This window comes from Liolophura sinensis, chromosome 7 (genome assembly GCF_032854445.1).
Source record: "Liolophura sinensis isolate JHLJ2023 chromosome 7, CUHK_Ljap_v2, whole genome shotgun sequence".
NCBI classification, from domain to species: Eukaryota; Metazoa; Mollusca; class Polyplacophora; order Chitonida; family Chitonidae; genus Liolophura; species Liolophura sinensis.
Genome location: NC_088301.1, coordinates 29,940,380 through 30,012,105, shown reverse-complemented (window position 1 = coordinate 30,012,105; position 71,726 = coordinate 29,940,380). Strand labels below are relative to the sequence as shown.

The 71,726-nt window shown below is 39.7% G+C and overlaps 3 protein-coding genes across 3 annotated transcripts in view; 2 read left to right on the top strand and 1 right to left on the bottom strand.

Annotated features, from left to right (window-relative positions):
• The window catches only part of LOC135470829 (multiple epidermal growth factor-like domains protein 10), a 22,955-nt gene extending 1,820 nt beyond the window's left edge, over nucleotides 1-21,135 (top strand). Inside the window, exons 2-9 of the mRNA XM_064749873.1 lie at nucleotides 2,073-2,228; nucleotides 2,407-2,559; nucleotides 3,360-3,512; nucleotides 4,851-5,003; nucleotides 7,019-7,156; nucleotides 11,010-11,153; nucleotides 13,465-13,555; nucleotides 14,010-21,135. Coding sequence (XP_064605943.1) covers nucleotides 2,073-2,228; nucleotides 2,407-2,559; nucleotides 3,360-3,512; nucleotides 4,851-5,003; nucleotides 7,019-7,156; nucleotides 11,010-11,153; nucleotides 13,465-13,555; nucleotides 14,010-14,295 — 1,274 coding nt within the window. The 3' untranslated portion in view covers nucleotides 14,296-21,135. The remainder of the gene's footprint in view (nucleotides 1-2,072; nucleotides 2,229-2,406; nucleotides 2,560-3,359; nucleotides 3,513-4,850; nucleotides 5,004-7,018; nucleotides 7,157-11,009; nucleotides 11,154-13,464; nucleotides 13,556-14,009) is intronic.
• Nucleotides 21,136-29,129: 7,994 nt separating this feature from the next.
• Nucleotides 29,130-30,131, top strand: LOC135470828 (cyclic GMP-AMP synthase-like receptor 1). Its single transcript, XM_064749872.1, has one exon. It carries the CDS (start codon nucleotides 29,130-29,132, stop codon nucleotides 30,129-30,131), a length of 1,002 nt encoding a protein of 333 aa, XP_064605942.1.
• Nucleotides 30,132-36,998: 6,867 nt separating this feature from the next.
• LOC135470827 (receptor-type tyrosine-protein phosphatase S-like) lies at nucleotides 36,999-67,247 on the bottom strand. Its single transcript, XM_064749871.1, has 19 exons — nucleotides 66,755-67,247; nucleotides 66,279-66,384; nucleotides 64,832-64,947; nucleotides 62,905-63,167; nucleotides 62,064-62,151; nucleotides 61,315-61,391; nucleotides 60,633-60,669; nucleotides 59,514-59,611; nucleotides 57,006-57,131; nucleotides 56,097-56,248; nucleotides 53,742-53,877; nucleotides 52,684-52,833; nucleotides 50,629-50,728; nucleotides 49,323-49,441; nucleotides 45,478-45,618; nucleotides 44,451-44,573; nucleotides 40,958-41,112; nucleotides 38,834-38,969; nucleotides 36,999-38,093 (listed from the first exon to the last, which is right to left on the bottom strand). The coding sequence occupies exons 1-19, from the start codon at nucleotides 66,993-66,995 to the stop codon at nucleotides 36,999-37,001; spliced, it is 3,459 nt and encodes a 1,152-aa protein (XP_064605941.1). The 5' UTR covers nucleotides 66,996-67,247.
• Between the last annotated feature and the right edge of the window lie 4,479 nt (nucleotides 67,248-71,726).

Genomic DNA, 71,726 nt, shown 5'->3' with positions numbered 1-71,726 from the left:
GACGTACATATGGGTGTTGTACATGTACTTATTCGTGGTGTACATATTCATATAGGTGGTATAAATGTACATATCCGTGGCGTGGATATACATGTCCGTTGTGCGCATGTACATATCCGTGGTGTACATATACACAGAGGTGGTATAAATGTACATATCCGTGGTGTAGACGTACATATGGGTGTTGGACATGTACTTATTCGTGGTGTACATATTCATATAGGTGGTATAAATGTACATATCCGTGGCGTGGATATACATGTCCGTTGTGCGCATGTACATATCGGTGTTGTACATATACACAGAGGTGGTATAAATGTACATATCCGTGGTGTAGACGTACATATGGGTGTTGTACATGTACTTATTCGTGATGTACATGTTCATATAGGTGGTATAAATGTACATATCCGTGGCGTGGATATACATGTCCGTTGTGCGCATGTGCATATCCGTGGTGTACACGTACATATTCTTGATGTACATGTACATAACCGTGGTGCAGATATTAGTGTTGTAAATGTACATATCCGTGGTATAGATGTACACATGCGTGGTGTTGATATCTCTTGTGTAGATATCTTCGTGCACATGTCTATGGCGTACATAACTGTGGTGTACATGTATAGGTTTGTGGTGTACATATCTGTAATGTACACATCTGTGGTGTACGTATTTGTGGTTTACATGTACATATCTGTGGTTTATATGCACATGTCCTTGATGTACATTTCATGGTGTACATGTACATATCCGTGGGGTACATGTACATATCCGTAATGTAAATCAGCATATCCGTGGTGTGCATGTACATATCTGTGGTGTGCATGTACATATCTGTGGTGTACATGTGCATATCCGTGGTGTACATCTCCATATTTGTGCTGTACATGTACATATTCGTAATGTACAGATGCGTGGTGTACATGTACATATTCGTGGTGTAGATTTATGCATCCAGGGTGTACATGTACATATCTGTGGTGTACACATCCGTGGTGTAGATGTATATACCCGTGGTGTGGATGTGTATATCCGTGGTGTATATGTACATATCTGTGGTGTACATATCCGTAGTGTAGATGTACATATGTATGGTATACATGTACATATTCGTGGTGTAGATTTATACATCTGTGGTGTATATGTACACATCTGTGGTGTACATATCCGTAGTGTAGATGTACATATCCGTGGTATACATGTACATATCTGTGGTATACATGTACATATCCGTAGTGTAGATGTACATATCTATGGTATACATGTACATATTCGTGGTGTACATGTATACATCCGTTGTTTATGTGCATATCTGTGGTGTACGTCTGTAGTGTAGATGTACATATCAGTGATGTCGATGTGCACATCTATGATGTACATGTACATCAGCAAATTTAGGCCAAGTAACGTTTGGATACAAGCGTCAATGTGTCAGTTACAGTTAACGTTCGTTTTAATTGTCACATGATTGTTTTCATCATTCATAAACAAGTAAGTAATGTGAAAATGAAAATACCTGTACCTGATTAAAACAAGATTTTATAATGTTGAGGACAGTATATGCGAAGTGACAGTTCCGGGTTAGTGAATGCTAGGGCACAAATATATATGTTCTGAAACCTAAGCTGGGAAGAATGAAACAGATCTCAAATCATTATAGTCAATGTGACACAGAAATGACAGAAATTTTTAACGTATGAGTCAGCCGGATGATATGGCATCTAAGCATTACATGTGATATTTACAGTGTGTTTTGCTGCAAATGAGCAGCCCTTTAAACCTTTTGGTGGGTGAAGTTTTTTTTACATCCTACATGTATCTTAACTTGGGCTTCTTTAGATTTTATCATATTGGCTGTTCTGTTGATTCAAGGGGTCAGAATTGAAAGGACATGATTCACGTCCTGTGTGGAGATGTCTGTTTGTGAATTTGTGCCTGTTGCAAAACTAAAAGTCAGAGGTAATGCATATGCGCTCGTGTGTCATGCTCATTTAGTGTACATATATCTGCATGAACAGTTTGTGACAAAAAACAATAAGTGAGGTATGACTGTTAATTTCTGTCTGCAGGTTGTGATGGAGGAGAGTATGGCCCTGACTGTGGGCAGAGATGTGGATACTGTGCTGAGGGAAGAACAGTCTGTGACAGAACAACAGGAGAATGTCCGGATAGGTCACCGATTCCTAGATGTCAGGCCGGATACCAGGGAAGGAAGTGTGATGAAAGTATGGATAACAGTGGAATAATATTTTAAATATGTTCATTTCCTTTAAAAATCATTGCATAGATGAATGAAAATAATTGCATCTAAGACTTTCTGTAATTGTGACTGGATAAAACATATTATGTAATAATTAAATTGATGAGAAAGAAATTGCCAAAACAAAGGTCATTTTTTTTCAGAGTGCACAGCAGGTACTTATGGTGCGGACTGTAAGCAGCCTTGTGGTCAATGTGCAGGTGGCTCAGATAAGTGTGACAGAGTGGATGGGTGGTGCCCAAGCACAGAGACACCAAGATGTGCCCCAGGCTGGACGGGGAACAAGTGTAAGACAGGTGAGCTAGCCCAGGCTACACATGGTAAACCTGAGCTTAAGGAGTTTATGTCTAGGAGTAATTGTATAAAACCAGGTGTAAATTCTTCTTTTTGATATTCATGTAACGTGCATTTGAATTTTTGAATTGTTTTTTATTTCACCAGAATCATAGGGTACATTTTTACATCAGTAGGAATAAAGGTTTGCAAACAAAAACATATTGATAGTATTGCTGGTTCTAATCTGGTGGGAATAAAGCTCCAAAAGAGCTTGTTTTATCCCATTATATAGAAAAAATTTGAACTTAGAGGAAAAACTTAAAAAGTGGCAAAGTATCATCTTTATTTTTTGATAAAGTTATTACTTGAATAGCTCTTTTCTGTAGCAGTTATAAAGGATTTAATTGAATTGTATAATCACCACCAAAGATGATATTATACATGTATTATATACTGTGACACAATTCTTCAATATTCTTGGGTTCGTAAAAAGACAAGTAATCTACAGTCGATACAGTTTATGCAGCAGGGAGACTTCGGGCTTGGGTGCCTGCTTTTCAGCTTCTATCTCCACTATAGAGACATGAAATCAGATATAGTATGACCCAGATATGAAAGTTGATATCTTGAACACCACTGGCTGAAATGCAGAATGAGTGGTTTTTTTTGGCATTAAGGTGCAACTTCTTTTTGTTTTCCACTTTTGTAATTAAAGAGATAAGCATTCAATTTAAAGATGTTACTGTACATATCTAAGAATTTTGGCCCTAGTGGCTTATAATTGAGTCCTATTCACTTGGCATTTGGGTTTTTCCTACAGAGTGTTTGCCAGGCCGCTATGGAGGAGGCTGCAGAGAGTATTGTGGAAACTGTCGAGGTGGGAGGGATAAATGTGATAAGGTTAATGGAGCATGTCCAGATGAGGGAGGAGTAAAATGTGCTGATGGTTACGATGGTAACTTGTGTAAGACAGGTAAGTATAATTTATCAGTGTACCTGCGTGTATATATTAAAGTGACAGGTTTGAATGCAGCCATTGCCAGCTTGGCTGCAGCTTTGCCAGGTACCTGAAGAAGAGTGGTGATTCAAAGGCTGGTTTTCTCAAATCATAAACTTGGTGAATGGTGGTGATTCAAAGGCTGGTTTTATCAAATCATAAACTTGGTGAATGGTGGTGATTCACGGTTGGTTTCCTCTAATCATAACCTTGGTGAAAGGGTGGTTATTCACGGCTGGTTTCCTCTAATTATAAACTTGGTAAAGGGTGGTGATTCACAGCTGATTTCCTCTAATGATAAACTTGGTGAAGGGTGGTTATTCACGGTTGGTTTCCTTTAATCATAAACTTGGTAAAGGGTGGTGATTCACGGCTGGTATTCTCAAATCATAAACTTGGTGAAGGGTGGTGATTCACGGCTGGTTTCCCCTAATGATAAACTTGGTGAAGGGTAGTGATTCACGGCTGTTTTTTTCTAATCATAAACTTGGTGAAGGGTAGTGATTTACGGCTGGTTTCCTCTAATCATAAACTTGGTGAAGGGTGGTGATTTACGGTTAGTTTTCTCAAATCATAAACTTGGTGAGGGGTGGTGATTCACAGCTGATTTCCTCTAATGATAAACTTGGTGAAGGGTGGTGATTCACGGTTAGTTTCCTCTAATCATAAACTTGGTGAAGGGTGGTGATTCATGGCTGTTTTTCTCTAATCATAAACTTGGTGAAGGGTAGTGATTCACGGCTGTTTTTTTCTAATCATAAACTTGGTGAAGGCTGATGATTCACGGTTAGTTTTTTTCTAATCATAAGCTTGGTGAAGGGTGGTGATTCACGGTTGGTTTCCTCTAATCATAAACTTGGTGAAGGGTGGTGATTCACGGCTGTTTTTTTCTAATCATAACCTTGTTGAAGGTTGGTGATTCACGGTTAGTTTCCTCTAATCATAAACTTGATGAAGAGTGGTGATAAATGGCTGATTTCCTCTAATGACAAACTTGGTGAAGGGTAATGATTTATGGCTGGTTTCCTCTAATCATGAACTTGACCGATCTAAGTAAAAACTTTTTGAGTACAGATTCAAACACAGTAAATAAAGCATGTATATGTACATGAAAGAGCCCAGCAGCCCTGTGACATTGTTATAAATTATTGCCAAGCAGTCTAATCCTAAATATGATCATAACAGTTATTTCTGTTATGGTCCAGTATAAACCTCCACCAACTGACCAACTGAGTGTAGATATGACACTTGTTAGTAATCGTGTATCCACATCCTGTTGCATTTATATTCACATCTGTTTTCGTTGTGCCACAGAGTGTTTGCCAGGCCACTATGGAGGAGACTGCAGAGAGCAATGTGGGAACTGTCGAGGTGGGAAGGATAAATGTGATACGGTTAATGGAGTGTGTCCATATGTGGGAGGAGTAAGATGTGCAGATGGTTACCTAGGTGATCAGTGTAAGACAGGTAAGGGTTACTTTTACTTTATCTAGACAACTGACACAAAGAGACAAAGTAACAGAATACGGAACCAGAGAATTTCGTGTCACAGCTTCCAGTTTAATTGATGTATATGTAAATAATTTAAGATTTAAGAAAGCACGTGTAGATGCAAGCTTAAGGCGTGTGACTTATATTTCTTGTTGGCATGCAAATGGGTAGAGAAAGGTTATGTCATCTGTCTGTCTATTTCTTTGTATACTGCATACGCTGATAATCCTATAAGAAACTGAATTTTTGGCCTGTACTGTAAATCTTATCATGGTTGTGGGCCTTTGAAAATGGCGCTTGTTATTATATTAAATATTATGTAGATATGTTGTGTTCGTGCCATACATGTTACCAAGCTTCCGGAGATCACCATGGCCTTTGTCTTCAACAAATTTGTGTTCAAGTTTCATGACATGAGTCTCGGGAATTGATCAACTTTGAGCTTTTTCTTACTCATTATGCTGCTCAAGTTCATCAAGCTCATCAGTATTGTGATATTGCAATGTGCAATAACCTTTTCCGTGCTATATATATGTAGAACTGCTGAGACAAATTTCGTCAGATTTATGTCGAAATTTTTAAAAGAAAGGCATTATGAACTGATCAACTGTTGGGGTTGGTCAGTTCACATGTCTGTTTGTCTGTTCTGTGACACTGCAGCAGTTAAAAATCTGGTCTGTCATGTCTGTACGATATCTCGATCCAATGCTGTTCGGCCAAATTTAATCAAATCTGTCTTGAAGCCTTTTCGTGAGGGTATGCCTGTTACTTTTTGATCGTCAGTATATTGCTGTTGAAGCAGGCTGTCACCTTTTCTGTTTGATATCTCAGGAATTAGATTGTTTATATTTATTTATTTATTTATTTATTTATTTATCTGATTGGTGTTTTACGCCGTACTCAAGAATATTTCTCATATACGGCGGCGGCCGACGTTAAGATGGGAGGAAATCAGACAGACCTGGGGGAAACCCACTACAGTCGGCAAGTTGCTGTCAGACGATTTTCACACGCACGGCGGGAGTGAAGCCAGCATGAGCTTGACTTCAACTCACAGCTCCTAGGTCAATGCTCCGCGTTGGTGTGTTAACCCCCTAGGCCACGGAGGCCCCGCATTGCTTACATAACGATATCCCCAGAACCCCTTTTACGAAATTATTTAACCGTGGTCTGAAGTTTACCAGTAAATGTAATTCTGCAAGACTTTGGAATAGGAACTGATCAGTTTTTGGACTGTGTCTGCCCATTCACTTGTTCAGTGATCCGAGCATCCGCTAGTTACATCATGATCGGATTCTGATGTTAGTTTCTTGCAAGGGATGTGTATTTCATGTATTACCTTGTCATGTCTAGAAGTGTGTTAACAGTTTATATGAAAAGGAAGAGAATGATTTCTGCCTGATCAGTTGTTCATGCCCAAAGGGTATTCTAGAGCTGTACAAGTTAGTTATATCAGTTCTTTTAGGTCCATTACCAAATGGCAGTTGAATATCAGTACTGTTTCAGTGGATTTCCAGCTGATGAAGGCACCTGGTTTCCAGTCACGGAGCAGGTTTAGAAACAGCTGACAAGCAGTAGGACTGCTATCCTACTGGGGCTAGCCTTAAATCTTAACCCCAGTCTTGGCCTAATACAAAACTATTAAGACTTCAGTTTAGGTTAAAGTTAGTACCGCGCTTAACAGCTATTAAATACACTTGTGTACAAGGCTTCACGTCACGTGGGTTATCATTTTCATCTCTCACACGAGTATGACATCTTGTATGACGTCGTGTGTTGATGCGGGAAGTATGGGTGGGAACGTCATAAAATGCTTGTCTTTTGACGTCGTGGCATGTGTGTGTAACATATCATATAATAACAAAAGTTGTATCTAACTGAGTGAAACATCACTTTTACCAATGAAGGAAAATCCTAACGAAAAAAGCAACATGATGTACATAGTAATATAGTGTACATAGTTCTTCAGTCCTGTAATCTTTTTTCTGTAGAATGTGATGATGGCTACTATGGCAGTAACTGTGCTGAAGAGTGTGGAAACTGTGTTGATGGTTCTGGATCCTGTCATCACACTGATGGCAGCTGCCAGGGTTGTGCCGCTGGCTGGAAAGGAACTGTCTGTAAGACAAGTGAGTAGTAGAGGGTAGTCACGGGACCTGTTTGTAAGACAGGTGTGTGCATGGAGGGCATTAATGGGGCCTGTTTGTAAGACAGGTGAGGGCGTAAAGGGCAGTCATGGGGCCTGTTTGTAAGACAGGTGAGGGCATGGAGGGCATTAATGGGGCCTGTTTGTAAGACAGGTGAGGGCGTGAAGGGCAGTCATGGGGCCTGTTTGTAAGACAGGTGAGGGCATGGAGGGCATTAATGGGGCCTGTTTGTAAGACAGCTGAGGGCGTGAAGGGCAGTCATGGGGCTTGTTTGTAAGACAGGTGAGGGCATGGAGGGTAGTCAGTGGTCCTGTTTGTAAGACAGGTGTGCGCATGGAGGGCATTCATGGGGTCTGTTTGTAAGACAGGTGAGGGCATGGAGGGTAGTCAGTGGTCCTGTTTGTAAGACAGGTGTGCGCATGGAGGGCATTCATGGGGTCTGTTTGTAAGACAGGTGTGTGCATGGAGGGCATTTATGGGGCCTGTTTGTAAGACAGGTGAGGGCATGGGGGGTAGTCAGTGGTCCTGTTTATAAGACAGGTGAGTGGATGGAAGGCATTCATGGGGACTGTTTGTAAGACAGGCGAATGCACTGAGGGCAGTCATGGGGCTTCTATGTAAAGTGAGTTCATGGAGGGAAGTCATGGGGCCTGTTTGTAAGATGGGTGTGTGCTTGGAGGACAGTCATGGGACCTGTTTGTAAGACAGATAAATGCATGGAGGGCATTCGTGGGGCCTGTTTGTAATGGAAGTCATTTATGGGGCATGTTAGTAAGACAGTGGAGGGCATGGAGGGTAGTCATGTGTCCTTTTTATAAGACTTTAGCCCTAAGCATGGAGGGCATTCATGGGGCCTGTTAGTAACACAAGTGAATGCATGGAGGTGAATCATGGGGCCTGTTTGTAAGACAAGTAAGGGCATGGAGGGCAGTCATACGACCTGTTTGTAAGACTGGTGGGAGGATGGAGGGTTGTCATGGGGTCTGTTTGTAAGACAGGTGAATGCATGGAGGGCAATGATGGGACATGTTTGTATGACAGGTGGGTGCATGGAGGGCAATCATGTGGCGTGTTTCTAAGACAGGTGCGTGCATGGGATATATTCATGCGGCATGTTTGTAAGACAGGTGAGTTTTTGTAGTGTAGTCATGGGTGCTGTTTATAAGACTTTAGCCCAAAGCATGGGGGGTAGTCATTGAACCTGTTTGTAAAACTGGTGAGTCGATGGAGGGTTGTATTGGGGTCTGTTTATGAGACGGGTGAGTGGATGGAGGGCTTCATGGCGCCTGTTTGTTAGACAGGTGAGTGCATGGAGAGCAGTCATGGGGCCTGTTTGTAAGACAGGTGAGGACATGGAGGGTAGTAATGGGCTCTTTATAAGACAGGTGTGTGCATGGAGTTCAATCATGGGGCCTGTTTATAAGACACGTGTGTACATGGAGGGCAGTCATGGGGCCTGTTTGTAAGACAGGTGTGTGCATGGAGGATATTTATGAGTTATGTTTGTAAGACAGGTGAGTGTAATAAGGGCATTCATGGGGCCTGTTTGTAAGACAGATGTGTGCATGGAGGATATTCATGGGCATGTTTGTAAAACAAGTGAGTGCATGGAGGGCAGTTATAGGGCCTGTTTATAAGACAGGTGAGTGCATGGAGGGCAGTCATGGGGGCTTGTTTTGATAAAACGCTTTGAGCTACAGTCAAAAACTTCTAATCTTGAAGCAGCAACCTGTGGATGGTCGTGTGCTTCCCCCGGTTTCCTCTCCTTCCCGGCCTGCTCGGTTTCCTCTCTCCATAATGCTGGCCACCGTCGGAGTATGGCGTAAAACACCAATCAAATAAATAAATAAATTCAATCTTGGATGAAGTGGTACGAGAGGAAGCCAGAGCTGGACCTCACAGCGATAGCACTGGTGAGAAGCTCCCGAGTCATTACGCAGCGCTATGTATTGTGTATTAGAACCAATGTTAAAGTGAATGTTAGGGATGGTGTCTCAGAGAGTATTGTACAGTAATGTATTGTATTACATACATATAAAGCACTATGACACTAGGGGCATGTTCAATCGTCGATGCTCTGTGTGTATATTTATTATTGTAAATTACCAAATTCACGACTTTGAACTAAAGTTATGCATTTCTTCGCCTCGTACAGGCCAGCTCTTGGTAGCCTTGCTACCAGATCTAAGTTTTTGAACATGAGTAAAGTTTGACTGTTTTCACAGATAGCGGTTGGCTATTCAACGCTGACAAGTCATTATTTCTATAAATTATATATTAGGCTATATCTCCAATAATACTGCTCTTACAGACATCATTTTTGGTACATTAATGGCACTTAATGCGGGCTATCACGTAATACCAATAATTCTCGATTCTAACACCATAGGGCTCTTCTGTAAATAGCAGTCTGACCCACATTTCCATTAATGCTGCATCTACACACATCATAGTTGGTACATTAATGACACTTGATATGGGCTATCACGTGATGCAGTCATTGCCGATTCTAATACCAGGAGGCGCTTTTGTGAATAGCAATGTGAATAGCAGTCTGGCCCATGTCTCCATTAATACTGCACGCACAGATATCATATGTGGCACTTCAACGGTACTTAATGTTAATGCAAGCTATCTCGTGATGCCACCAATTCCTGATTTTAAGAACAGGGGACACTTTAAATTCTTGGTTAATTCGACAAGTCGATTGGCAAATGGCAAAACATATGTGAACTCACGGCTATGCATGACGGTGAGCCGGCAAATGTCAGTCATTTCTCAAAAAGACCTTGCGGCTTATGAATACTGACGTCGAGTTTTCCCAACATTAGCATTTGATGAATTCTGGACAGACGTATGTCCGGACATAAAGTACAGACTGCATACAGCTAGACTGGAAAATAAAGCATGATGTTGTGTAAACCAGAGAAAAACTGTATAGGTTCAGGTTAATACATGCTAACTGACGTGTATTTTGTAATGTATATGTAGACCATCTCCTACATCACTTTGTGAACTGTGAGAAGCTGAAGGATTTTATTTCTTATATACCTGATATAGTTCAATCATGGTTCATCGATAATCTTAAACACTACCCCTTATCAGTATTTCATGTTATTTGGGCTTTTGAAAGGTCCAAAGAGAGTTAACCTCTTGTTTGTCAACAGAGTTTGTAGAATGGCGAGGTTGACAATTTACAAAGCCAGGAATTTCCTTGTTTTCAAAGATAACGTTTTACCAACGAAAACTATTTTAAGATCAATTTTGAGAAATGGTGTGAATCAGTCGGCTGTTTAGTGGGGTACAACCTCATCATTTCAACAAACACGTACTTCTCAAGACCCCTATGTCAGTCTTCACAGCTCAGGTTCAGTTGTTATGTCCCTGCCGTAGACACAGACTTTTCTGTAACATAATCCTGATGATTTGTGCACGACAATCTTAACCACGAATGATATTTTTATTTTTAAGAAGGTTGCTGTATGATATTGTCAATACACTTTCTTTTCAAGAGACAAAAAAATCATTGACGTCAGGAAATTGACATCAGGCACTTTGCACTAGACTTGTATTGCTCACGCCAGTCGGCCATGTCATCACCTCGTTTCAGTTGATGGCACATTAACAGCCTTAGCAGGTATTTCTTCTTCACATTTCTCCTCTTATGTTGAATAATTACAAGGAATCGGCACATGAAATACTTCCTTGAACCCTTGCCGTAGCTGACATCCCTGACAGCTATATTTCAACATAGTCCTGTAAACTTATCGGCATTGGATTGACTATGTAATTAAATACTGGACAAATAATACCAGTGATTTATTTGTACGATCAGACTGCAGCTCGTACAGATGGGGTCCTGACTGTGAGGAGACCTGTGGTCAGTGTCATGACGGAGCTGTCTGCGACCTGGTCAGTGGGGAATGTCCCACGGGGGATCCCCGCTGTGACACCGGACACATAGGACTTCGCTGTACACGTGAGTAGACTTTTCTTGACTGGATTTACAACTGTTCCCGGGGTGATCACCACTGTACACATCAGTAGGCTTTTCTTTATTGCATTCACAACTGTTCCCCGGGTAATCAGCTCGGTGCCACCGGACATATAGGACTTCGCCGTACACGTGAGTAGACTTTTTCTTACCGCATTCACAACTGTTTCCCGGGTAATCACCGCTGTGCCACCGGACATACAGGATTTCGCTGTACACGTGAGTAGACTCTTCTTTACTGCATTCACAACTGTTCCGCGGGTAATGACCGCTGTGCCATCCGAAGGCATGGAGGGTATTCATGAGGCCAATTTATAAGACACGTGTTTGCATGGAGGGTAGTCATGGGGCCTCCTTCATTAATACATTTTAAGCTAAACTTCTAATCTTGGATGAAATGGTGCAGGATGCAACCAATCTGAGCTGAATCTCACAGCGACAGCATTGGTGAGAGGCTACTGAGTCATTGCGTAGCACCACGTATTGTGCGTTAGAACCAATGTTGAAGTGAATGTTAGAGATCGTGTCTCAGAAAGTTAATATTAATTACTGTAAATTACCAAATTCACGACTTTAATCTGAAATTCTACATTCATTTATCCCGTACAGAGGAGCTCCTGACGGCCTTGTTACCAAATCTAAAATTTGCTTTCATGAACAGCAGGAACTATAAGCACTTATTGTTACTTACATGTATTACACCGTAATAATAACGAGCCCCTGGTAAGCGTGGTTTTGTAGTGCTTTCACAGGCTACAAGTAGTGACCAGTCTCCTCATGGAGGTGATCCTGTAGTATCTGTATAGGGCATAAGTAGTGACCAGTCTCCTCATGGAAGTGATCCTGTAGTATCTGTATAGGGCATAAGTAGTGACCAGTCTCCTCATGGAAGTGATCCTGTAGTATCTGTATAGGGCATAAATAGTGACCAGTCTCCTTATGGAAGTGATCCTGTAGTATCTGTATAGAGCATAACTAGTGACCAGTCTCATGGAAGCGATCCTGTAGTATCTCCATAAGGCATAATCAGTGACCAGTCTCCTCATGGAGGTGATCCTGTAGTATCTGTATAGGGCATAAGTAGTGACCAGTCTCCTCGTGGAAGTGATCCTGTAGTATCTGTATAGGGCATAAGTAGTGACCAGTCTCCTCATGGAAGTGATCCTGTAGTATCTGTATTGGGCATAAATAGTGACCAGTCTCCTTATGGAAGTGATCCTGTAGTATCTGTATAGAGCATAACTAGTGACCAGTCTCATGGAAGCGATCCTGTAGTATCTCCATAAGGCATAAGCAGTGACCAGTCTCCTCATGGAAGTGATCCTGTAGTATTTCTATAAGGCATAAGTAGTGACCAGTCTCATGGAAGCGATCCTGTAGTATCTGTATAAGGCATAAGCAGTGACCAGTCTCCTCATGGAAGCGATCCTGTAGTATCTGTATAGGCTGTAAGAATGGTCCATATCAGCATGGCTGTAATTATGTAGCATTAACATAAGCAATTAAACGGAGCAACAGGGATAATCAGCACGCAGACAAGGCACCGGACTTGTAGGGCATTTTTTCGGTTTTTTGCACTGTTCTCATTGTGATGTGGCTAACGAAGATGGCTGTCAGTGTCAGACTACAGAGAGCTTCGTGCACTTACTTTTACTTACATGTATATTTGGTTAGAAGTAAATGTAAACATTCAAAACCTTTAATCCACCACCTTGTCACTTTGCTTGGAGTTTCTTGACTCGAAGAGTTATTAGAGAGATAATTAATGCATACTCTCAGAACGGAATAATAAGGTTTCAAGTGGTTCAGACTTGAATGCCTGTTGTTTTTGTTGTGTTGTTTTGTTTAGAGAATTCAGCCTTTAGGCTTGAGACCTGTGAGTTCAGGTAGAGCTCATACTGGCTTTCTCTCAAGCTGTACGTGAGAAGGTTTGTCTGTAACCTGCGGATGGTAGTGGGTTTTCCCCGCACTCTGTCCGGTTTCCTCCTACCACAATGCTTGCCGCCTTCGTCTAAGTGACATGTTCCTGAGTACGGCGTTAAACACCAATCAAATAAATGAAATAAATAACTGAAATGAGCTAAATTATTGTCTCCAGAAGCCGATTAATATAATGTTGAATTGTAATAATACGTTAATTCTTTCATCCAACACATTTATACTTTGACCCGAAAATCTCCACATGAGATGGGTTTTGTTTATTGATAGCAACGCTAGTCTCATTCAAGGAGCTTGTGTGAAATAAGTAAAAAATACACAGACCTATTTAATGACGATTGTCTTGCTATCATTTCAGCACTAGTCATCGACTACACTGGTGTGATTATCGGCTCTGTGATGAGTGTCATTGTGGCAGCAGCTATCATTACCGCTTTGGTCCTCGTCGTGTAAGTGTCGGACGATTTTCAAGTTCCTATTTGTCATTCTGATCTTTATACAGCCACGTGAAACATCTGTCCTTCGCTGGCTTAAGTATGTCCCATCAAGGTGGAGCTCAATTCTTGTGGGGTTACAGTCTAAAACATGATATTAGTAAGACCTTACCCGTGTTAAAGGACATAAGCAGGAACATTTTATTCATTCTTAAACTCATGAACATTTTTCGCTTGTATAACGGGTTTAAGTCAAGAAATTCTGTGGTAGAGGTCACAGGACAACGACTTCTAGGGTCAAGGTCAAGTGGATATACATGTGAAGGCGTCATTTTACCGCCCAGCCAGCGAGTGGTCAAGTAACATATTAAATGTGCGGTCTATAACAGATGTATACTTCGTTGTGTTGACAATTTTTGGTTGCTTTTTTGCGCTATGAAATAAGCAGGAGGTACATGTCTTCTTTCAGAAGAAGACGTCAGTCTGGTTCCCCAGATGGTACAGAGAGCTCAGCCAGGAACACTGGCGTCACATACGAGGTTCCCATTCCTGAGGTGCCAAATGCCGGACATGACTCCGACACGGTCACGTACTACAACATGGCGGTCGAGGAGGAGGGTCATTATGAAACTGTCACCGAGAAGGAGTATGACAAGATCCGCTTCTCCCTGCTGGAGACAGACAAGGACACCAATTACACCAATCTGAGCTCCACTGTCTACCCAAACACAAGAGTGTCGTCAACCAAACAGTGAAGAATGTGTGTATGCAAACGCTATTAAATCCTTTCTTTCAGAGGCATTTGTTCATAAAAATCAGGAGCAAATTCCCCTAAGCCATTTGTGACTTTATTCAAGATTTGAATACCATTTTAGAGGTTATTGTTTGATCCCAGTAATTCCAATATTGACCACCACATTACTGTTATCAAATGTCTCAAACTTTCAGCACCAAAAAATGAACACTGTGATGAGGTTTTGAATTGAAATTAAAAGTGGCTTTGTGAAATTGACACCAGGATTTATTTCTTGAAATACATTTAAATACTGTTCGAAATTTAACCAAAACCCTTGTGAATTAACATCACGTCCTAAAATATATTCGGCGTGTCTGTTTTAAATATTCCGGCAGGTTGATGGTGTAATGAAATAATCAGGTCAATTCCTTACAAAACAGTTAGATAGTTTGGCTCTGAGTACATGTATTATGACGTCACAATCACATTTACGAAATTGTCTTTTACCGTCATATATTGTAATATACTTGTCCAGCTTGGTCACCTTTACATGTTACTTATCCATTTCTTCACTTCCTTAATTGTCACAGAGGAGATAAAATTTACCTAGTTTGATGAAATATACTGATGAGATGCTCTGTCGCATATTAAATTGTTATATACTTGCTCAGCTCTGTTGCATATTGAATTGTTACATACTTGTTCAGCTGTGTCAGAGATTAAATTGGTGTACGCTTGTTCAGCTCTGTCGCATACTGAATTGCTATATACTTGTTCAGCTTTGTCATATATTGAATTGTTATATACCTGTTCAGCTCTTACATATTGAATTGTTATATACTTGCTCAGCTCTGTCGCATATTGAATTGTTATATACTTGTTCAGCTATGTCACATATTAAATTGTACACTTGTTCAGCTCTGTCACACATCGAATTGTTATATACTTTGTCAGCTCTGTTGCCTATTGAATTGTTATATACTTGTTCAGCTTATTCAGCTTAGTCACATATAGAATTGTTTTATACTTGTTCAGCTGTGTCAGAGATTAAATTGGGGTACACTTGTTCAGCTCTATCGCATATTGAATTGTTATATACTTGCTCAGCTCTGTCGCATATTGAATTGTTATATACTTGTTTAGCTATGTCACATATTAAATTGTACACTTGTTCAGCTGTGTCACATATTAAGTTGTTATATACTTGCTCAGCTCTGTCGCATATTGAATTGTTATATACTTGCTCAGCTCTGTCGTATATTAAATTGTTATAAACTTGCTCAGCTCTATCGCATATTGAATTGTTATATACTTGTTCAGCTCTATTGCATATTGAATTGTAATATACTTGTCCAGCTTTGTCACCTTTACATATTACATATGTATTTCTTCAATTCCTTAATTGTCACAGAGGAGATAAAATTTACCTAGTTTGATGAAATATTGTACCTGATGTTTTATTTATGTATTATGTATTTGTGTATGGTTTAAAGTAAAATGTTTCAGATGTAATCCTGCCGTGAACTGTTGGTGAGGAATGACATTGGACAGTACACCACAGCTGTATTTGCAAAAAGGGTTAATTAACAGATTAAACCCGGCGCATCAATCAAAATACTCATTCTGAAAGTTACAGAAGAGAACTGCTTCAACATCAATGAACCACATGTACATTTACACACATTTGGAATATAATTAACCTGGTCAAATCACTTTTCCCGTGCAGGATACAGGAGTGTTCATACTTTAATCATTAAAGACAGCCGACCGATGTGCTTTCTGTATAGTAACTCTGACTGTACATGCGTGTCTACTAACACAAAAGTGCGGTCTGCTGCCGTAACTTACGTAATAGCAGATAATATGTACGCTACTCCAACACAAACTGCTGCTCAATGTCTCTCTCTAAAACACTTGACTTGATCAACAATATAGTACTCACAACGAATTGGTCTTGGACATGTGTAAATGGCCGTGTAAATGTACATGTATACATACATATATCCATATATCTGCATAAGTAAGCCCGAAAAATTAAAAAATTTATCTGATAGTTAAGAATATATAAATGTATATATGCATTTGGCCATGACACATTAAATATTCCAGTTCAATTACCGGATAAATTTCAAATTAAACTACAAATATTAGGGAACAATAAATATATGAAGTAGACGGGAAAATGACGTCATTATGTTTGTGTACCAAGCTACAGGGTACCAAAAGTGAAAAGTCACGGTTAACAAAACGTACAATCTATTTGTATTGTCTTTGACCATTTTTTAGTATCCTTCCAGTGAGCCCAAATCGTTGTTTATCCGATAAGTAGATAAATAATTACCATTCAAAACTATACGGAAGATTGGCCCTCATTTCTGATTAATAGTTGTCTCCTTTAGGCAAATCCCAATTCTCAATATATAAGTTGAAAATACTCACCTTAGTGATAATATTTGTAAACAAACTGTCATTGTTAATAACTTCCTCATGATACTTTATTGTGCCAGTAACCCACCTCTCCCTATACGCTTCTGTCTGGGACTGGTGCTTCTGAGGACGTACTATGTACGCACCTTTACACCTCGTATTTTTTGTGATTTATTTTGAAATTCTTACTTGTATGTACTGGTCTATGTTACACGTGATCTTACCGATAACTACATGCGTAATAAACAAAAATTCGAGCTGTTATCAAGTGAGTACGATGGTAACCAGGCTAGAACATGTGCTTCTTTCTTTCTTAAATGTTGTTACGTCATGGATTACCTAAGTCAATATCGTGTGGCAATCGGGACTTGGTATAACTTTGTGTGCTGTAAAAGCAGGGTACACCTAATCAAACTTATAAACTTGCTGAATGAATTAACAGTGATTTGTAATGCTACTGACTCTTTACTATTTTGTGTTATTATAGGTATTCTTTGTATGTTAAACAACTTGAATTACGTTTTAATTGTCATTATCGCATTACTGCTGCGATGCGGAGATATACATAAAAATCCGGGACCACCAAGCTCGCATAACTTAAGATGTTGTCATTTTAATGCTAGGAGCCTTCTGGCTCAGTCTGATGATCAAATGTCATCATATTCTAAGTTAGACGAAGTCTCAACCGTACTTGTAAATGAACATGATTACGATATTATTTGTGTAACAGAAACTTGGCTTAGTTCTGCCATACCAGATGAAAGAGTTAATATAGAAGGGTACTACATTATAAGGAAAGACAGAGATAGGCATGGTGGGGGTGTTGCCATTTATTGTAAGTCATCATTGAATATCACACGCAGATTAGATCTTGAAAATGAAAATGAAATGCTATGGATTACAATTGAATTGTTCAATAGAAGTGTATTAGTTGCTGTATGTTACCGCCCTCCTAACCAATCAACGGAATCACGGGATCTTTTTATTGATAACTTTGATTCTACTCTCACTTCTGTTATATCAGAAAACCCACATGCTTTACTAATATTTGGTGATTTTAACGATCGCTGCACTGACTGGAATAAATACCATGATAAGAGTGAATTAAAAATGAAACTTTTCGACCTTTTGGCTGGAAAAAATTTATTTCAAATACTGAATGAGCCGACAAGATATACGGAAGATAGTGCTTATTTATTAGATCTAATAATCACTGACAATATGAGATATGTAATAGATTACGGAGTGGCTTGTCCCATGGCTAATCTTGACCACTGCACGATCTATTGTAAACTGGATGTTCTTTGCAATGATAAACCTAAATCTTTTAAAAGACATGTATGGGACCTTAAATGTGCTGATATAGACCGTCTACGTAACTTACTGTCTGTCTCACCCTGGGATATATGTGACGTTTTCACTGATATAAATGACAAAGTGTATGCATGGTCAAATCTTTTTCTGTCATGCTGTAAGGAAACTATCCCAAATAAAGAAATTACCGTGAGACCTCGCGACAAGCCCTGGATGACCAATGATGTGCGATATAAGTTACGAATTCGAAATAGATGCTTTAAAAAGTATAAAAGATCTAAAAATGAAAAAGATAAATTTCGCTTCTATATAGCCAGAAGGGAGGCCAACACAGCCAAAAGAGAGGCTATTCGTCGCTATGCTACACGTCTAAAAACCAAACTATCTGACCCAAATCTAGATACCAAGACTTACTGGTCTTCAATGAAATCAATGTTGGGTTCTAAAGCAAAACCTCCAATACACCACTACTTGTAAATGGTAAAAATGTATCCAGTGATATTGATAAGGCCAATGCTTTCTGTGCATTCTTTGCATCACATTCTGACCTTCCATCTCCTGTCCCCGACTTGCCGGACTTCTCCTTCGTTACTACAACTCGTTTAAACAGTATACAAATAACTGAAAAGGAAGTCGGCCAGTGTCTCAGTTCGTTAAATACAAAAAAGGCAGCAGGTCCGGATGGGATCAGTAATTTTATGTTGCAGAGTGCAGCAGGAAGTATAACACCCTCGCTTACTAAACTATTTAACTCTTCATTACAAAACGGCGTCTTTCCGTCCGCGTGGAAAAGGTGCCGCGTTTGCCCAGTATTTAAAAAAGGTGATCGACATTGTATTTCTAACTACAGACCAGTATGTCTTCAACCATCGATATCCAAAGTATTTGAAAAAGTCGTCTATAAACATTTATATCAATATCTTACGATAAACAATATTCTTATTCCTCACAATGCAGGATTCAAAAGTGGTGATTCAACTATCTGTCAACTAACTAAAATCGTCCATAATATTTATAAAGGTTTAGACAACGGTAATGATATGTGTTTGGTATTCTTGGATGTGAGCAAAGCCTTTGACAAGGTTTGGCACACAGGTTTACTATTTAAGTTGAGGCAGATGGGTATTGGAGGAATGTTACTGGCGTGGATAAATGATTACTTATCTGATCGATCAATCTCTGTTTGCCTCAACGGTAAAGAATCTAGCTCGAATCCTACGTACTCAGGAGTTCCTCAGGGCTCTGTACTTGGTCCTTTGTTGTTTCTTATCTTAATAAATGATATAAATACTAATATTGAATGTGACATAAATATATTTGCTGACGACACATCCTTGTTAGAAGAAATTAAAGATTTACCAGTCTCAGAAACTAGACTGAACCGTGACCTTAGCAAGTTAGCATCGTGGGCAAATCAATGGTGTGTCACATTCAATGCTCTTAAGACAGTTTATTTACTTGTATCATTAAAGGGAAATCCTTCCTATCCCAAACTGTATCTTAATGGCACGGAGGTGAAGAGCGTTCAGTCCCACAAACACCTTGGGATCTTTTTACAACACAATGGGAAATGGGACGAACGCATTAGAAACTTAGTTAATAAATGTAACAAAAAACTGAGTATTCTCAACCGATGTAAGAAATGCCTTACCCGAAAATGTGTGAAAACTCTATACTTCAGTCAAATAAGATCTACCATCGAATATGGTGACATCCTGTTTGACAATTGCGGTATAGTGTTGTCTCAAAAACTTGAAACAATTCAGCGAAGAGCTGCTCTTCTCTGTTCTGGGGGCCTACGTCGGACATCGTATAGTAAATTATTAAATGAACTAAGATGGGAACCGCTTTATGTGAGACGTAGATCCCACAGAATTCTTCTTTTCCATAAAATTATAAATGGGCTATCGCCTCCTTATTTGAAAAAATTACTACCATGGGGAAATGAAGCTGTCGTCAGTACATACAATCTACGAAATAAGCACAACATCCGTCTTCCCAAAGGTCGTATCCAGTTGTACATGTCGTCATTTATTCCCCAAACAATTAAAGATTGGAATTCAATACCTCTCCACTTTCGTCACGACTCTCTAGAAAAGCTTAAATCCTATCTTAAACCTAGTTTTGTTGACAGCATTACTATTTCCGTACTGTACGATTCTTTTGTAACATTTTCCTCGATACTGCATTGTAGGATGTGGATGGGACTGAGCGCTCTTCACGCAGACTTATTTACCAATGGCCTTTCAGATGACCAGTCTTGTCATAAATGTAATTACAAATGTGAAAATTCTCATCATTTTCTTATTGAATGTCCCGCATATGCCGCTCAAAGGAAGCACATGTTCGACAGGTTTACTAAAACGATTTCTCCAAATGCTCACTTATCTATTTTCCTTCCGCATTGCTCAAAACATATCTCAAATATTTTACTTTTTGGATCAAATGACCTATCTCTTGAAGACAATAAAACCATATTCTGTTCTGTGCACAAATTCATTCAAGATACTCGAAGATTTATCCATCGTACTCACCAAGTAGTTCAAACAAGTTCCTTTTAAGGTACAAAGTGCTAAGACTGAAACCCATTCCTAAATCTGTTATATAATCGGTACTTAATGAAGTATATGAGTGTGTGCAGTATTGGATGCCTATGTGTATTGTAAATATTGTAAATATTTTATTCTTCACTATCAAGTTTTGATTATATAAATGTATGATGTATATAAGTTGGAGGAGACCCCCTAGTGACCCATGGGTTGTGGGATATCCTCAATAAACAAATAAAGAATTAAATTAAATTAAACATACAGGAAGCAAACTCGAATGCAAAAAACAAAAAAACACCGTAAATACAAAAATACAGTAAGAAGGCAGTTTTATTGCTTTTGGGGGTAAAGTAAACATATAGACTGAGCCTGCGATAAAGCAGGGACCATAAGTGTACTATATGTGACGAGTCCAATGAGATATAAAATCATGAACGAGACGCCGAATATTATGGTGAACCAGTGAACAAAATAGTGCCCAGTGATATATAGTGTATATCACACTATAATACTTTGCAGTGTATGTATGCGCATGACAACTGAATTCTTCACGTCAATAAATTAAACATTATGGCATGGCATGGCGTCAAAACTTATTTATCAGAGATGGCCGAACCAGAGCAGAAAACCGATGACTTATTTAGTATTTATTGTCTAACTACAACAGAAAAACAATGACTGATTAATCAGACATGTTCGGACTACAACAGAAAAGCAACGACTTATATATCAGAGATGGCCTAACTACAATAGAAAAACAGCGCCTTGTTTATCATATATAGTGGGAATACAACAGAAAAACAACGACTTATTTGTCAGATATGGCTTGACTACAATAGAAAAAACATTGCCTTATTTATTATATATGGTCTGACTACAACAGAAAAACAATGACTTATTTATCACATATGGTCTGACTACAACAGAAAAACAATGACTTATTTATCACATATGGTCTGACTACAACAGAAAAAAACAATGACTTATTTATCAGTCATGGTCTGACTACAACATAAATCAACGACCCATTACTCACGCTTAATTGTATATACTATTAACAAAGCTGTGAAGGGTATTTTATGACATCAGCGTAGCTGCAGAAAAGTTTATACAAAGAGTAAGGTGAGCGTGAGAAGTAACACGTGTGTCTGGGATACGGCGATGTATTTACAAGTTAAATCCGTTCCAATTACCGGGTACATAGTTACCAGTAGGTCTACCAACAATATGAATATTGGCCTTGTGAAAATGTCGTCGAAAATAGAAAATAAATACACATATACAGTGCACCAGTGTTTAGGGAGAAATTACCCGGTCACGCATGTTGAATATGAACAGTGTGTTAACCACCTCATGACTAGAATAAAATCTTAACTGGGGTATAAATTGGCAATTTGACCAGATTTCATCGGTTATGTATATGACCATTGTAAACTACAACAATGTCATCACTCGATGTCGTTCTCATTTAACTCCCCTGTATATTCCTATATATTCAATGTAAATGCGGTTTGTGTAATGTGTAGTCCTTCTTATTTAAGTGATGTTATACATGTGGAATATAAACAATGCTAACCCACGTGTATGTCCTGGAAACGAAGATTTTAACCCGCCTATGAACATTATTTACATTTATTTACATGTAATTTATGTTATCTTAATGCGTGACAATTTTCAAGAGAACTGAAACTGCAGATGTGCACGGTTTGTTTTAAAGAGACGTTTGAGGCGGTGCATTCGAGTTGGAGGCAGTTCCAGAAGAGATCTACGTAGTTACCATAAGTAGCTTGTGTAAAGGCACAACGATGTAATCTGTTAAAGAAGTTGTATGTTGTTTAATTTTCTGGTTCTAGTCTGGTAGGCCTATACTTCCTGTATCAGGGAATGTCCAAATACGCGTGTTTTCCTGATTTGCTTATTTGCGATCTTCTCGTCTTCCGACGAGAACCACTGTTCAAACCACTGTCAAAGGTCACTGTCAATGGTCACTGTCAGAATGGACGCACCATAGAGAACAGAATTACTGCAGTAGAAAAATGTACGGGAGCTTATTTAGTGCTCAGCAATTTCATCTGATATTTGGTACGACATCTACATATACTCTGTATACTTGTTAGAAAAGCTACTTATCGAAGAGTTTTATCATGCAGCAAAGTTTGTCCATAAAGTTTTCAGAGTAAACTACATAAACTACATCCCTTGTTTATAGGGAAAATGATTTAAAAATTTAGATAACATTTTGCCGACTGAGACGTTTTAAAGCTATATACATCATACTATTAAGTAATGTTTAACCTGTGGAACCAGGGTACCAGGTATGTCGAAGCTGCCGCGCTCCCTGAAGGGTACCAACTAATTCATTCCTGGAGGTATGACACGAGGCGCAAGGCGACGTGGGACGGAGGACTTTGTTGCTCTCAGAGGACTGGAGGTTACTGTGATGATCGGGGGGGGGGGGGGGGGGTCTTGGAGGACAACGTGAAAATTATTGCCTGGAGAAAGAGAATCTTTCCATCACTGTGAAGAGAGATTCGTGTTGTGGTGAAACAATGTAGTACTTAGCTCTTTATTCATGGCGATAATTTATCTATTTATTTATTTCATTGGTTTTTTACGCCGTACTCAAGAATATTTCATTTATACGACGGAGGCCAGCATTATGGTGGGTGGAAATAGGGCAGAGCCCAAGGGAGGGGAAGCCAGTATGAGCTGGACTTGAACTCACATCGACCGCATTGGTGATAGACTCCTGGGTCATTACGCTGTGCTGGCGCGCTAACCAACAGAGCCCTCGCGATAATGAGTTCACCTTTGTTCAGAATTTGATATGAAGTTCACCTTTGTTCACAGCTTTGGATGTGGAGTTCACCTTTGTTCAAAATTTGATATGGAAATCACCTGTGTTCAAAACTTGTGATATGGACTTAACTTGTATTCAGAATTTGTGGTATTGCCTGACAATTATACTGCGTTGGTTGCACATTGGAAATTTGACGGTTGATTTCAGTTAGGCCTGCAGTGTGGCTCGCATGTTGCGTATCAGCAAGGGATGTGGTCCCGAACTTTCATGCAGTATAAAGGCTAGATTTAAAACACTGAAACTCTAGTACCGTGGTAACGCATGAGACAACTGAACTACCCCATTATTTTACTTATACTAGCGTAGTGGACAAATTCAGAAAGCACGTTGTTCAGTACTCACGAAGCACACTGATTTCTTATCCATGACTTCTCTATAATTATTCAACAGATCTTGAAAGTTATTCGTGTGTGATCTTGGGTGCATTCGTGGTTCAAGCTGTACAAGGAAATACAACCAAAACCCGAAGTACCATATCAAATTACCATTACCAACTCCAATTACCATTACCAACTCCAATTACCATGTCTATCAATTAACCATGGAAAGATAAATGACTTTACATTTACATACCAACCTACAATAATTTCTATATCCTGTTTTTACGTTTACGTACCGGTTATCTGGATGACCATTTGCATGTATAAATTTTGTTTACATATGGAACAACAACATCATCATAACTCGTGGCTGAAAATTATTCACTTTGACTCGAAATAACGACTCGAAAGATATACAACCAATAGACACGAAACTCACAACAATTCTGGGCCTATTCTGAAGGTCCACAACCCATCTCTTTGAACTTTAGTCTCAAAGAAGTCAGCAGCATACTCTGCCCATTTGCAATACAACCACTACTCACTCTAGTTTCGGTCCTACCAAGCCAAGGGTCGGCTAACATAAAACCTGAACTAGCCCTGTGTATCATAAAACACGAACTATGAAAACAATATCTCCTACAACTAGCTAGTGGCTAGCACTATTGACAATTGTCATAGTCTGTCTTATTGGATTTCACGGGTGGGGCTGTGTTCTGTTGTCCCTATTGTTCATTTCTTTTTCAAAATAGTTTTATCCTTGTCGCTATTTACATCGTTGGTAAAATGAAGGTCACTAGTTTATTTGTTTGCTTTTGTTACTGTTGACAGTATCCAGATTTGGATTAAAGTTGAACGTTTTTTTTTCTTTTTACCCTTTGTTCTGTTGAATACCCGTGCCAGTTTATAGTTTATTCAACGTTTACATTATCTGAGTCATCAGATAACCAAGAGCTATCAATGCATTCTCCAAAAGAACCATGACACGTACTGAAATGAAAATTCTTAAAACAAAATATCGACATATCCCCCTGAACAGTGTAAAATTGTCTTCGAGGTGCTTAATACTGGAATTAAATGTTGATTACGACATTAAACCCCAAGCATACATACGTAACACTGGAATTTGCACAGAAGTTCAAAATAGTTTTTATTTATAACTTACATCTTTCCTCGTATTTATAAAGCGTCTTAACACTTACGTCAAAACTTCAAACACAGCTACAACAAAAAAAATTGAAAGTTTAGACTGTGTACACAGATTCCTTACAATAGAACAATGGATTACCCACAATTTCAGTATTTTCCTCATCTGACTTTGGCTTTTTAATAACTTAATTTATGACATAAGTCTTGAGTTGCTTGATGAATACTGGCCCTGATTCACAACGGAAGATTAAAGGGGGCCGAGGTGCTTATACCGTGCAAGCAGAGCGTAATTACCGAGAGCCTTTCACCAATGGAGTCACGGATGGTCGTAGGTTTTCCCCTGGACTCTGCACTGTTTCCTCCCACCATAATGACGGCCGCCGTCTTAAAAGTGAAATATTCCTGATTACGGAGTAAAACACAAATCAAACAAATAACGGAGGAATACAAAAAAAAACAAACAAAACAAAACAAAAAAAACACAAGTTCAGATAAACGAGAAAGCTAAATTTGTTCAGTAAATGATTTAATAACGCCCACTATACCTGGAAAATAATTTTTGCATTTTTCGAAACCCAGCCGTTGACCAGACATCACACAGACACAGAATCACCCAGCCATTGACCACACATCACAATGACACAGGATAACCCAGCCCTAGACCACACATCACAATGACACAGAATAACCCAGCCCTTGACCACACATCACAATAACACAGAATAACCCAGCCCTTGATCACACATCACAATGACACAGGATAACCCAGCACTTGATCGCATATCACAATGACACAGAATAACCCAGCCCTTGACCACACATCACAATGACAAGGAATAACCCAGCCCCTGACCACACATCACAATGACACAGGATAACCCAGCCCTTGATCACACATCACAATGACACAGGATAACCCAGCCCTTGATCACACATCACACTGACACAGGATAACCCAGCCCTTGATCACACATCACACTGACACAGGATAACCCAGCCATTGACCACACATCACAATGACAAATGATAACCCAGCCCTTGACCATACATCACACTGACACAGGATAACCCAGCCCTTGACCACACATCACAATGACACAGGATAACCCAGCCCTAGACCACACATCACAATGACACAGAATAACCCAGCCCTTGATCACACATCACAATAACACAGAATAACCCAGCCCTTAATCACACCTCACACTGACACAGGATAACCCCGCCCTTGATCACACATCACACTGACACAGGATAACCCAGCCCTTGATCACACATCACACTGACACAGGATAACCCAGCCCTTGACCACACATCACAATGACAAATGATAACCCAGCCCTTGACCACACATCACAATGACACAGAATAACCCAGCCCTTGATCACACATCACAATGACACAGGATAACCCAGTCCTAGACCACACATCACACTGACACAGTATAACCCAGACCTTGATCACACATCACAATGACACAGGATAACCCAGCCCTAGACCACACATCACACTGACACAGAATAACCCAGACCTTGATCACACATCACAATGACACAGGATAACCCAGCCCTTGATCACACATCACAATGACAAGGAATAACCCAGCCCTTGACCACATATCACAATGACATAGGATAACCCAGCCCTTGATCACACATCACAATGACACAGGATAACCCAGGACTTGATCACACATTACAATGACACAGGATAACCCAGACCTTGACCACACATCACACTGACACAGGATAACCCCGCCCTTGATCACACATCACACTGACACAGGGTAACCCAGCCCTTGACCACACATCACACTGACACAGGATAACCCAGCCCTTGACCACACATCACACTGACACAGGATAACCCAGCCCTTGATCACACATCACAATGACAAATGATAACCCAGCCCTTGACCACACATCACAATGACACAGAATAACCCAGCCCTTGATCACACATCACAATGACACAGGATAACCCAGCCCTTGATCACACATCACAATGACACAGGATAACCCAGACCTTGACCACACATCACACTGACACAGGATAACCCCGCCCTTGATCACACATCACACTGACACAGGGTAACCCAGCCCTTGACCACACATCACACTGACACAGGATAACCCAGCCCTTGACCACACATCACACTGACACAGGACAACCCAGCCCTAGACTACACATCACACAGACACAGGATAACCCAGCTTTAGACCACACATCACACTTACACAGATTAACCCAGCTCTTGACCACACACCTCAATGACACAGGATAACGTAGCCTTTGACCAGATATCGCACTGACACAGAATAACCCAGCCTTTTACTAAACATAACACTGACACAATAATTAGACAAACTTCTGGAAAAACTTATTTCCTGTTTCTTTCTGTGAAATGTTAAATTTTTCTGAATTTGACTCTATATTGACTTTCTTACCCGGCAATTTACTCGCCATTATATTGTCAGCCGTTTGTTAAATTGTCGCTTAAGGACTGAACTGAACCATATGGTCAAAGCCAGTTTGTCTCAGGTACTGTCTGGGAAAGTAATCGTGCCTGGGTCAAACACAAAGCCTCTAGTACTGGCAGAAGACAGTTTTCACGCGTGTATGCCTTTTTAACAAATGTGTGCCTGTTTTCATGACAGGATGGGTGTGTAAACGTTTGCAGGAATTTCGGATCCGATATTTTGTTAATGGTCAACTTTTTTCTCAAATACATGTAATATGTGGAGTTATACTATTAGCTGGAAAGTATGTAACTGCGCAGGTCAAAGTCTGTTTGGGTATATAATATGTCCGCATGTTATTACCAAGCCCCAAGCTAGATTACATGTGGGCAGGGAAGGGGGTGATGCGTAGTGAGGTGACTGGACAGGGATTAATCTGGATTGGTCCGCGTCGGGGTGGGATGAGGTGAGGCGGTGTGTTTGTGTGTGGGGAGGGAGGGGGAGGTTGTTGTGGTTGACTATTTGTTATACAGGCCACAACAATACCTCTTCCAATCCGCTTATTTAAAGGATATGAAGCGCTTTGGTTTTATTTCTTATTGTGCAGATTATCGTGTGTAATAATATATAACAATACAAACAAATATTTTAACTTTGACTTAGGGGGTCACAACGGGCTTCAAAGTACAATTTTTTTAAGGCCCCAGCGGTCAGTTCGAAAATTAAGTATGTTTTAGCGGTGACGTCAGCGATGATCCCTGTTTAAAAAGAACTCTGTGAGGGGACAGACCGAACAGGTCCCGCCGAATAGTGGGGTGGGGGGACAGGCCGAATGGGAGGGCGGGTGTATGAGCTGGGAAGGGCACTAATCTAGCCGGAAGAAGCCATGCAGTATCTGTGTACATGTCACCTTGTCAACACAGTAGCGACACGGTTCACCGGGCTCGGGGCACGTGGGAGAGTGTTCACAGAGCTCCGAGCAAGATAAACGAGGGCATAATTTCTGAAAAAATTCGACCGATGACGGAAAATATGCATAATGTAGAGGGGTAATTAGCAGGTATAAAAATAGCCCCAAAATGAATTTTTTTTCGCAAAACATCCGGGGCATAATTTTCCTCATTTGGCTCAGAAGCATGATCTTTGTTTAATAGTTTCTTTTCATGTATCCTGTAACATTATAAAGCCTCCTCATTCAACCTTATAATTGTTTTCACATCCAACAACAATATCCTTGATTAATTGTTAGAAGAAATACGGTATATGGTGATTGCGCCGGCTATATACATACATCTATGTACACTTCGTGCGACATCTTCATGCATCGGTGGCCATATAGTTGCAACTTTAAACAGCTGAATGCGTCATATATAGGTGTATGTAGCGGCAGAGCTATAGGCCAGCTAAATGTATATCGTGTATGCTGTGAGTATACATGCGGATCACCGGAGTCTGCTCTCATATGATGCTTGGTTTGGAATTATCCCCAGTCCTCTATGCTCAACCCTGCTTTCTGACATACCGGCCACTTGTGCATAACGCCGGTGTTACTCAGTTGGCCAAATGATAATCAGCGTATGCTCATTAATTTCTTCTGCACCACACTGACCATAGTGAGGCTTTGTTTGTCGCCGATTCATTATAGTGTACAGCTGGGAAAGTTCTCAACGTCACTGCAGCCAGCCCCAGTCTCGTTGACACGCTACCATGTTGTGGTCTTGCGTCCCTGTTTTGTGAAGTGAATTGAGCGACAACCTGTTAAGTGGCCCATCACCATGTTTAATAATACATCCCAGTCAAGATTTGATGGCCGCTACAGAGCGGAACTTCAACCACTTCTTGTGGAGTTTTACAAAAACTTTGCCAAACCCAAGCCTGAACCGAAGCAAGATGAGCTCAGAACAGTGGTTAAGAAAATCCTCAGCCGCGTGAGAGAAAAAGATGCGAGATTTCATTGTGAAGTTCACGATGTTGGCAGTGTGGCTTCTGGCCTTTCGGCCGTCGTAGCCTGTGAATTTGACATTTTGCTCTGCGTAGACATTCCTGGTTCGGATGAGGAGTCTGCCCTTTCCCCTGGCTACGCTAAGTTCAAACTGACAGCATCGAGCGCTCGGACATGGAGTGATGTCAGGACCGGTGGGTATTTAAACCCCCGAAAAATCACCGATTTGTTTCAGCGTCATGTGGACGAGGTTGTATCGAGCATGAGAGGCCACTTGCACGGGAGTTACTGTGTTGGCGGACAAGGCACAGTGGCAACCACTGTATCAACGAAGGAAAAGGGTTTCAAATACAAAGCCGATCTGGTGTTGGCTGTAAAATGCGTTGGTTGGCCTTCCTCAGCGAATCCAGACATCCCTCAGGATGGATATGACAAGCGATGGCCAAGCGCAGAAGCCATTTCAAGGATAAAAGCAAACGGTTACGAGTTGGTAGCCAAATACGTAAATGAATCAACTCCTGGAATTGGAGACACTGGCCCTGATGTAGGACTCTTGTGGCGCCTTTCTGTGTCGAGGGCAGAAACTTTACTTGTGAAAACCATCGATGCAGATGGGCCAGAATTAAGACTGTGTCACAAAGAGTGTCTAATTATCTTCAAAGCACTCCGATTACATCATTTGGTAACGACGAGTCGGGGCGTTCCCAGTGCTGACATGACGATACTCTTGACATCTTACCATCTGAAGATGTTGCTTCTTCACGAAACCCTAACCCATCCTAATAATTACCAGTGGACTGACGATAAACTTGCCGAACGTTTTATCTCCTTATAGATACCATTTTCTGGAAGGTTTCTTTCGAAGATTTGTCACCTTTCTTCTTCCCTAAGATCAAATCTGTTTAAAAACCGTGGAATTATGTTTGGAGGATTATGGAAGAAGCTTATCATCAAACTACAAAAGGATCCCAAAGCTTACCTACAATCTATAACGCCCATAGACCCTTCATCCAAGTACTTGTACAGCTACTTCTGAAAGCTCGTGTTACATGTACACACACACACGGACGTGGCTTAAGAAACAGGATTGTCGTATGTAGTTTCGTTCCACTTGTGGAATTCGACTTCGCTGATGCGAAAAATCGCAAGGTGTTTTATCTATACGTACAATGCCAGACTCTACCCATGTGGTTGATGGCAACCATATACTGTTTATAAAGGCTATTACACATCGCGTGTACTGTTAGATCTGTACACACATTGGTTATGGATTCAATGTACAATTTGTTAGGACCAGGAAAATAGGTCATATACGCGACATCAGTGGTATACTAGTATCTGCTTGTCTCCCAAGCCTTTTACCTGGCTTAATAGGAGCATGCACATGTTCACGTATAGCATAATTAATAGAGTATGGCTTTGTTTCATTTTATTCATTTATTTGATTGGGGTTTTAGGCTGAACTTTAGAATATTTCACTTATACGACTGCGGCCTGCATTATAGTGGGAGGAAACCAGGCACAACCCGGAGGAAACCCACGACCATCCGCAGGTTGTTGGAAGATAGCTTTGCTTGACATGTCAAATTAAAATTTATGAACCATTTCTCAACATTTAGCATGGAGTACACATGTGTCATGATGCATAATAATTGCTCATGAATAAAAGATGTTAAACGTTATACCTGCAAATGCTTCGCGAATAAAACTCAGAGTTATGTGGAAATTTTATCATTTCTTGTAAATATACCGAATATCAGCAAAAAACTGAAATTCTTATACCGTTACGTTGGGACGCGACATTTTTAGCGCTGTTTTCTATGCAATAACGTGGAAAGCGCGACGTTTTCATTGCTGCGAAATTTTGCGCTATCGAATAAAGCTAAGCTATGTTGTGCAATGTTCTTTTTACATTCGCTTGGGATATATCTATGGGAAAATCTGCAGTAGGCCTAAATACAGCGGAATATAATTCCATGCTGAAATAGCACACGCCTATATTTCGGCATACCGTTCGTGTTTATATAGTTTCTAATACCTCGAATTTACAATTAAGTAACGTTTTAAGCCAAATGACGAGATATGAGTTATTATAAGTAAATTTAGAAAACACTGAGCAACATGACATAATACCATGTCATTATAAACCGCGATTTGTGGTGTATCGACTCGTCAAATTCGACTTGGAGAATAGAACAAACTCCATTTCACAAGCAGCGTTTGTCGTATTCTACAGATTGAGCGTTCTGTCTTCTTTTTCATTCGATTAGTCTAATCCGACGATTCAATGCCACAAACCTTACCGTATGAACATGGCTTTGTTGATCGAGTTGACAGTTAGGCTGTTAAATTTATGTCAAATAATTTGCTTGGTTTGATTTACTTCATTGCCGTTTAACTGTGTATTTAAGAGAAAACTGGAGTGCCAGGGGTAAATCAATCACCGATCCTTGGCAAGTTACTGACACATTTCCCCACGTGTGCAGACCCTACTGGAGGAAGACAAGAAGTCTTCAACGAGTGAGTGAGTGCTTGGGATTTAACGTCCTGCTTAACAATTTTTCAGTTATATGACGACAAAGGAGTCCTTAGAGTGCACGTAATTTGCCTCCTTGTTGCAGGACGGATTTCCACCGCTCTTTTCTCTAGTTCTGCTTCACTAAGACGACTTACCGAAGTAAGTAAGCGGCCCCACACGAGCTATTATACTAATACGGGCCATCCAGTCGTTGCACTACCCCTTAATGTTGAACGCCAAGCCAGGAAGCTACTGCGTTCTCTTTTAATGCCTTAGAGTGACCCGATCCAGGATTGGCCCCGGATCTACCGCCCCCGAAGCGGACGCTCTGCCGAGCCATTGGAGCTGATCTTGTCTTCAACAAACATAGAACTGCGCAAACGGCTGAACGAGTATCGCAGACCGCGTACCGTTACCAAGATTCCTTGGATGCAGTTCTGAAGACAAGCGTTTTAACCACCCGATCCCCTTTATTTCATTCGTGTCGAATGCTGTATAGTTAACATTTGTCCACTTTATGTCCGAGGAAGTTCGGTTTATGGATAGAGGAAGCGAAGTGCCAAGAAACCTCTGCCGACTGCTGAGCTCTTATTTGCCCTTTAGATTCTCACGCATTACCAACAGGAACCTTCCTCAACGTGACAACTGTGTCCACTCATGAAGACCAACCCCGCAGGTAAAAAATAATGCTTAATCGCTGATCTGAGGCTATGAGCTTCTATACAAGATCACAAGAGTGAAGAATTTATCCGCCCTCATTTGATTTATTTGACAAAAGATTATACCCTTTTTAAGTAAAAAGTATACAAAAGTGGAATGATTTTATGTAAAGAAAGACTAAGATTGCACTAGCAAATACAACATACTAAATGTACTTTTGGTTTTGAGGATACGAAATACATATATCTTATTTATCTGATATTTTTAAGCCGTACTCAAAAATATTTCACCTATTAAACGGCAGCAAGTATACATATATGTAAACAGTATAACATTTTGATTTTGTTAAGACACACACAATAAGTTTGCCAAAAGGCCATGTAATAAGGATGTAATAAGGCCCATTATGCATAACGATCTGGTATGGACATCAAACACCATCGGGAATGGATCACAGTTTTGTAAAACTGCCACTGCTTTTATCACAAAAACCCCAACATTGTGAACTATCCTGGAAGACATTGATGACCACAACTTGAATAACAGCTGAAGAATGAAATTAACAATGCCAGTCGAACATTAGACAAAAAAAATCTTTCTCTTTTCACATGGAAAAGAAAGCCATTGTAAAACGTGGAAAGGCTTAGGTAACTGAGGTAAATTAACAAACAAAATTATTCAATGAAGGACAATGTCACTGTAAATGTAAAAATCCACTGAAACTATAATAGTGCCTCTTGCAAAATGAGATGCAAGTTATGCACGCGAAATTATGAAGAATTATGGATCACTGGTGTGATTAAATCCCATCCTAACAACAACAAAAAGCTCAACTGTAGGAGACTCATAAATGTAAAAATTAAATACATAAAGTACTGAAGCAATGTATTTTGTAATTTGTGGTAATTGACATGTACACGTATCAAGGATGGAATATCCTCTTGTCATTGTGCTTTACATGTTCATATTTTCAGGGTGTTATGTGTTCCCCATCAATCCAGGTTGCCTGAGTTGCCAAGTTTCTCAAACCTAATTAAGTCAAACACTATACCTGTGAAATACTTTTGAGCATAATCTTGAACGTCAAGGAAAAAAAGTACAATATAGTTAATCCATTTTGCCAATAAATCATATCAAAGCATTTCATAATAAACAAGAAAAAGAATGAACAGGAAATCACAAACAGAAATCAATGAGAAAGAAAAACACAATCCATCTCATATTTACAAGTGTTCTATTTGGAGACACCTAGTAAGCATGTATTCCAATACTGGAAATATAAAAATGCTTATACAAATCATAATTCATCTCATCTATACATCTGCAGCAAAATCATCAGAAAATATCTATTTCGATCATTTTGTGTACACAAAAATCTGAAAACTAATTATTTAAAAGACCTCTAAAAATCGAAGTAGGTATTATTTTAAAATAGATCATTTAAAAATATGCACAAATTTATTTTCATCTATATTTTTATATTTTAATGAAGAGATTTAAAGGCGTTCAAACCTTTGAATTCTGAGTGGGACCATACTATCAGTCACAGGAACTTTTCCCAAAATTATGAAACTGAACGTAGGCATAACTCTTTTTTACCCACGAGTAAGAGATTACTGATAAAAGATTCCCAAAAATTTCTTCGTGCTGGTGAACATCAGGAAAAAATGGTGATGTGACGTTAAGAGTTTCTAGACACCGTCAGTATGGCTCATAAAGCCCACCATAATATTCAAATATCTGAATGCCTTTCAACACTCTTTAAAAAATCTGTAAATATAAAAGGAAGCTTTTTCACGCATAGTTTTCAATTGTCTGTATGATGAACCTTACTTCACATTTTAGCTTTCTTTTACTTTAAGAATGGTTACAGCTACTGCCCCGTGCTATGGGTTACATGTAGTTATGTAAAGCAGAAGACATGAATAGTTACAAAACTACAATTTAATGCTCTCTTGATTATATAAAGGAAAAAACCAGAATAGTTACATCTAAGCTTGGCGCTACAGGTTAGGTGTGTGAAGGAAAAAACAAGACTAGTTACACCTACAGCTTGGTGCTATGGGTTGTGTAAAGGAAAAAGACAACAATAGTTACACCTACAGTTTGATGCAATGGGTTGGGTTAAGGAAAAAGACAACAATAGTTACACTTACAGTTTGGTGCTATGGGTTGTGTAAATGAAAAAGACAACAACAGTTACACCTACAGCATGGTGCTATGGGTTGTGTAAACGAAGATAAGAATAGTTCCACCTACAGTTTGGTGCTATGGGTTGTGTAAAGGAAAAGACCAGAATAGTTATACCTACAGTTTAATGCCATGGGTACTAAAAATAAGCTGCTTAAGCAATGCCAATGAAGCTGTCATATACATGTGTAACAATGCCATTAAAACAACTCTCACAAGTTCTTTTTTTAATTAAAGCCTTACGGGTCTTGCATAAGCCATTATCACAAACACAGCGCTCTCAATTCAAAATATGTTAACTGAATAGATAATGGAAAAAAAACACATATTCCATATACTTCAAAATATTGAATGCAAATGTACATGTATGCAGTACAGAAATGAAAAAATATCTCAAATATTACATAATAAAGGTTCGTTTCTAAAATACACATAATAATGCCGAAAAAATGTCCAAATATTAACAGTAATAAGTACTTCCTCAGGCCTACACATATCATGTAGATGTGTGAAGCATGATTCACTGGAATGAATATACATGTATGTCGCTCTTAACAAGAAACTTCACATCTCCCAAGAAAGTATTCATAGCCATTAAGTGACAGTGGGTTCCCTGTTCTTTTAGGTAGCCCCACAGTTCAGTCATAGTCAAAAATTTGCAGCAAACATTATTTTTTTCAAGTCTATATTTTAAAAATCTTTATTTTTTATTAACAATTAAGCAGTGTGAAAAAACAGTTTACATAATGTTAATATGCTCTACCTGAAAGCTAAAAGACAAAAATATATCACTAACAGATTTAATGATATTAAATCTGACTTTAATAACAGTACTCTTCAACAATGGAGATGAACACACAGATCTGAAAACCCTTACTGATATTTTGATTTAAGTTTTGTTCAAAAAAGTATATTTAATATATTGCAGCATTTAAATATTACATATTATAATGACATTTATCAGTCAGCAAAATCACTGCACAGATATCCAAGGCACTGGTCCCTTGGTACATGGCTGAACTCAAGCATCAAGACCCTTTATGCACCATGGCCACACCCACTCAGGCCCATGGGCTACAAATGACATTAGTATAAAATCTAGCATGAACAATTCAGTACAAAGGTTCTTTCCCACAGCAGACAAATGCAGTCCAGTGCTAATATAAAAATGTAGAAGTTATGGTTATATACAAAGATTTCAAAAGTTACTGACCAGAGTGATGCGAAACAGAGACAAGTCTGACTGACAGATGTCTGGGCAAGAATGGCCACATTGCATGTTCAGTCAATGGGACTGATTGTGTTCACAAAAACAAATGGAAATTTGTTTAATGATCGAATGATTGTCCCCCCCCCCCCCCGGAGGGGTTCTACACATATTGCACCCTCCAGCACCAGAAGGGGATCAAGTAATAATGGAAATTGCGAAGATATAATCCTTGCCCTGTTTTACAAGGGTATAACAACAGAAAAGAATAACTAAAACCTACTGAGCAATTGACAATAGTTTGAAATTTAAAACTATAGTTTAATAAAAAAATTAAGAAATGATTTGTACACCAAATATTTTATATGAAATACCATATATAATAGATATAATATTTATTTTTTAAAATAATTACAATCCTTACAAACTGAGGTGAAAGCAAAAAATATATGCATACAGAGCATCATGTAAAGAAGTCAAAGTCAATATTATGCAGTCAATTTTACAAAACCTGCAGAAGAGACCCCCAACGAGTCTCCAGGAAAGTCCTAACTGGATTCATTTGAAGTTGGAGTAAGTTTGGAAGCTCTCCAAATAAGCCAAGACAAGTTTATGGAGAAACCTGAACTGCTCCTGTAAATGTAAAAAACATTAGATCTGTTATCAAATTCATAATATTTAGTTACATGTTCGGCAAAATCAGGGAAAATTAGTTATTTTGTTTTTTGGACTTTTTAGCTTTAATCATCTCCCAGACGAGGGTGAAAACACACTACAGGTGGTGACAACCCCTTGGACACACAAACAAACAGCATTATGTCTGTACAGGATGGACAGTTAAATCCTCCTTATATAACTGTAACTGTACTTCAATATCCTAATCAAAGAAGCTAGACATGTCTGAATTTGGCTTCTCCAAACAGCAGCAATAGCCTTCAACTAAAAGAGTACAATAAACATTAAATTTTATAGCTGCTTCAATACTGTTGTCTGGTGACTATTAGAGCTTATGTATATTTCACACAGGGATGTGGGAGTGAGCCTGTCACACCACCCATCACACCACATCAGTGCCACACCACATCAGTGCCACACCACATCAGTTCCACACGACCCATCACACCACATCAGTCACACACCACCAGACTCATGACATCTGCCATACACATATCACACACCACCAGTCTCACATCTGCCATACATATATCACACACCACCAGTCTCACGACATCTGCCATACACATATCACACACCACCAGTCTCACATCTGCCATACACATATCACACACCACCAGTCTCATGACATCTACCATACACATATCACACACCACCAGTCTCAAGACATCTACCATACACGTATCACACACCACCAGTCTCATGACATCTGCAATACACATATCACACACCACCAGACTCATGACATCTACCATACACATATCACATACCACCAGTCTCAGGACATCTACCATACACATATCACATACCACCAGTCTCACGACATCTGCCATACACATATCACACACCACCAGTCTCATGACATCTACCATACACATATCACATACCACCAGTCTCATGACATCTACCATACACATATCACATACCACCAGTCTCAGGACATCTACCATACACATATCACACACCACCAGTCTCAGGACATCTACCATACACATATCACACACCACCAGTCTCATGACATCTACCATACACATATCACACACCACCAGTCTCACATCTGCCATACACATATCACATACCACCAGTCTCATGACATCTGTTATACACATATCACATACCACTAGTCTCATGACATCTGCCATACACGTATCACACACCACCATCCTCACATCTGCCATACACGTATCACACACCACCATCCTCACATCTGCCATACACATATCACACACCACCAGTCTCAAGACATCTACCATACACGTATCACACACCACCAGTCTCACATCTGCCATACACATATCACATACCACCAGTCTCATGACATCTGTTATACACATATCACACACCACCAGTCTCACGACATCTGCCATACACGTATCACACACCACCATCCTCACATCTGCCATACACGTATCACACACCACCAGTCTCACAACATCTGCCATACACGTATCACACATCCCCAGTCTCACAACATCTGCCATACATGCACCATCTATCTCACAACATCTGTCAAACACCACCAATCTCACGACATCTGCCACATACATCTGTCAAACACCAACCATCTCGTCTCACAACATCTACAAGACACATCTGGAAGACACCACCCATTTCACAACATCTATCACACACAACTGTCAAGCACCAACCATTTCATAACATCTGTAACACGCATCTACCAGACAACACCCATTTCACAACATCTGTCACACACCACCCATCACTCATCTCATGACATCTGCCCCACACATCTACCAGACACCACCCTTCTCACAACATGTCAAACACCACCCATGTCACAACATCTGCCACACACATCTGTCAGACACCACCCATCTCATAACATCTGCCACACACATCTGCCAAACACCACCCATCTCACAACATCTGCCAGGCACCACTCATCTCACATCTGCCAGACACCACCCATCTCACAACATCTGTCACACACCACCCATTTCACAACATCTGTCACACACCACCCATTTCACAACATCTGTCACACACATCTGTCAAACACCACCCATTGCACAACATCTGCCACACACATCTACCAGACACCACCCATCTCACATCTGCCACACACATCTACCAGACACCACCCATCTCACATCTGCCACTCACATCCACCAGACACCATTCATTTCACAACATCTGTCACACACATCTGTCACACACCACCCATCTCACGACATCTGGCACACACCACACCTTCATACATGCAGACACAAGACTGGATGCTTATGCTGTACATCCTCAACAATGTTGAAGTGAATCTTTCATGTACCAGATCTGTGATGATTTCAGGTCTGTGGATCCTCATCTGTTTGACAGTCTGCAGGATATTCACTTCTTGGTCCACCTTTAGTCGCTCTCGGACAGACGAGGCCACACAGAACAAGCCACTCTTTGTAACACCGTCTCTGTGATCATGACGATACATATCCCATCAACCCTCACTAGTACAGACAATGACATTGGACGGACTTCTAACTTAGATTTAACACATGAATGCCAAACTTCAGCTCAATACATAAAGTACTGAAATCATGAATTTGGTAATTTGCTGTAATTAATACGCACACAGAGCACCAGCAGTGGAACACTGTGCCACTGTTCTTTACATGCAGGTAAAACTCCAGATCAATATATGCTGTACTTTTTGAGATACAGAGATTTGGTAATAGGACCAAATAGACATACCCAATATGTGGAGTCAGCACAGTATCAAAGTGCCTGCACAAATACAGTACAATACTGCAGTCTTAAGCAGTAGTGTGCTCACTTGTGGACTGGTTTCTGGATGCAGTACTGGAGGTCTCTAGCATTATCAAACACCATCAGTACTCAATGAAGTCTCTTCTAGTTTGTGGACAAGCCTTGGCTTGCTCTCACTGCGTATAATTACAATTGCAGGCTATGGGCTTGGGTTATAATTATAGGTTACAGATTTGGTTTATCTGGATCCAAATTAAAATTTCAGATTATCACTGCAGGCTCTGGATTAGGGGGCAGGATTATAAATGCACGTATAGGTTGTGGATTAGCATTACAACTATAGGTTGAGGATAAGCATAATAATTATAGGTTGTGGATTAGGTTTACCAGACTTTGGAATAAAATGGAATATTATAACTAGATCTCTAGATTAAGGTTACAACTACACTTTGTAAATTCCAGATGTAGGTTATAACTACAGCTTATGGATTATGGTTATAATTACTGGCTGTAGATTTGGAAATACAGATATAGGCTGTGGATTAGGGATTTACTACAGATTATACCCAGATGTAGGGTTGTAACTATAGGGTGTGGGATTGGTTCTAGGGCTATGATGTACTACAATAACTTCAGGTTGTAGATTAGGGATTAACTACAGATTATATTCAGATGTAGAGTTGTAACTACAGGCTGTAGGATTGGTTCTAAGGTTATGATGTAGTATAATAACTTTAGGTTGTGGATAAGGGATTAACTACCGATTGGATTCAGATGTAAGGTTGTAACTAAAGGCTGTGGGATTGGTTCTAGAGTTATGACGCAGCATAATAACTTCAGGTTGTAGATTAGGGATGAACTACAAATTATACTCAGATGTAGGGTTGTAACTACAGGTTGTGGGATTGGTTCTAGGTTTATGATGTAGTACAATAACTTCAGGTTGTAGATTAGGGATTAACTACAGACAATATTCAGATGTAGGGTTGTAACTACAGGCCGTGGGATTGGTTCTAGGGTTATGATGTAGTACAATAACTTCAGGTTGTAGATTAGGGATTAACTACAGATTATATTCAGATGTAGGGTTGTAACTACAGGCTGTAGGATTGGTTCTATGGTTATGATGTAGTACAATAACTTCAGGTTGTAGATTAGGGATTAACTATAGATTATATTCAGATGTAGGGTTGTAACTACAGGCTGTAGGATTGGTTCTAGGGTTATGATGTAGTATAATAACTTCAGGTTGTGGATTAGGGTAATAACTACAGATTAGATTCAGATGTAGGGTTGTAACTACACTCCGTAAATTCAGATGTAAGGTTAAACTACAGGCTGTGTGTTTTAGATGAAGGGTCATAACTACAGAACGTAGATATAAATGCAAGTTTATAACTATGCTGTAGATTCAAAGGTCGGGTTATAACTAAAGGCTGTAGATTTAAATGTAAGACTTTAACTACAGGACGTAGATCCAAATGTAGAGTAATAGCTACAGGCTGTAGGTCTGTCAGCAACATGCGGATGGTGGAGGATTTGCCCAGGGCATAAAACACCAATCAAATAAACAAATAACTACAGACTGCAGACTCAAACGTAGTCTTATAACTACAAGATGTCGTTTAAGATGTAGTGTTATAACTACAAGATGTAGTTTATAATGTAGAGCTATGATGTAAGGTATACCCACAGGCAGTGAACTAGGATTGGCCTGTTCTGACTCTGTTGCTGCCAACGTTCCACTTCTTCCAGTACAGACAGGATTCCAGTTGATACACTGGAGGACAGGGTGCCATCTGACCAAAACTTACACAGGAACTGTTTGATTGTAAACTTCTTGTCTTCCTGCAGTAACAAATATCAAGAAATGACAAGACAGGTACCCAGTACACATGTACATGGCATATGTAAAGCTGAAACACATACATTTATCCCTTGATGCATACATGTAGGATTTGTTATCAGCTAATACATATACATCTATGTACCACTAAAACCTTTACATTTTGTGAAGGCCACTTGTCTTCCATCCCTAATATGGTGTAATTTACTGGTATTTCACATGTCCTCAGCAACATTTGTGGTTTATCCCAGCAATCCAATTTCCTCCAGAAATAAAACTGACAACCAGTTATAAGTGAAACATTTTTTCTGGTACAACATCAATCCAATACATATATATATATATATATATCAATAAATATACTGATGTCATGTTACCATGCTATTAGTCAGACATTAGCTACAATTTTTCATTTACTTATTGTTATTATTTCTATTATAGGATGGGAGTCTCCCATATGTGAAGTATACATGAGATCAGCCTCTGGTGTACGTACAGGTGGACCTTATACAAGAAACAAGCCTTAGGCATATATACAGCTGGACCTTATATAAGAGACAAGCCTGAGGTGTACGTACAGGTGAACCTTATACAAAAGACAAGCCTGCAGTGTACATACAAGTGGCCCTTATACAAGAGACAAGCCTCTGGTGTACGTATAGGTGGACCTTATCCTACAAACAACTCTGCAGTGTACGTACAGGTTGACCTTATACAAGAGACAAGCCTCTGGTGTACATACAGGTGGACCTTATACAAGAGACAAGCCTCAGGTGTACATACAGGTGGCCCTAATACAAGAGACAAGCCTGAGGTGTATGTACTGGTGGCCCTTGTACAAGAGACAAGCCTCTGGTGTATGTACAGGTGGACCTTATACAAGAGACAAGCCTCTGGTGTACATACAGGTGGCCCTTATACAAGAGACAAGCCTCTGGTGTACATACAAGTGGCCCTTATACAAGAGACAAGCCTCTGGTGTACGTATAGGTGGGCCTTATCCTACAAACAACTCTGCAGTGTACGTACAGGTTGACCTTATACAAGAGACAAGCCTCTGGTGTACATACAGGTGGACCTTATACAAGAGACAAGCCTCTGGTGTACGTACAGGTGGCCCTTGTACAAGAGACAAGCCTCTGGTGTACGTACAGGTGGCCCTTATACAAGAGACAAGCCTGCGGAGTATGTACAAGTGGCCCTTACACAAGAGACAAGCCTCTGGTGTACATACAGGTGGCCCTTATACAAGAGACAAGCCTCTGGTGTACATACAAGTGGCCCTTATACAAGAGACAAGCCTCTGGTGTACGTATAGGTGGGCCTTATCCTACAAACAACTCTGCAGTGTACGTACAGGTTGACCTTATACAAGAGACAAGCCTCTGGTGTACATACAGGTGGACCTTATACAAGAGACAAGCCTCTGGTGTATGTACAGGTGGCCCTTGTACAAGAGACAAGCCTCTGGTGTACGTACAGGTGGCCCTTATACAAGAGACAAGCCTGCGGAGTATGTACAAGTGGCCCTTACACAAGAGACAAGCCTGCTGCGTACGTACAAGTGGACCTTATACAGGAGACGAACCTGAGGTGTACATACAGACAGCCCAAATACAAGAGACAAGTCTGAGGTGTACATACTGGTGGCCCTAATACAACAGACAAACTTGAGGTGCACAGGTCGCCCAAAACAGGAAAAAAAACGGGGATGCACAGGTGGCCCCATACAAGAGACAAACCTGGTGTATACAAGAGACATGCACGAGGTACAGAAGGTCACCACTTACAAGAAACAAACTGCAAGTGTACAGGTGGCCCCTACAAAGATTGAAACCTGAGGTGTAGAGGTATCCCCATACATGAGACAAACCTGAGGTACACAGGTAGCAACACACAAAAGACAAACCTGAAGTGAGTATAGATGACCCCATACAGGAGTCAAACCTTAGGTGCACAGGTGGCCCCATACAAGACTCAAACCCTAGGTGCACAGGTGGCCCCATACAACAACCAAACCTAAGGTACATAGTTGGCTCACGCAAGAGACAAACCCCAGGTGAACAGGTGTCCCATATGAGAGGCAAACCTGGTGTATACAAGAGACATGCACGAGGTGCAGAAGGTCATCTCTTACAAGAAACAAACTGCAAGTGTACAGGTGGCCCATACAAAGATTGAAACCTGAGGTGTAGAGGTATCCCCATACATGAGACAAACCTGAGGTACACAGGTAGCAACACACAAAAAACAAACCTGAAGTGAGTATAGATGACCCCATACAAGAGTCAAACCCTAGGTGCACAGGTGGCCCCATGCAAGACTCAAACCCTAGGTGCACAGGTGGCCCCATACAAGAGTCAAACCTTAGGTGCACAGGTGGCCACACACAAGAGGCAAACCTTAGGTGCACAGGTGGCCCCATACAACAACCAAATCTAAGGTACATAGCTGGCTCACGCAAGAGACAAACCCCAGGTGAACAGGTGTCCCATATGAGAGGCAAACCTGAGGTGTACAGGTGGTCACACACAAGAGGCAAACCTTAGGTTCACAGTTGGCCCCATACAAGAGGCAAACCTTAGGTGCACAGGTGGCCACACACAAGAGGCAAACCTTAGGTGCACAGGTGGCCCCATACAACAACCAAACCTAAGGTACATAGTTGGCTCACGCAAGAGACAAACCCCAGGTGAACAGGTGACCCATATGAGAGGCAAACCTGAGGTGTACAGGTGGTCACACACAAGAGGCAAACCTTAGGTGCACAGGTGGCCCCATACAAGAGGCAAACATTAGGTGCACAGGTGGCCCCATACACGAGGCAAACCTGAGGTGCACAGGTGGCCCCATACAACAACCAAACCTAAGGTACATAGCTGGCTCACGCAAGAGACAAACCCCAGGTGAACAGGTGTCCCATATGAGAGGCAAACCTGAGGTGTACAGGTGGTCACACACAAGAGGCAAACCTTAGGTTCACAGTTGGCCCCATACAAGAGGCAAACCTTAGGTGCACAGGTGGCCACAAACAAGAGGCAAACCCTAGGCGCACAGGTGGCCCCATACAACCACCAAACCTAAAGTATATAGTTGGCTCACGCAAGAGACAAACCCCAGGTGTACAGGTGGCCAATACAATAGACACACCTGAGCTGCACAGGTGGCCACATGCAAGAGACAAACTTGTGGCTACACACAAGAGATAAGAAGGATAACTCAAAGGTGCATACAGATGCCTGAAGCATGTGACCATGTGGATTATTGTCCAAATGGTCATATTATCCAAAGGATAATCAATTTGTTAACAACTGGATGTACAACTGAATGACATACACACCTCTTTTTTGTAGGTTATTTGTAGTGTCCTCACATCACACATGTCCCCTGCTTCTATCTCCAAAGTCTCCACAAGAAATGGCCCAAACTCTGCTTCACTTTCTGGCCAGTACTTCACTGCCGACTGTCCAACACAACAAGAATCGCATAACCACACTGCAACAATATCTGACACATAACTAGATATGACTTGCTCCCCACACTAAAACATCTTATGCTGGGATAAGAGAAATTACACAAGGAGCATAAAAGACAATTCTTAAACTGAACATATACAGATTATTGGTTTGTATGGCCCTGTAAGGAGTCCAGGCCCCAGGATCACAAAACGATTATGTAGAATTAAGTCAAAATTTCAAATCACTTTAAAATTGTTAATTCTTCCATAACAAGGTCAAAATATTGCTTGAGAGCGTAAGTTCCTGTAAAAAAAATTTCAGATAAAATAGCGGAGAGGGACATACCAAGTCTAATGATTAAGGTAAAACTGCTTCATGATCCCGTGGCCAGGTGCTCCATTGCCAAGACAAGAACATGCAGATCCATACAACTATTTAACCTATGTACTATACGCTCACTTACGTTGTATAACAGGTCTGATTAAGAAAAAGTTAAAAACAACACAAACACCCAAGAGTGGTCAAAAGTTATAGTCAAATATAAAGCTATACATCAAACTAAACACAAGTTTTGGCTGTTCGGCCTAGCTACAGTGTATGTTGTAACTGTACATTGATACTTGCACCATTTCAGACTTTCCATGAAGAAGGAAGCAGTAAATATTAGGAGCTATTTCCCACAATCTAAATCAGTAAATAAAATGAAATGTGCTGTTGTTGAAAATGCCAGACATGCTATGTGGAGGGCTTGCCCTTGATAGAGTGAAAAAAACCTGGCGCACACGGAAAAAAATTAGGCAGGTTTTGGATAAATGTACTGACTTAAAGATGCATCTGAACCTGTGAGGGCTGGATTGTACCATTCCAACAACAACAGCACCGCTTCAACTAACGGATCCAGCGACTTACCTTGTTTGGCTTGTCTTTAGACAGGACATTGAGCATAACTATGGAGCTGACATTTTGCTCAAAAACAAGCCGCCAGAAATCTAGTACTGTATTTGGCAGGGGCGTTTGAGTCAGAATAAAGGCTCTCTTCATCTTATACGCCTGTGCATAATAACAAAACAAAAATATGAGATTTCATGAAACTATGACAGCATTCAAATACACTACCCACAATGTTTTAACTCTTAAGTGCAAACCTTTTTGAGCTATAAATATATCTTATAATAAATCTGAGAAATATTACTGTCTAAACTGAAAATAAAAGAGCCATTGTTGTAACATTTCATGTGCATAAATTATCTCTTTAAATGCCAGTAGTCCACTACTTAAAGTTCAGAATCTGTTGTCCAGGACAATTGAAAAATGACTCCACATAGCCAGTATGTCTGTGCTTTGATGAACAAAAGTGTGTTTACTTCACACATTGCTCAGTTACTCCTCACCCTACATTTACAAAAATCTAAACAGTCTACCAAGTGTGTAGTACATGAATGTCCTAATTACTGCAGTTCTTCAACCTTTTTCGCATGTTTGCATGGTGTTTATTCAAGCATATTCCCAAGGCATTATTCTGCGTTGACTCATAAAATTGTACTTTTTGTGAAGCCCTGAAACTGGCAAATCCAACCAATGTAGTTTTGCCTCCAAAATGAAATGACAAATAGGCACAAACTGCACTGAAAGTTGCATTTTCATATGTGAAAAGGCTGAGGAATTAGGGTTGTCAAGTTCAGAATTTGATAAATATCAAACTAATGCTTTGGGCTATGATCACAATGATGAGAAGAATGCAGAAACCATTTCTCACATCTAGTAGTTTTGTCATTTTCAGCACTAGCCTTCTAAGCTAGTTCCAGAACTTGTTTTTAACAAATTTTTGGGCAAAATGGAGGAGTTCATTCTTAAACAGGAAGAAAGCCAAAAATATCATGCCTGATATCAGTGGAAATAATTTAGAAGTCAATGAAATGTTTTTAAACTGTGAATGGGCCACTTGGCACTTGCAAGTAAATGCTGTGCAACTTAAACAGCCAGATGAGCTCCCTTAAGATTCTTCACAAGGTTTCACAAATCCATAAATCCAGGACGTTTCATAAATATTAAATACAGCTTAACAGTCTAGATGAACTTCCCTATGGTGATGATAATTAACATGTATAATGAAGCATACACATATATTGTATTATGTTTGCTTTGTAAGTATTTAAGGGTACACATATATTGTATTATGTTTGCTTTGTAAGTATTTAAGGGTACACATATATTGTATTATGTTTGCTTTGTAAGTATTTAAGGGTACACATATATTGTATTATGTTTGCTTTGTAAGTATTTAAGGTATTACAATGTGGTAAGCATCTCTGCATTCTGTTGATTAGAACATTAGATATCTGAACAATCCTTTCTCGATTCGATTCTTCAAATCATAACCGGCAATATTTCACCCAAATCAGGAACACAGAAAGGAATGGCCTCAGACCCCTGGACTGAGTAGTTCAAAACTGTATTAGCTAATACTGCTATTAAGTCGTATTTTATGCTAAAAATTTTAGCCAAACTCAGCAGCCAATGTAGCTGTCCCAAAGTCATATTGTAACAGCCACAGATTTAGTTCACATTTAATAATTTTTTTTACTCAATTGTTTTTTTTAGCCAGATACAAAACTGAAGATTTGGCCTAAAGTTAAGTCTGATTTTACATGTCAGTCTTAAAAAAACAACTGGACCCTGGACTGGGATAATCAGTTCTCACTTCCTCGCTATAAAATCACTGTGGCAAGAACAATTAAGTGTTTTCTTCAACCTTTAACTCAAGCATATTCTGAAGGCATTACTCTGTGTAGACTGATAAACTTCCACTTTTGGTGAAGCCCTGAAAGTGGTCAATTCAACCGAAGTAGCACAATCACACTAAACATTGCTCTGCCAAATGCAAAAAGGTTAAGGGACTAGGGTAGAACCAACAAGAGGTGTGGTTTTCAATGTAAAAAGGTCAAAGTGTCCATAACAGAAATGACAAACAGGATTGATAATTCATAGAATCCTGTCTGATTCAGCAGTTAGTAAACTTGCAAAATATATGTAGAAGCCAGATAGAAAAGTTAAAATTTTAACATATACAGTGTAGGTGTAAATGGACATCCAATAAATAGAAGCTTAACAGAAAAGCTGAAATTTTAACGTATACAGTGTATGTGTAAATGTACAACCAATAAATAGAAGCTTAACAGAAAAGCTGAAAATTTACCTTCTAACATGCTTATCGACATATATAGCTAGGAACTGAATAGAAAAGCTCAGTTTTTAACACCATGATGGAGACACAATCAAAGATGGTGAGTATCCATTCTAATTTGATAATCATACATCATATCATTCATGTATGCTCAAATACAATGTATTTTCTGAAGGTAAAATCCAGAACATTAAATGTTCACCAGATCAAAAGGTATGCATCATCCACAAGAGTCTAACATGTAACCTACCTCTTTCATGATTCTCCTGAATTTAGTTTTCAAGATATGAGCAAAAAACTAAAACCCTGAACTGTAATAGCTAGAAATATGACCCTCCTCTTCAGAGGGTATAACCAGGTAATTTCATTCATTATATATTCCATGCTAAGTTACACAATTTACAAAACTTATGCATAAATCAAGCTGATTTTTTAATTTGACCTGAGGGTCTATAAAATGAGCCTGCACAGAAATTTCATCAACATCAGGCAACATCTTTCATCAGTTATTGCAGGCAAACCAAAGAAAAACCAGAATCAAAGAAATCAATAAAAAGGAAAACTTTTGTTAATCTCAGACAATATTTTGAGAAGCAGGGAAACGAGAATCGTGTACTAAGAATGAAGAAAGCCACTAAATATGCAAACCTTCAGCAAAGTAAAACTGCACATAAGATTTTATCAAATCAAACAATATTTGGAGCAGTTATACACACAGACAGCATGGAATGCAACCACTAATCAGAACAAGGGAAACTGTTTAATGTGTAAAAATTATGCATACCTCTGGGTGTTTTTTTTTTATCAGAGCAGATCTGAGGGGCACAACAACAACAACATCAATACAAAATATTAACAACCAATGAAATGATGAAATCACCCAGATCATTAAATATGAAACAACTGATTTTCGAATCCTGTATGAGGGCTCATATACTTAATGAAGCTTCCATTTACATGATTCTTATATATAAAAACTAATCTTCAACCTACACAAAACGTGACTCACAACCTATGGGAGTCAAGGAAATGTTAAATGCAATCTCTTATGTACAGGTCAAGCTGGTTTTTAACATTAGTCTGAGGTTACACAAAACTATCCTGCACATACAACTTTCTAAAAATCGGATAATATTCAGACGACAGAAACCAATAACCAATAGGTTTAACGAAATTTACTGAATATGCCACCCTTAGTATGCAAATCAAGCTGGTCTCCATACTTGATCAGTCCTGAAGCCTCCCATACCCAGTACAACCTCTTACTTACATGATTCTCCTCCAGTTATTTTCAAGATATAAGCAAATTGAACAAACTGGCCCATGGACCAAGAGAGCATAGATCACCCAATTGCTATTCCCTCTTTTCATGATATGCTACCATATACATGTACGTTAATTCTATCCCTAATTCAAGCCCGTGATCTGTGATTTAAACATAACCTTTCTATTTTCTATAATACGCTGTCCCATACACCTCTCAGCTAACCAGAAAAGCCTAACATTGATATCTTACTTTTCCCCATCTCACAATACATGTATCTCACCATAAGTGGTACAGGTGGGGTTAAAATGGAGCTTCAGAGATGAACAGAAATGTCCTACAAGTACTCACAGGCAGGAAGACGGCATTGATATAATCACTTCCCCCTGGGACTGGAGTGGACAGGAATGGTCTGCTAGAATCGGCTGTAACACAAAACGTTTACTGGTTCAACAATCTGTCCTCACCTACAGGAGTTCTGGCCTCACCTATAGGAGTTCTGGCCTCACCTATTGGAGTTCTGGCCTCACCTATTGGAGTTCTGGCCTCACCTATAGGAGCTCTGGCCTCACCTATTGGAGTTCTGGCCTCACCTATTGGAGTTCTGGCCTCACCTATTGGAGTTCTGGCCTCACCTAAAGGAGTTCTGGCCTCACCTATAGGAGTTCTGGCCTCACCTATTGGAGTTCTGGCCTCACCTGGAGGAGTTCTGGCCTCGGCTATAGGAGTTCTGGCCTCACCTACAGGAGTTCTGGACAAGCTATAATACTATGGAAAACACTTCAAGCACTGTCCCTAACTCTTCTGTAAGATTGTGTCTTAAAGATGTTTTATTTTGACTTCAGAATAATACTTATCGTAATACTTATAATGTCATTTCTCAAATTTTTGGCTAAGGGCAAATTGTAGTATTAAAGATTGTTGAAGGTAACAAAACAGTGTTGTCCTGTATACACCCTTCTCCAGTTGTTCATCTAAAAAGTTTTCAAGCCCTTTATTTACCAGTGGAAATATTAATTATTAAATATTAAACTAAATGTTAATATAAATATACAGTGTTCGAAAATGCATTTTGCAGAGACAAGTTTTTATAAGCTTTTGACTCAGCTCTTCATGAGATTTGCTTCATTTTGAAATCTTTATGTCTATAAGTTTTGACAATAATTTGTCAAATGGGTTAATGCCAAAATTCCACAGGCTTTTTCCTTATTGAAGAGAATACATGCACAAAATTTAGTTGATCTCTGTTTATATTCATTTTCAGCTCGACCAAACAGCTCTATAAAGAATCACCATGTCTGGTAGTCAAATTTTGGACACTGTTTTTGATAATTTGTTCTCAAGGTTGTTTCCAAACACTAGGTTTACTATAGGCAATAGATGTGTATGTGCAGCCTACCTGGGGAGAGATACATCTTGAATTACCAAGTTTTGGTGGACTTCTGACCCTAGGCCAGATTTCCAATTGTACCAAATAATTTTTCTGTGTAAACAGTACGTTTTAATGTTTCCTATTTACAATGTTATATACACATAGATACACACAACATCAGCAACATTGCCTTAAGACAAGATTTGTCTGATGTGTCAAAAGCTTAAAGAACTATGGCACCTGCTAAAATCTTGGCACTTCTGTTCTTGGATTTATTTTCAGGGTGGAGAGCTGCTTTAAAATCAGTCTTTCTCAGGGGCACAGTCATCTCCTGCAATGCCTGGGGAGAAAATAATTTATTATACACTTGAAAAAAATCCCCAAATAATATAAAAACATAATGTAATATTATATAGGAGTATATATCTAGCATCTTCTGAATGCAATAATAATATTAGGACTTTGCGGCTTGATATTCAGTTTGTAAGGTTAAGTTTAAAGCTCAATTTTGTGGTAGGAAACTGAACATTTTCATTTAAAAAGATCCAACTTCCCTTTAAACAGTAATTCAAACTACTTTTTTCTCTTCACATCTTTTCTGAGAAAAATTGGTCAAAACTGAATACTGATTTTAAAAGGCAGCCTGAGAATAGCAACTGTCACTCTCCACGTTGTCATGGTAAAGAAAACCAAAAGTTCCAAACATTTGCCTTGTTCAGTCTCTTCATTACTCATGGTATACCTTTAATCTGTTTGATTAGATCAGCTCAGTAACACGAAGAGTAATATCTGTAAAAAATACTGTGTGACTTCAAGATGTAGTTTTGCCTGGCGTACATGCCATATGCCATTTTTGTTCTCGTTGGCCCAGTATCTGTTTTCACTTCGCCATCCTGTCCAAATTGCGAAGGGTTGGGTCAAAAAATGTGTTGTTCTTGGGAAAAGGGGGCAGAGAAGTAAAGTAAATATTCTCTACTGTATCTGAAGGAATTGGGGAGAAAATTGGGGACCATATCACGCAAAGTTTGCTAAATCCTTTCTAAACAATGGCTACAGTCCAAATCGGGTGTCAGCTGCAGGTGGCTCTTACCTCTCAGTTCACCTGCACAAGCGACACCCCACAAATATTCCACTCAGTCATGGCACGCCAGACCCAAATTCATGAGAAAGCGAACTATTTGAAAATGGACAAATAGTTTCCTCTTTCCAGGTTTAGCACACATTCACCATCCAGGCATGTCAACTTTGTCAAGAACCATAACTAAGGTGATAACAAAATGGCTGCTGCTTCAGTGATGACTATGAAACTGTGGCTGCTGCTTCAGTGATGATCATGAAGCTATGGCTGCTGCTTCACTCATGATCATGAAGCTGTGGCTGCTGCTTCAGTGATGATCATGAAGCTGTGGCTGCTGCTTCAGTGATGATCATGAAGCTGTGGCTGCTGCTTCAGTGATGACCATGAAGCTGTGACTGCTGCTTCAGTGATGACCATGAAGCTGTGGCTGCTGCTTCAGTGATGACCATGAAGCTGTGGCTGCCGCTTCAGTGATGACCATGAAGATGTGGCTGCTGCCTCAGTGATGATCATGAAGCTATGGCTGCTGCTTCAGTGATGATCATGAAGCTATGGCTGCTGATTCAGTGATGATCATGAAGCTATGGCTACTGCTTCAGTGATGACCTTGAAGCTGTGGCTGCTGCTTCAGTGATGACCATGAGGCTGTGGCTCTTGCTTCAGTGATGACCATGAAGCTGTGGCTGCTGCTTCAGTGATGACCATGAAGCTGTGGCTGCTGCTTCAGTGATCACCATGAAGCTGTGGCTGCTGCCTCAGTGATGACCATGAAGCTGTGGCTGCTGTGCCAATACCAAGTGGTATATACGGTGTTGTGTGTGCAGGTAACAGCCACTGATAGCTGACACCTGCTTTGGATTGCTAACATCAACTGTAAAGGACTCATCAGACTTAATGTATGAATGTACCATAGGTTGTCCACTTTGGCTAACGCGTCCATTTATACTTAAACAGTTGCCAAATTCACTTTTTTAACACCAACAATATCAAACATTTCTAATGTTTTTTACAAAGACCCTGCCTTAAAAATGGCCACTATAACATACACTTTCATACTTCAGATACAAGAAATATCCCACTTTTAATCATTCCTAGTCTTTGGAAACGTTGAGATAATTTTGGTGTTTTTACATATACCAATTTTAAGTAACATATTATCATTTTAACCTCATGTTATTTGTGTAAATATGTTTGCTGTACTTAAGTCTGTTCCATACCTTAAACTGCTCTTTCAAAGGAGTTTTGCCCGTGGTGGGGTCAGGGGTCTCCCAGCTCTTGTATGTAGCCTGGAACTCTGCTGAGGGAATAGAGCACTCACTGAGTTTGAGTGCTTCTACAAGTGCTTCGTGTAGAAACTGGTACTGCTCCTGAACAGAGACAAAGAACAATGTTACATTATCAACAATATGAAGAGTAAATTATTACTACGTAGTGACAATACACTGTTCTCTCCCTTTTCTTCAGACATACATGTATACACACTCTATCTGGTGGGCGCAATAACCCAAAAGCCTCTCACTAATGTGATGGCTGTCACAGCGAGTTCAGCTCATGCTGGCTTCCTCTCCAGCTGCATGTGGGAAGGTCTAAAAGCAGCTGGCAGGGTAAATATTCAATCAAATAAATAAATAAATGAACTAAATTCACATTATGCTACTCTGTATTGTTGCACATGCAATCAGGTTAATAGAAAAGTCTACATTTTTATTTCAGTTCAACATACATATTTAGGGGTGGAAATGGGTCATCTCCTCATCTCTCACACTTTTGTGCATTTTTATTGCATAAGGCACATGTACTTGACAAATCTGATGACTTTCAGTTACAGTTTAATTAGCGAGGGCTGGATATGAACCAACCTCAATGGTCAGCCTTAATATTTCCCTCCTCCAAATGAAGGTGATTAGTGCGTTTAGCGTTTTCACCCATAATGTATTGTTATGGCTTGAAATGCCAGGGTTAAGATTAATCGCCGTTAGTCATCAATTATTAGAGCTCTTCAGAGTTAGTTATTTATTTATTTGATTTGCGTTTTATACCACACTCAAGAATATTTTACTTAAATGACAGCAGCCAGCATTACCGTGTTAGGAAACCTTGCTCTACCCTCAACCATCTGCAGTGTGCTCGCTTTCCCATGTACAACCAGAGAGGAAGCCAGCTTGCGGTGGTCTTGCACCCACAGCGATCAAATTAATGAGAGGTCCCTGGGTCACTGGGTAACCACTAGAGCACAGAGACCTCTGTCCACAGTTATTTGTGCAGATGAACTCACCTGGGTCTGGATCATATTCACTCGCTGTTTCCTCATCAGAGTCACACACGCAGGCACATCTACATGTCCTTCCTTTTTAGCTTGGTTTATCAGGTAGTCCAGCCCAATAAAGGTACCAGTCCGACCAATTCCAGCACTGATAACAGACATCAACAAGTTCAATGGTAAGTGACAACAGAAATTTGGCTGCTTGGAAGTTCAGCTATCCAAACACCCTCCTTCATTTCTTCCAGAGAAACCCATTTATCTTCTCCATACTAACCTGACAACATCAGGGCCCAATATTTACCTTATCATGTAGCAAAGAGAGATCCATACTATATGACACCCTAACAAATGAATGAATGCATGGATGCTTTTACTTTTTCAGTCATATGAAGACGATAAGACATTAGATATGCGTACACATAATGTGTCTTTTGGCAGGGTGAGTCCATGCCGCAAGCACTAAAGTATCATGCCGAAGACACCAGACATGACACCCCACTCAGTCACACTATACTGACACCGGGCCAACCAGTCCTGTGTCCTTGCTCTAACCTCTAAGTGCTGAGTGCCAAGCGAGGCTGCAGCAAGTACCATTTTTAAAGTCTTTGGTATGACCGGGTCTGGGTTTGAACCTGAGTCTCCCGACTTCAAAGTGGATGCTCTAACCATTAGGCCACCGAAGCGGTCTCTGACACCCTAACATGTTCCAGGTAATCCAACAATCAAATATAAGAACCACTCCTGATGTGGAGGAAAATCTGTGTTAACTTGACTGTATAATTGGGTATACAGTATTGCATCACAATCTGCTATTTTTCCCCTCCTGTATTTATTTATTTATTTATTTGATTGGTGTTTTACGCCGTACTCAAGAATATTTCACTTATACGACGGCGGCCAGCATTATGGTGGGTGGAAACCGGGCACAGCCCGGGGGAGAGAGGCTCCTGGGTCATTACGCTGCGCTAGCGCGCTAACCGACTGAGCCACGGAGGCACCTCCCCTCCTGTACCCAGTAATACTACCGTCAGCGCTACTCGTCTTATTTGAAACATTTACTGACAAACAATGTTCGTTTGGACCGCACAATTAAAAATGTTTGTTTCATTGGCAGAATGGATACATTTTTATTGCCAGAGGAGGATGCACCAGCAACAAAAAAAAAAACAGAACTGAAAAATCATCTGATTTCTGGGCTGTTCTATCAACTGTCGCTGTTTAAGACATATTTGTGTGGTTGGTTAACCTTGAAAAAACAGAAAGATCTTAACAAATATTAAGATTGGAGAAAACAAAAAGATGAATTAAAATTTTATTTCTTTTATTATTTTTTTTTTCAGTCTCAGCTCACCCACAAGTATTGACCTCTAAACCAAAATACAGTAGTCTAAGAATGAATGACACTGTCATAAATAGATATTATTCTCTAATTAGACAGTGCTGAGATCTTGCCATTAAATCAACAAGAAAGGCCAAGATTATTATACTGTCACAATTATGCCTGTTCATCGTATGTTTAATGAAGGATTGCAGAGCAGTGACCTCATATGTTATGGAGTTGTAAATCATTGCGGTGATAAGAGACAGTACTGTGGGGAGATCATGCACAAATTTAACACAGAGGTTTTTGACATGCAAATCACGAACTGCATTTGGCAATCCATGCAACCCTGTGAATGACTCAGGAAAACGTTGAGGTACCAGTATGAGGGTAAAAACCGTCTTGGTCCCTGTCATGCAAATTGCACAGATGATGGGGTCTGTGTACCACTACCACTCGGATGATGGAATATCTGTGTACCACTACCACTCGGATGATGGGATATCTGTGTACCACTACCACTCGGATGATGGGATATCTGTGTACCACTACCACTCGGACGATGGGATATCTATTTACCACTACCACTCGGACGATGGGATATCTGTGTACCACTACCACTGACAGCATCCGATCCCCTCTCAAAATACCTATCCTTACTTCGTACGTACAGGCGAGCTAAAAAAATTGTTGTCTAGTTAATGGGTAAATAAACTGGATCTCTGTCAAACATGTCAAATGTGCTGACCTGCTTTACACAGATCACAACCCATTACAAGTTAACCAGAATAAACTGGTCTCACCTAAGCTCGGGAAATTAAGATCCAACTCAACTCAACCTCAAATAACAACGCCACTTCACTGGTGTTATACCCCAGTGGGCTGGTTCAATCCAAAGTTGTATGGCGACTCAGAGCAACACTGTATGACAAGTGGAGTTGAGATGAGTGACATCCTAAACTCTTGTGTATGCTGAGCTTTAGAGGATGGGTTGAGTGAATACTGCTTTCATTCCTCTGTGTTATATTACATATATGTGTATATACCTGCAGTGGACAACCACTGGCCCTTTCAGAGGTGACCGAGCAGTCAAGATCTTCTCACGGAAGTTCAGCAGAGGTGTGGCAAACGAAGGCACACCATGGTCAGGCCAGGACGTGAAGTGAAACTGTTTTACAGTTTTGGTTCTCCCTTTTTCCTGAGAAAATAAAAGCACATTTAGCAATGCTCGGAATAAAGTCTTTTGTACGTGTTCCTGACAGAATAACTACATATTGTCAAATAGTAAGACAATTTCTTAATTGTTAGATATAAACATATACATGTATCAAGTTCACCAATGCTGAGCAGAGTTATCTCCCCTATCTACATGCCCTTTCATTGGTTTTTACATACCCTAATCCTTCTAATTTTTGGGACAGATAGAGATGTGGAAAGTAGAATATTACATTTCCTTACCAGCCTTTTGAAAAAGTATAGACAGTATGCAAGAAACCATATATTTGCATATCCTATCCCTAAGTAACCATGTAACTAATAAAGTAGGCTTATAGGTTACACATGCGCAATTCAGGCAATTAGGTCCAAGATTTACCTGCGAACTGAAGAGTGAAGAAGCACTGATTGGGTTAGTTTGCACCTAATAAAAATATATCAGAATATTTGTCTGTTTTGGATAGAACTGAAAACTTTTTTGCCGGAGTTACTTCCCACCCGCCTGGAGGATACCAACGTAACAAAATACTATCACTTCACTTCCAGCAAACCACAGCTCATAAAATAGTGGTCATGCTAAGTTGATTTTTTGATATGTTACAGAGAAAAGTGCAAGCTGCATGTGGGGGTATGGCACTGTACCACACGAAAGTCATATTTTTGAGGTTGAAGTTGACAAATTTACTGTATAAATAGTAAGGAAAATCAATGCACTCGTTTAAAGCATAGCTGTGCCTTACATTGGCATGTCTCAACTGCAGAACCCTGATGACAAAGTCTGCATAGGTCTCCTCATCCAACAGAGTCACCGTGATCAGGCCAAGCTCTAAAGAACCGGAATTTGGCCAATACTGCTCACATTTTTTCTGAAAACAAAATTAGCAATAAAACTACTCCTGCACACTGATTAATGTATAAAGTTTTCAAAAAAACATTTATTTATTTCATTGGTGCTTTACACTGTACTCAATAATAATTCACTTACACAACGACGGCGAGCATTACGATGGAAAGAAACCAGGCAGAGCCAGGGTAAAACCCACGACCATCTGCAGTTTGCTGGGAGACCTTTCCAGGTATGACCAGAGGAACCCAGCTTGTCCAAAAAGTATGAATGGTTTTCATACTAGCCATGTGGTTTCCACTACATGTACTCTACATGGCTACACTACATCTGTATTATATACCTGTATTTCATATATCTATTGGTTTTACAATTCATATAACTGACAAGCCAGGTGTGGTAACTTCCTACTAACAACTTCCTACTACTCGTTCAAACCAAACAAGCCAGGTGGTTGGTCAAGAATCCGATGGGTTTTGTGGCTTCCCCTAATAGCTGTGCGTACTTTCCTCTGCCAGTAAAAGTTAAATATTCTGGGAATGCCAAATAACCCAAAACTATATACAAACGCATCCTTACTGTACCTGTCATAATACTCTAGTTAAACTGCAACTACAAAATTGTACTAGCCTTTGACAACATGTGGTCCCAGATTCAAACCCAACGATAAGTACTGTTGGTTTCACAGCAGCTATATGACAGGTGGGCCTCCTCCGTCATGATACAGGCTTACAAATTCTTCAACACAGTGTTTAATTACCAATCCAACATATGACTAACCAAGTAAACTGTCCCCTATTTATTCAGTAAACAATACAAATCCCTTCCCCCAAGGGATGCTCCGGATATTTGTCACTAAAAGTGCTGCATGCATGGCATGACACTTTACACACTTGCAGATCTTAAGATTTGAGGTATGTGATCAATCTCACTCCCTATAAACGACTTTAAATTAGCTAAATGAATCAGATGTGAATTTGTATAGTCTTAATGATGTCATTTAATGACAATAATTAGGTCAGTAGATCAGAAAAAAAATCTTAACAACTTCACTGAAGTGAATTTAGAGTAATGTATAGCAATCAAATTTACAGAATCTGCAAATCCCCTTCCATGTTTGATGATATTGATTAATTTTAATGATAGATCAGAATAAAATTCCCTTAAATGATACTACTGGAATTTATCAGGAAGGAAAAATGATGTGCGTCGGAACTGCTGACATTTAAAATGTCCATGACTTGGTGGTCATGTAATGATGGTACACATAGTTTGATCGAAATTGAGCAATTAGATTAGGTTAATTAACAGTGAGCCTCAACAAAAGCCTAAACAGTCAAAGACAACAACTCTGGTCACATTTCCTCATAGAGTTAAATGATATCAAGCATATCATAGCCTACATTACTCTCCTTGAATATTATACATATGCAGGCTGAAAAATGGGATATCAGGAATTGTTAGCACGATAGGAATATCACTTGTTGAGAGCTGACAATTCCTGATAGCTCATCCCCTACATGCTCTCTATGTTTCATTATACCGTAAAAACAGGGTACTTGCTCAACTAGTACACTAAGTCACAAAATTTGTACACTGATAGCGAAGCTAGCCATCATCCAGTTGTTAACATTACTAACAAGTGGACATCAGAGGCACACAAAGGGAGTTAACTGCAGTTGAGTAAACACACGTGATTGTTGGATATTAGAATGAGATTGTGGGCTATTGCATTGTGAAGGTGGGATAATTACTTTGTGATCATGACGTTTTTTTTGCTTGAGGGTGTGATCGTTGTACATGATGTTTTGCAGATTATCCTGTGGCCAGGTGTGGCAAATGAGTCACCAAATTGGTATTTGTTATTTGTGCGTAATTATGTTCTTTTGTTTACTTACTGTTAATTTTTACAAAGTTTATTTTGAATTAGAAACTCAGACATATTGTGCAGATTTTGTGATTATGTTGTATGGTGCAGAAGTTCTTTGCTAAATGTTATTTTGATTGCTACATTAATTTGTGATAACAAAAATGTCCTTAGGGTCCACTGATTTTACAATGGTATGAATACCTTATGAATATATGTGATCAAAGTTAGGCAATTGGTCTATAAAAACTTTTCAATTGCAACCTTGTTCTAAAAAGTGCCATGAGTAGACGTCTTTTTTGTTAATATTATTTTCGTCAGAACGTGCTTAACTGTGCTGTCTCCCTGAGTTGTCTCCCTTCTGTAGGACTGTCACCCTTGTCTACATATCTACATATCCTATAATGACCACATACCTTTGTATCCTATAATCATATCTAATCATACTTTCATATCCTACATTAAATGCAACTGTAACATCATATCCTATACTACATGGCACTGTACCTTCATATCCTATATTAAATGGCACTGTACCTTCATATCCTCCATCAGGTTGGTCAGCATGACTATCTTTCCACAATCCTGTTCCCAAATCATTCTCATGAAGTCGTTTATTATGATCGGAGTTGGTCCTGAAAATACAACAATGCAGCAAGGTGCTGGTATGGTATACTGTTGGTATAGTGAGTTACTGGCAAGTTGTTGGTGTAATAAGTTGCTGGTAAGTTGCTGGTGTAGTGAGTTACTGGTAAGTTGCTGTGGTAGTGAGTTACTGGCAAGTTGTTGGTGTAGTGAGTTACTAATAAGTTCCTGGTGTACTAAGTTGCTGGTATAATAAGTTTCTGGTGTAGTAAGTTGCTGGTATAATAAGCTGCTGGTGTAGTCAGTTGCTCGAGTAGTAAGTTGCTGGAATAGTAAGTTGCTGGTGTGCTGAGTTGCTAGTTGCTTACTGGTGTACACTGTAGTAACTGCATGTGCTAGTGCTATTGACAGCCACTGTTCCATTTTGCAAACATAGTTTCAGTTTGGTAAAATTATTTTTCCCTTACCTTTGCAACCCTGGAGAAGCAATATCAAGAATATTTGATTTCAGAGACATTTTTTTCTTTACAAGTTTTTATTTGATATTGTGTCGGGACATGGACATCTGCACAGTCCACAACTGCAATGAAAGTTCAAAGTCTACATCATTCAATGGAAATAAGCTAGGAAAAGCATAAAGTCTGTGTGTTTTTACATGTACATGTATATTTGTCTGTTTCAGTATCTCCCTCCTAGTAAGTTGCCTGAGTAACTCCCTACTAGTAAGTTGCCTGAGTAACTCCCTACTAATAAGTAGCTGGTGCAGTATAAAGTTGTTGTTAAACTAAATTATTGGTGTAGTAAGCCGCTGGTGCTAAAATGACCTGCACCAACATGATTAATCTAATATTTACCAAGGTTTCTTTCACAAATTATGAGCCAAACATAAAAAGTATGACAAATCTTACAAATCCACAATAAAATAAATGAACACAATCTTGTGGCAAGCTAATTAAATCAAAGTTTTAACTGAACGGAAAAAAGCAGGGAAGTATTCAATAATTTTCAAACACAATCACAGTGTATTCAATGATTCATTGCATTATGAAAATAAAATAAAGAGAGACATACCTTGAGAGGCGATGTACTTGTTTTCTTGTTTATATCCCTGAAAGCATCAAGATAAAATATCACAAAGAAATGATTAGAACGTAGATATTACTATGCACAAATCGATAATACCTAGCTATGTAATTATCCCACATCACAATGATCACGTGGGGTGCAGATATATTCTCAAGATATACAGATATATACTACGTCAAAGGTATCTGCTGAGTAGGTTATCTCCCTTTGTTTAGTTGTGAATGCAATGGTCACATTGCTGAAGCGATTCACATGGGTCTTGTGCACTGAATTGATGGATTCATTGTTACTCAGTGATAGCCAGGATACCAAAAACATGTGGTGTCAGTAACCTTCATATCATATGAAAATTACTGACACCATATATTTCCATATCCTATCCCTGAGTAACCGTGTAACTGACAGTATATCCTACTCCTTATTACATATTAAAGTTAGTTGAGCGAGACACACACATCTTACATTGTATTTGAACATGCACCGTATGAACACTGAGCATAGGCATACATGTACGTTTGAGCTGTGACATAAAGACTGAAGACTGACATAAGTCTTTATAAGTATGGAAATACATTTAAGTTCAGGTTTGGACATATTAACATATACAGGATTGGCATAAGTTTCAGCTTGGAAGAAGGTTTAAGACTAGAGCAGGGCTGATACTCACGTGGATGTAACAGGCATTGATGTATGTGGTATTGGGATCATTATCTAGTATACTGAGCACAACTCGAGAATGGTCATCTGTACAACACAAACAAAACAAATGTTCCATAGTTTGGCTGTTGTTTAGTGCCATACTGAAAAAGTTTTCATTTATATTTATTTATTTATTTGATTTGTGTTTTATGTCATTTTCAAGAATACTTGAATACTTATACAACAGTGGCCAACACTACAGTGGCAGGAAACCGGGCAAAGCCTGTAGGACACCCACAACCACCTGTAGATTGCTGGCAGACTTTCCCACATACGGTCAGAGGGGAATTAAGCCAGCATGAACTGGAATTAAACTAACAGCAACCGCATTGGTGAGAGTCTCCTGGGTCACTGGGCCGCACTGGCATGCTAACCACTTCTACCACACAGGCCTCTTTTCACTTATACATTGGAGTTATTGTACCTAGGGACGGGCCTCCATGGCTCAGTTGGTTAGCACGCTAGCACAGCGTAATGACCCAGGAGTCTCTCACCAATGTGGTCGCTGTGAGTTCAAGTCCAGCTCATGCTGGCTTCCTCTCCAGTAAGTGGGAAGGTCTGCCAGCAACCTGCAGATGGTTGTGGGTTTCCCCCGGGCTGTGCCCGGTTTCCTCCCACCATAATGCTGGCCGCCGTTGTATAAGTGAAATATTCTTGGGTACGGCATAAAACACCAATCAAATAAATAAATATTGTATCTAGGGTGTCTGTACTTACAGGCTACGATGTTGACATATCGGCTCTTGGGTTTATTTTCTGGTATTTTGGATACTTCATGATTGGCTTGTAGTCCCGACAGCAGTTTCTGTGAACAAAAAAAATTAGGTTGACAACTGTTTTCATCAAATAACATTCCACAAAAATTCCCATGGAGATATATTTTCTATTAATATTCAATTAAAACATCCCAATGCCTCTATACTTTGTGAGGCATTTTAATAAACTGATTACTTTTTCTCAGTATATCTGAGAACTAAATGGCCAAGAATCCACATAGAATGTGTTAGTCCTATAATGTGTTAGTCCTATAATGTGTTAGTCCTATAATGTGTTAGTCCTATAATGTGTTAGTCCTATAATGTATTGGTCCTAATGCATACAACCAGGTACTGTTAAGAATTATTAGTTATGACATCATTATTATTGTTGAGAACGAATAGAGGCAGAAGAAAAAAGAACTGTTAAAAAATGGACAAACTGAGACGAGTTTCATGAAAGATGACAGAACTGCTAGCACCATATAAAGTTACAATGGAGTTGTACAAATATTTGCAGAAGGTACTGACATCACAATGTAAAAAGAGATCAGAATTCATAAGATATCTTTATATTTTTAGAAAACCATATCTGAATGAAAAGAAAACAATTTGCAGGTTTGAACACTTGTCCAAGGTTAAAGCATAAGTGTATGCGTATGCAGCAGTGAAAATACCCCAAAAATCAAATGTTTTCGTGTTTCAGATTATGAAAGTGTTATATCAACTTGCATTTATTACTGGTAGGAAAGTAATGAACAATTCAATTATTAGAGTTGGAGGAGAAGAATCTTCCTACTCACATCAAACTCTGCCTTAAATCCTTCGTCAGCTTTCTTCTTACAGACATATTCCCACAGGTCATCAACTAGCACCGCTGGGCCATCAGTGGTGAAATCTACAACGTTATAGTACTCGGAGGGTGTGCTGTCACTGGTAGGAGAGGTGGTTACTGTAGCAGAGGTGGGTGCTTTAGAAGAGGTGGGCGCTGTAGCAGAGGTGGGCGCTGTAGCAGAGGTGGTCCCTTTAGCAGAGGTAGATACAGCAGCAGGAACTGGCTTCTTTGCTGACAAAGGAAACACAGCATAGGTCATCATTTCTACTCCGTCGGCTTTTGTGGGGATAAACTTAATTTTAGAAAGAAAATAGAAAAAACTGGAGCAGACATTTAAAGCAGATTTCATGTTCAAACATTCAGCTCAATGATGAGACCATTACATACCTTAATAATACTGCTATGACCAAATTGTTACCATCACATAAATAAAACCTCTAGCTGATTGTGTTCCAAATCAAAAGGCAACTTACATCTGGTAGCAAGGCACATGAATGTAAAACTTCAGCTTAACATATAAAGTACTGAAGTCATGAATTTGGTATTTTACTGTAATTAGATGCACACAGTGAATCAACGATGGAACATCGTGCTATTGTACTCTACATGTGTGCAAAACCTAAGTTCCAAACCTGATGCAGTACTTTTTCATGTACTACACCTGACATTTTGTTTAACATTGACTCTAATCCACAAAACACTAAGTCATGAACTTAGCTGGTACAGTATGTACATTAGTAGCACACAGTGAATCGGCGATGGAACATCTCCCTTGTGTTATTGTGCTCTACATGAGTGCAAAACCTGACATAGCCTGCCACCTAAAAATGCCATTAGACGTGTGGTGATGACCTACATGTATATGTGCTGATGTACATATTGTGGGTCACACCAGTATTTGTACTTGGATGACCTACATGTATATGTGCTGATGTACATATTGTGGGTCACACCAGTATTTGTACTTGGATGACCTACATGTATATGTGCTGATGTACATATTGTGGGTCACACCAGTATTTGTACTTGGATCTCCACAGGCAATGTCCATTGATCACTCTACTGACTTTTAAGTATGGATGTAGGCCCACATGTATAGGAAACAAAATAAGCTATGCTTAATATTTCCACAATGAAATAAAGCTGAGCTGAAGTGACATTCCCCCTAGCTATGGATAGTAAAAGCAATGGAAAGCTGCACTCGTCACATTCCTCCCACCTTAAATCCTTCCCTTACCCAAAACTACCCCAAATTCAAAGGCCAAGAGCTCCATGTTTCTTTGAACCTAGCTATTCTGGTCACAGCACCAGTATGATGGGTGACAGATTTTTTTTGTGGGTCATGGTATAAGCTCCATATGGCAGTAGTCCAGCACTCAGTAGGCCCTGTCACCCCTACACTATCCACAACTGGAGAGCAAGAAATCATGAGTAACTGTTGTAACTCTTGGAGCAATCGCACAATAAAATGTTGGGGGAGTGCCCGCAACTGCGAGGCAGGTGGACAGATAAACTAATCTTATTCAGTCTTACTTTATCGTACATCGCAAATGATGTTCTTGAATCATATGGGCATTTTTGTCACTGTGGGCCTTTGATTTCATGCAAAATTACATGTCTACTGCGAATAAATGGCAGTCCTGAAAGAGGCTATGGTTCAGTTTTGGTGTGGCTGCAAGCAATTTCTGGTTATTAAGTAGGCTGTGATTAACCATGATCAAAGGTTGTGGTAAATAGCAGTGACCAGAGGTTTAGCTAAAGTAAATTCACCCCAGCTGTGTAAGTACTGGAATGTCACTCTTGTTGCATATATGCAAGATGTCATTTTTTCGAATCAAAACAAGTAAACTTGATTTTCGTTCCCGTCATTGCCCTACTCAAAAGAAAATACATACCTGGCACCGGTTTTGTGTTGACATCATTCAGAGAGTTGCGCTGCAGCTGGGTAGTGGCGATGGCTAGCATTTCATCACCACTCCTAGCAGAATTGCTGGGTTTCTTTTTCCTCCGTCTGACAACAATGTTGTTAAACTGAGTTCATACTTAAAGACACACTGCATGGACGCATTTTAACTTTACAAAAATATTGATTTGCTCATTTTCAACAAATTAGCACTGAGCACTTAGTGCCAAGACAGACAACAAGAACCATTTTTAAACTCTTTGGTGTAACTTTGAGGTGGATTTTCTAACTATTGGACCACCTAAGTGGTCAAATGACGAATGTACGATTTCATTTACAGTGATAAATTTCTTGGGTATTACAGATTTACTTATTAGCTGCAAGTATTTACTTCACAGACCCATTGACATCTTGTAACCTTTTTGAAGGAAAGCGCATTCTAAAAGTATTGCTTTGGCCAAACATGTCTCTTACTGTTTGAGCTGTCAGATTAAAAATGGTCATAATTTGGTCAAAAGCTCAAAGCTGATCTCTAGCATGTTGAAGTTAAGTCATGTACCAAGTTTCAATTCAGAATAGCAAACAATTTTTTTAAGAAAAGTTCCAATAAAATTGTTAAGTCCATAAAAGGGCAAAAGCGTTGTAATTTCACTGAACATACACAAATCTGTGGGACACTTGATCATAACCTGTACATGTACCTTCTCATGCTGAAGCCACATATCTATAGTTCCAGACACTTATCAATATCGTGCACAAACCATTTTGAAAGCATGTCTGGGAAATGGTCAGTCCACAATAGCTACAATTCAACTGATAGGTGAAAGCATGGTTTTACCAAGTTTCAATTCAGTTATAGAAAAAAGTCTGGAAAACACTTCGTGATGGCCTGGAGTGATCTAGTCCTCTCTGTTAGAGCAGTAATAATTGTACAAAAACTAGTAGGCAGATCTATTTTGTCTGCTGTAACCATCACATCCCAATCCCAATACAAATGCAACCAGACCTTTTGAGCAGATTTTTAAGCAAAGTAAATATTTTCTAACCATTCTGATCACCATTTTTCTCATCACTCCAAAATTTTGCCCATATGATATACCGTTCTTATCAGTCACTTTCCTATCGCCCATATGGCATTTTCCCCTAATGTTCTGCTCCAACCAACTAGAAGACTTGTTGTCTTGAAAATTTGTTAGTGGGAGACTCGTGGATGAGCTACACAGGAGGTCCACATGACAGTAGAATGCAACATTTTCCTCTGTGACATTCAGTGCGTGTGTACTTCATGAATGTTTTATGATCACACGTACACCGATTATTGTGAGGCAATAAAGAAAACAAGAAATTCTTGATACAGGTGGGAAGGTAGTTTTATGAATTTCCCATTGAGTAGATTGCCAGGCAAAACGTCAAAGAGAAGTACAGCTATGAATACTTACCTGAGGAAAATGAACAGTACAACAACAAGAACAATGATGACCAGCACAGCAACGACCACTCCAGCAATCAGGCCAACTTGTGATTCTGGTGGACCAATCACTTTGGCTGAAACCACATAGAAAAGGAACAGGTCAGCAGTCTGAAGAATTTCATTACATTAATGTCTCACAGCATCACAAAATAAAAGCAAAACAGTGTGTCAAAAAGCCAAACTTGTAACTTAAGGTCCACTGAGTGAATAACATTCAGTGCTGTAATATTTTGTACCTTTGTGTTTGCATGATGTTTATTCAAGCATATTCTGAGAGCTTTTTTTTGTATGCTCAATAGACCAGAAATTGGCCCACCCAACCAAGGCAATTACATGTAATATTTAAAAGAACAAAAATAAAAGCACTTAAAATACATATCACATGTCTCTCATATCAAATTTGGAAAAGTTTTGGAGATATAATGTGGTGTGAAACTGTCATACCTGGTTCACATCGGTCCCCTGTGTAGCCATCCTTACAACCTCCCAAACAGGTACCATTGACGATGTTACATGATGACGGTCCTTGCAAACAGTATACACTGCAGGTAGACTGGCAGTTCTCTCCCCATGTCCCTAGTGTACAGTCTGAACATACATACGACATACATAAACAAACAGTACACACTGCAGGTAGACTGGCAGTTCTCTCCCCATGTCCCTTGTGTACAGTCTGAACATACATACGACATACATAAACAAACAGTACACACTGCAGTTAGACTGGCAGTTCTCTCCCCATGTCCCTAGTGTACAGTCTGAATATACATATGACATACATAAACAAACAGTGCACACTGCAGGTAGACTGGCAGTTCTCTCCCCATGTCCCTAGTCTACAGTCTGAACATACATATGACATACATAAACAAACAGTACACACTGCAGTTAGACTGGCAGTTCTCTCCCCATGTCCCTAGTGTACAGTCTGAACATACATATGACATACATAAACAAACAGTACACACTGCAGTTAGACTGGCAGTTCTCTCCCCACGTCCCTAGTCTACAGTCTGAACATACATATGACATACATTAACAAACAGTACACACTGCAGTTAGACTGGCAGTTCTCTCCCCATGTCCCTAGTGTACAGTCTGAACATACATATGACATACATAAACAAACAGTGCACACTGCAGTTAGACTGGCAGTTCTCTCCCCATGTCCCTAGTCTACAGTCTGAACATACATATGACATACATAAACAAACAGTACACACTGCAGTTAGACTGGCAGTTCTCTCCCCACGTCCCTAGTGTACAGTCTGAACATACATATGACATACATAAACAAACAGTACACACTGCAGTTAGACTGGCAGTTCTCTCCCCATGTCCCTAGTGTACAGTCTGAACATACATATGACATACATAAACAAACAGTACACACTGCAGTTAGACTGGCAGTTCTCTCCCCACATCCCTAATGTACAGTCTGAACATACATATGACATACATAAACAAACAGTAAACATTGCAGACTGCAGATAGACTGGCAGTTCTCTCCCCACATCCCTAGTGTACCGTTTGAACATACATATGACATACACAAACAAACACGTACACATATCACTTAACATTTCTTCTGTACAGTAAACCAGTTTAATATCACAGATGAAAACAAATTCAATGATATCACAATGAGAATGTACATCAATTATCTGCCTTAATGCCTCACTTTAAAGAAGAAGCCAAAACAATTGGAACTCCAAGCCTAGTGAAAAGATGATGGATTAAAGCTTTTGAATGTTTACATGTACTTTTTTTCAATAATCAAATGTACACATAAGTAAAAGCAAGTGTATACAGCTGGCTGTGCAGCTGATCTGATCTTGAGGGCGGCCATCTTGGCTTGCCAAGTCACTAGGATGACAGAACAAATAAGCCCTTAGGTCCTACAGTAAAAGTCTGCTGCCTTTTCTGCAGGCTTAATCTCCATCCTTGTTTTTCTTACATCTACATTTAATTATGTAATAGTTTATCAAGACATCAAGGAAACCAGGGTTCATGAACTTAACCGCTATGAAGCTGCAGAACAAGATTTAATATATCTATCACTCAGCAGGTGCTATATGAAACACTGTAACCTCAGATATAGGCAACTATCCCCGCCTTTTCCTGTAAACTGGGCATATAGATAAGATCTGTTGTGAAAGAAAAATCCAGATAAGGTGATGGTACAGCTATGAAGATAATATTTAACAGTGTCTTGATGCTACACAATAAGAATATTTATATAAAAACATTTATATCTTATCTAATCTAATGAGTATTTACTGTGTATTTTACTATCTTCCTGGTCTTCACTTCACATACTCAGAATCTGATATTGTTTAATGACCTTTACAACATCGGTGCACATACATTAACGCTGAAGATGTTGGACTTATTTCATTATTTATTATATTGTATCAGCCAAAAAACTTGGCAGATAATTGACAAAGACCTGACACCTGACAGAGATTGGATGACATGTACCTAACCAACTCTGCCTACTTCACAAACAGTGGATACCTGACACAGATTGGATGACATGTACCTAACCAACTCTGCCTACTTCACAAACAATGGATATCTGACACAGACTGGATGACATGTACCTGACAAACTCTGCTTACCTCACAAACAGTGGATACCTGACACAGACTGGATGACATGTACCTGACAAACTCTGCTTACCTCTCAAACAGTGGATACCTGACACAGATTGGATGACATGTACCTAACCAACTCTGCTTACCTCACAAATAGTGGATATCTGACACAGATTGGATGACATGTACCTGACAAACTCTATCTGGTAAAACATCCTGGCTGAAAGATTAGCAGCTGCACGTGCAGCACTGATTGACCAATGATTGACTTCATCCACATACAACCTTCAGATTAGTGAATTCGCATTCTTGAGATATAAAATGATTTGATTTTAAACAGTAGGAAAATAGTTTGACATACTTTATAAAAAAATTTTCAAATGGAGCAAAATGCTTTTTAACTATCAGATTCTACAATGATCTGTGGTGAACCACAGGCTACCAATGTCACATTCTACAATGATCTGTGGTGAATCACAGGCTACCAATGTCACATTCTACAATGATCTGTGGTGAACCACAGGCTACCAATGTCACATTCTACAACGATCTGTGGTGAGCCACGGACTGCCAATGTCACATTCTACAATGATCTGTGGTGAACAACAGGCTATTCATGTCACATTCTACAATGATCTGAAGTGAGCCACAGGCTACCAATGTCACATTCTACAATGATCTGTGCTGAACCACAGGCTACCAGTGTCACATTCTACAATGATCTGTGGTGAACCATGGACTACCAATGTAACACTGTACAATGATCTGTGCTGAACCATGGACTACCAATGTCACATTCTACAATGATCTGTGGTGAACCACAGGTTACCAATGTCACATTCTACAATGATCTGTGCTGAACCACAGGCTACCAATGTCACATTCTACAATGGTCTGTGGTGAACCACAGGCTACCAATGTCACATTCTACAATGATCTGTGGTGAATCGCAGGCTATCAATGTCACATTCTACAATGATCTGTGGTGAACCATGGACTACCAATGTCACATTCTACAATGATCTGTGCTGAACCATAGACTACCAATGTCACATTCTACAATGATCTGTGCTGAACAAAAGGTTACCAATGTCACATACTACAATGATCTGTGCTGAACCACAGGCTACCAATGTCACATCCTTCAATGATCTGTGGTCAACCACAGGCTACCAATGCCACTTTGTACAATGATCTGTGGTTAACAACAGGCTACCAATGTCACATTCTACAATGATCTGTGCTGAACCACAGGCTACCAATGTCACATTCTATAATGATCTGTGGTGAGCCACAGGCTACCAATGTCACATTCTACAATGACCTGTGGTGAGCCACGGACTGCCAATGTCACATTCTACAATGATCTGTGGTGAGCCACGGACTGCCAATGTCACATTCTACAATGATCTGTGCTGAACCACAGGCTACCAATGTCACATTCTACAATGATCTGTGCTGAACCACAGGCTACCAATGTCACATTCTACAATGATCTGTGGTGAACAACAGGCTACCAATGTCACATTCTACAATGATCTGTGGTGAACCACAGGCTACCAATGTCACATTCTACAATGATCTGTGGTGAACCATGGACTACCAATGTCACATTCTACAATGATCTGTGGTGAACAACAGGCTACCAATATCACATTCTACAATGATCTGTGGTGAACCACAGGCTACCAATGTCACATTCTACAATGATCTGTGGTGAATCACAGGCTACCAATGTCACATTCTACAATGATCTGTGGTGCACCACAGGCTACCAATGTCAAATTCTACAATGATCTGTGCTGAACAAAAGGCTACCAATGTCACATTCTACAATGATCTGTGGTGAGCCACGGACTGCCAATGTCACATTCTACAATGATCTGTGGTGAGCCACAGGCTACCAATGTCACATTCTACAATGATCTGTGGTGAACCACAGGCTACCAATGTCACATTCTACAATGATCTGTGCTGAACGACAAGCTACCAATGTCACATTCTACAATGATCTGTGGTGAATCACAGGCTACCAATGTCACATTCTACAATGATCTGTGCTGAACCATAGGCTACCAATGTCACATTCTACAATGATCTGTGGTGAACGACAAGCTACCAATGTCACATTCTACAATGATCTGTGGTGAACCACGGACTGCCAATGTCACATTCTACAATGATTGGTGGTGAACGATATCACATTCTACAATGATCTGTGGTGAACGACAGGCTACCAAAGTCACATTCTACAATGATCTGTGCTGAACCACAGGCTATCAATGTCACATTCTACAATGATCTGTGCTGAACCACAGGCTACCAATGTCACATTCTACAATGATCTGTGCTGAACCACAGGCTACCAATGTCACATTCTACAATGACCTGTGGTGAACCACAGGCTACCAAAGTCACATTCTACAATGATCTGTGGTGAATCACAGGCTACCAATGTCACATTCTACAATGATCTGTGCTGAACCACAGGCTACCAATGTCACATTCTACAATGATCTGTGATGAACCACAGGCTACCAATGTCACATTCTACAATGATCTGTGCTGAACAACAGGCTACCAATGTCACATTCTACAATGATCTGTGCTGAACCACAGGCTACCAATGTCACATTCTACAATGATCTGTGGTGAACCATGAACTACCAATGTCACATTCTACAATGATCTGTGGTGAACAACAGGCTACCAATGTCACATTCTACAATGATCTGTGGTGAGCCACAGGCTACCAATGTCACATTCTACAATGATCTGTGGTGAACCACAGGCTACCAATGTCACATTCTACAATGATC

Coding starts and splice junctions, on each gene's coding strand:
- LOC135470828 (XM_064749872.1), top strand. CDS start 29,130: ATGTTTAATAATACATCCCAGTCAAGATTTGATGGCCGCTACAGAGCG.
- LOC135470827 (XM_064749871.1), bottom strand. CDS start 66,995: ATGTATGTTCAGACTGTACACAAGGGACATGGGGAGAGAACTGCCAGT. Junction 63,168..64,831: donor CAACACAAAACCGGTGCCAG/GTATGTATTTTC, acceptor TTCCTTTGTCAG/CAAAGAAGCCAGTTCCTGCT. Junction 44,574..45,477: donor CTAAAGACAAGCCAAACAAG/GTAAGTCGCTGG, acceptor TGTGTTGGACAG/TCGGCAGTGAAGTACTGGCC.